This window comes from Patagioenas fasciata, chromosome 24 (assembly GCF_037038585.1).
Source record: "Patagioenas fasciata isolate bPatFas1 chromosome 24, bPatFas1.hap1, whole genome shotgun sequence".
Classification (NCBI taxonomy): domain Eukaryota; kingdom Metazoa; phylum Chordata; class Aves; order Columbiformes; family Columbidae; genus Patagioenas; species Patagioenas fasciata.
Genome location: NC_092543.1, coordinates 6,796,450 through 6,863,516, shown reverse-complemented (window position 1 = coordinate 6,863,516; position 67,067 = coordinate 6,796,450). Strand labels below are relative to the sequence as shown.

The 67,067-nt window shown below is 48.5% G+C and overlaps 2 protein-coding genes and 1 long non-coding RNA gene across 12 annotated transcripts in view; 2 read left to right on the top strand and 1 right to left on the bottom strand.

Moving 5' to 3' along the window:
- OAF (out at first homolog) overlaps positions 1-817 on the bottom strand; it is a 9,924-nt gene extending 9,107 nt beyond the window's left edge. The window contains exon 1 of one of the 2 annotated variants that reach the window (XM_071798690.1): positions 87-817. In XM_071798690.1, the coding sequence (XP_071654791.1) occupies positions 87-494 (408 nt within the window). In that variant the 5' untranslated portion in view covers positions 495-817. The remainder of the gene's footprint in view (positions 1-86) is intronic. The other variant, XM_065855703.2, reaches the window with a different exon arrangement.
- A 5,895-nt stretch (positions 818-6,712) lies between these two features.
- Positions 6,713-22,161, top strand: LOC139825546 (uncharacterized). The gene is made up of 2 exons (XR_011735640.1): positions 6,713-8,493; positions 21,790-22,161. It is a non-coding gene; the product is annotated as an uncharacterized lncRNA (long non-coding RNA).
- Positions 22,162-24,636: 2,475 nt separating this feature from the next.
- TRIM29 (tripartite motif containing 29) lies at positions 24,637-51,108 on the top strand. 9 transcript variants are annotated; one of them, XM_065855855.2, is made up of 10 exons: positions 24,637-24,930; positions 27,003-28,045; positions 35,589-35,684; positions 36,777-37,010; positions 37,364-37,562; positions 40,554-40,637; positions 42,747-42,806; positions 44,033-44,134; positions 45,250-45,326; positions 48,145-51,107. In XM_065855855.2, exons 2-10 carry the CDS (start codon positions 27,188-27,190, stop codon positions 48,205-48,207), a joined length of 1,773 nt encoding a protein of 590 aa, XP_065711927.1. In that variant the 5' UTR covers positions 24,637-24,930; positions 27,003-27,187; the 3' UTR covers positions 48,208-51,107. The 9 variants fall into 9 exon arrangements, with proteins under 9 accessions (XP_065711927.1, XP_065711930.1, XP_065711932.1 ...); XM_065855858.2 differs by lacking the exon at positions 24,637-24,930 and having other exon boundaries at positions 26,930-28,045; positions 50,302-51,095; XM_065855856.2 differs by lacking the exon at positions 24,637-24,930 and having other exon boundaries at positions 26,931-28,045; positions 44,036-44,134.
- The last annotated feature ends 15,959 nt before the right edge of the window (positions 51,109-67,067 follow it).

The window sequence follows — 67,067 nt, the reverse complement described above, 5'->3', positions numbered from 1 at the left end:
GCCGCTCCCGCGGGGCGGGATCCCGCGGCTGCCCGGCGCTGGGACGCGATGTCGGGCAGCAGCCCGAGCCCGAGCCCGAGCCCTACCTGTCTGAAGTCGGCGGTGAGGGTGACGAGGGCACCGTCGGCCGTGCGCAGCTCCAGGCTGATGCAGTCGGAGCCGCTATCGGCCTGCAGGCTCTCCTCCGTCACCTGCCCGCCGGGCAGCCGCACCCGCACCCGCAGCTCTGCCCGCGCCGCGGGGCCGGGCGCGCCGGGCAGCGGGGCCAGCGCCAGCCAGAGCAGCGCGGGCAGCGCCGGCAGCCGGCGCCGGGGGCCGCGCATCGCCCCGCGCCCGCCCCGTCGGGGTGCGGAGCCGGGGCCGGCCGCCGCGGGTTCAGGGCAGGGCCGGCATGGGGCGGGGGGCAGGCGCGGAGCGGCAGCGAGCGGAGGCGCCCGGCCGCGCCCCCGGCCCGGCTGGGGAGGCTCGGCGCACCGCCCGCTCCCCCTTTTCATTCAAGCCCTCGGCGGGCTCTTCCCTCGCCCCCCGCCCGTCACTTCCTTCCCCGGGCCCGGGGACCGGCCCCACGGAGGCAGCGCACCGCCCCGCCGTTAAAGGGCCAGCGCCGGGCCGCGGAATAAGGGCGGGAGCGCCCGCCGAGGGGCCGGGACAGTCAGCGCTGTCCCAAGCGGAGTCCTTCTCCCACATCCCGCTCCCTCCTGGCAGCTGGGCGCTGGGGGATGGAGAGCGGCATCTTCTCCTGGCCCTTTCGGGGCTCTCCTGCAATTGATTTGCCTTGCTGTTTCTTTTTCCCCTTGGAATGCACAACTACCTACAAACCGCAGTTGGGAAGGAGATGGGAGGGCAGCAACAAAGCCCGGCACTCCTGCCTGCACAAACGCACACAGAATCCTCCAACCATGTGGTTGCTGTAAATCAAACGACATTTACATGATTGCTGAGGCTCTCAAAGTGCACTGCGGTACGTCTGTTGTAAGGCATGCTGCATGTATTCTGGCCCCTGAGGATGTAATGCGGGCTACTTCGGATTGTCTTTCACAGGCATGTGGACCTGGGTGACTTCAGACTCTGCCACTCACAGTGAAAAGGCTCCCAATCTGCCCTTCACCCACCCAGTGCTGCAATCATTTCCAGATGGGCAGATGCTCATGAAGGGCCCCTTTGATTTCAAAAGGTCCCGCTGCAAACACAAAGGTCACTGTGGCAGCAGGAACGGGGCCTCAGAGAAAGAGCTTCACAAGCACAGAAATAAATAGAAATGACCATTTAAATCCACACTTCGAGGCAAAGAGATCGCTTTTGTCAAAGAGGTGCTTTTTGTGGGACTTCACACATGTTTTAACCCTAAATTTTCACAGCCTTGCTCAAATTATCTCCTTGAAATACTTTTCAGGACAACAGCGGTGCTAAAAATAAGAACCAAGAAGAAAAAGAGGTGCAAACAGGAGAAAAGAAATGGCTCAGCTCAGAGACAAAAAGAGAGGGACAGCCTGCAAGGTGGGAACATACAGAAGACAGCTCCTGGTGACAAAAGCTGCAAAGGAAAAGGCCCCGCTCACAGTGCATTTATTCAGAGGAGATTATGCAAAGAGACAGGACGACCCCAGCAGGGGCTGGAGGGAAAAGTGCCATGAGAACAGTGGGCACTAATAACCCTTGGAGGGCTTCCAGTCCAAAGGGCTGTCCTCGCTTCTTGGCCCAAATGGGGATTCAACTTGCCTGTTGCACGAGGGTAACCTGAGGTCCCTCAGCTTGCCACTGAGCCCTGGGCACCGGAGCGCAGCGCGGTCCCACGCGTGTACTGGAGGATGGGGGATAAAGGGAGGTCAGGCTGCGCTCCCTGCAGCTCTACACATCTGCAGATCATGCTTTTCCAGCTGCAGGTTTTAGCAGTGCCCATTGTGCACCTGGATCCTGGGGTGCGAGAGGTGATTCAGGACTGGCCTTCTCTGTGCTGCCGAGCCAGCAAAGTTGGCTTCAGTATCACTTTGCTCCGGGTACCCTCTAGAGCAAAGATGTCAGAAAGCAAGCTGTCCCAGAGAAGTCTTTCCAAGGCTCAGCACCTTGCCAGGAATGCTGTAGTCCTGCAGATTGCAACTTGAGCAGGGCACAACGGAACCTTGAATCTGACCTAGGAATAGCAGATTTGATCCCAGTTGCGAAATGGATGGACACACAGACAAGAAATACTGGAGGGCGGGGAGGCGATCCAAAACACTGGCTGGCAACAGAGGTAAAAAGACTAAGTAGGTCTTTTATAGCAGATAACAGAAAAGTAATCAAGGAGCACAGGAGATGAGAACTTTGCTGAGATTTGAAAGAATGGGACAGACACTGCTGGTCAGCAGCCCAGCAAGGGACACTGAACAGGTTGGTGGTGGATGGAGAATTCCTGGCCATTAAGGATATTTGGAGAAGAGTAAGTACAGCTCCAAGACTTTGAGACAGGTCTGAATGGCCAAACCAATTCTTTACAGGTGTCAATCAGCCTCTTCTGCCTTTGCTCTTCATACACGTAATCCCTTTTGTGAACTACAGGAGAGGTGAAACCTGCCTTCCAGTTCAGTGTTCCCATGGCAGGATCAGTTGCTGAGCTGCATTTTGTGGTACTAAATGTTAATGGTGTGGGTCAAGAGTTTCTGGTATGTGTGTGCGCTGCAGTCTTTTTACTGCGAGGAAATTTCCATTAAAATACCTCAGCCACGTTTGAGGACAAGGTTAAGGAAAAATATGCTGTTAAAAGAAAACACTCTCCGCTGTGCTTTGTTGTGAAGTTCCAGCAGTGCAGCGTGTGGGAGCAGGGCATTACAATCTGACGCGGGCTTTGCCTGAGTGCCTTAGATGCATCCTTTGTCATTGCTGGGGAAAACCACTAATATTTGGCCAAGCTACAAATCTTCATTCCTTCTTCCTCGCCTCCAAATTGCATTTACAGAAGTTCAGTGTCACATTGGCACCTCGGAAAACAAGGAGGGGATCAGTGCCCATGAAGACCTGGACTGAAAGCCAGCCCTTGCTGCAGTTTAGAGCCTTAGTAACCAAGGGAAAAATAGAAGCAGAGAGTGTGAGAAGTCCTAGAGCGTCCCACAGCAGGCTCTGTGGGTAAACTGCTTACAAGAGCCCTGCCTTCCCTGCCTGTGAATTTATCAGGCAAACAAAAACGTTTGCAGCCACCCTGTTTTCACCGCTCACCACCCACTGGCTGGTGCGTGCGTGCTGTCAAGCTGGGTGATGCATAAATACCTGCACTATCTTCTGCCTTTATCCATTCCAGGAATAGACCTGCTCTGTCCATCACTTCCCCCCATTCCAAAACATCTTTTCCTCTCTTAATCCAAAATCACACTGCTGCAATTATCTCTTATGCAGTCTGGGATGCCTCCCGCTCCCCGCCCTGAACACAGGAGCATTTAAGACCAAAGAATGAAGGCCCGTTCCCCTTGCTGTTTCACCCTAACATGAGTAATCGGTCAATATTGCAGAGGCCATTAGCATCTAAGGTTTACCCTCCCATGGAGGAGACAGCAATAATTACTGCTACTTTCTCATCAACTTACAGTAAGGACAGTTTTCTTATTATGAGCATGAAACGAAGGTATTTAAAACACCACAACAACGGTACCGCCAATACATCAAAGAGTGAGGGTGTTTGTTGTGAACGAGCTGCCTACTCTAAGAAACAATCCTGGTGATTCGGTGCGGAGCTGGACAGTGGGAAAGGGCAGCTTGCTGAGAACGGCCCCGCCGCCAGCAGCTCCTCTGCATCCCTCGCCTTTGGAGGGGCAGGAGACATCTGCCATCGTTTGCCAAAAGCGAGCCCTGCCCGTGCTGGGTGGCTGGAGGGCTGCAGGGACTTTCATGCAGGTGCAGCACCACGTGTCTTCCAGACCTCAGCTGATGTCGGTCCCACACAGCTCTGCTGTTGCAGAAACAAGCTCTGATAAATCACTGCCGGCGTGGTTCCCCTCCGGCCGACTGCTGGACCAGCAGCCGCAGTGCTTCCCAAGAAGATCTAGGTCCTCCGAGTTGTCCCTGCTTCTTCCAATAAGCCTCTTGTTTGCCATTTCAAGTTGCCTTTGCCTTTAGCACCACATACTCTGTAGGGCAGAAATTCAGTGAAGAAACCATGAAGCAGCCCCGGCTGTTGTGAAGAACACGACCCAGCTGGAGGCTGCAGAGCTGGACAGGACTCAGCAAACATCGTGTCATGCAGCCTCAGGCCTTGTGCCCCAATCCAGCCAGCAGATGCTGAGCGCCACCGCTCTCCCAGCCTTGGGCAGCTTGCTGGGTTCACCATGGCTTTCCAGCCCCTGCTGTGGCCCCATGGGGTTTATTTCCCTGGCTGGGCTGGGGACAGCTCTGTGTGCACATATGGAGAGCCAGGCAGGCTTCTTCTTCCAGCACGCTAACTGGTTTATGCTGGGTACAGCGGGGGAAGAAATACAAGAGGCGAGTTCTTGCTTCATGTATATAATTGGGAGGCTGACCAAAGTCTAAATAAAACAACATCAGTGTTGAGTTAAGCAATATCCTTTAAAACAAAAAGGATGCAAATCTCCTATGCAAGGCAAGCCTAGTAAAAGAGATACTATAAATCTAAGTGAAGACTTTAAATAGTAAAGGGATATAAATCTAATTAAAGGGATATAAATCTAACTGAAGAAATACACTGTGAATCAAGCCAAAATGATATCCATCTACGGAAAGCAATGCAAATGCAGCAGAAACACCATAAATAAAATCAAAGCAATATATAGGATGTAATGGAAGCGATCTGAAGGTTAAATCAAGTGATATAAACATAGCAGAATGATATAAAGCTAATTAAAGTGATTTATAAAATGGACATTTCAAAAAGAATCACGGCCCACAGAAGATGAGAATAGCTGAGGAGAGGGACAGGATAGGTTTATGAGCAATAAAAACACCTGCAGCTACAAAGAATAAGAGAAGGTTAATTAGGCGCTGTGCTTCAGGGCAACCGGCACTTGCAGGAGGGGTCAGGAAAGCTCTGAGCGCGACGCTGAGCAGCAGTCACTTCTGACCATGTTAGATGAACGGCAAGAAAGCAAAATGGTGATGCCTGAATGGGGGAAGAAAAAGAAAGAAAATGAAGTATTTTGGGGATTTTTTCTCATTTTGGTTAGGAGCAATGAACCCTCCTTCTCCTTCTCTTCTCCTTCTCCTTCTCCTTCTCCTTCTCTTCTCTTCTCCTTCTCCTTCCTCTCACATGTTAAAGGCAGAACTGTCCCAAATCTTCTGGATTTGCAGAGGGAGACAGTGGTTAACACTCTTCTCTTAAACTGGAAAAATCTCCTTGGCAGTTTCCATTTTAACCCACTTCCACATAAAATAAATGCCTAAGGACCTTCTGGTTTTCACTTAAGCGATTTAATAATGGACCTAATATGACCACAATACAAATAATTAATAAGGTTGTTGCTTGCCTTTGGAAAAAAAAAAAAAGTCTATTTCAGAAAACAGTTATATCCGCTCAAAATTCTGCCTTCCTTTGACTAAAAGAGAGCTCTTTCTTTTCATTCTGAATAATAAAATGTCCTTGGTTCAGCTTTACAATTGAGCTTTCTCGTTCCAATCTTATTCCAAAGCAAAGTGCCGTATGTTTTATACTGATGATTTCAGAATTTTCTTGTGATTGAAAGTCATTTGGCGCTGGAGCATCTGCAGGAGCCTGAATTTCAGTTTTGCAGAGGAAAGGAAAATATCTATTTTGTGGAAAGTTACTCAAAAGCAGCAACCCCCCCAAAACCCGCAATTCCGCCAATCTGCGGTAGAAATCAGCCTAGAGGGAAACGCAAATGTTTTTCTTGCAGATTTAGCTGGAAATGTTTCCTACACTTTTCTGGAACACCATGCAGAATCAGGCACAGCCTGTTGGACTGGCGGACCCGCTGGATTAAATAGCTTTAAAAAAGAAGTTAACCAAAATGTCTATTCACAGAGGCATTACATTCTGTGTCACCTCATCTTATGTGGTCTTAAAGCTTATAGGAAATAATCTTGTAAATGATATGATATTAATTATATTCTTCTTAGCAAAGCCATGGTGGATGGGGGGGTCTAACCATGGGGATTGGCTTGAAACTGGGTTAAACAGCTGGAGATAACCAGGGGAGAGTGACTGAATAAGCCACCCTTACCAGAGTTGTTTGTACCCCACTTCTGTTTTAAGGTGCATCACCAAAACTCAAGCCTGATTGAAATTTCCAAGATGGAAAGAATGAGATGTGACACTTGGAATTAAAGAATGAGCTGGAAATTGGAAAATAGGTCTGTTGACTAAGAGCTCGAAGTTACGCACCAACCCCAGCTCCCGAGAGCCCTGGTTCCCACAGCGGCACATCAATGCCTCCTGTGTTTTCCTTTGGCTCTTGGTAACCCTTCCAATTACTTGAAACCAGCAATAAGCCTCATCAGTTGATCACAGCTCTTGACTAACGCTTGTAAATCTTTGCCAGGTGCTGCCAACAAGCCATGAAACTAGAGATGACAGAAAGAAATCCCCCCTGTGCCAGTTCCTCTGGTCCCTCCTGCAGCTCCCGAGCGCCGCTGCTGCTTTGGCTCCAGCTCCCGGGTGCTGTTGCTGCTTTGGCTCCAGCTCCCGGGCGCTGTTATTCCGACATGTGGCTCCTGGAAACAGCCCACCCTCCCTCGTCTCTATTTTCCTAGCTCAAGGCCCTCCTGCCTGATGTCCCTTGCAGGCAGCCGGATGGAGACAGGCCAAGGGACAATCTGTTCCTCATTGAGGTCACCCTGCAGCTCGCTGCTGATGTGGCGCTTGGGGGATGGAACAACAGCAACAACAAAAAGAGCAAAAGAAAAGGAACAAAAAGATCCCTACCTTGCCTGACTGCTGGGAGACTGATAAAGCATGAGAAGGACAAGGCCGGCAAAGGAAACCTAACTCTTTCAGGTAACCCTTTACACCATCCATCCCGCTTCCAGACCGGTGGCTCATAAACATGGCACCTCACCAGCTGGGCACGGCACCAGGACTTTAGAGGAATATTTTCCATATCCCTAGCCCATCTTTCCAAGGTCCTTTTCTGTTTTGTCTCTCACCCGGTTATTTCGGAGACGGGGCTTCCCCAGCATGCTGGGAAGCTCTCCGTCCCTGCGGGCCGGCCGAGCTGCTGGCTCATTTTAATGACCCAGCTCTAAGTGCAGCTGCCGAGCTCACATAGTTTCTCTGATTCTGGTGAAAAATCACAGCTGCCTCAGAGTTTCCTGTTGCTTTGCCTCCCCATTAAGGAGGTGGTGAAGGCAGGAATGCAAAAGCTGAGAAGCCTTCAGAGTTGGGAAGTTTTTCTCCTCCCTCCAGTGCATCCAAGATGCCTCTGCCTTCCCTTTCTGTGGCACGGGGGAGAAATCAGCAGCATCTTTTGAGAAGCTACCTGTTCCCAAATCCCAGAGCTCCCAACCGTGTCTCATGGAAGAACTGGGCTCTGAATTTCAGATGTCACGAAGTCCAAAGAGCTTTGGCTCAAGATGTTGCTCTGGAGTTTGAGATGTGTCTCTCAGTCATGCTGTGGCGTAAAGCCAGGGCCCAGCCTATTAGATAGTGCTTCATGGAAGCACGGAAGCGTGAAAGAAAACGGAAAGAGCTGAAGTAAGACAAGAGCTACCACTGGGAAGACTGGAAATTCCCCTTTGTGTGCCCAAGATGCTGTGGCATGGAGCTCAGACCAAGGACAAAGTAAGATGGTCCTGCTTGCAGCTGCCCTACCAACCGCGTCCAGGCTGGGCAGCCCGCGAGTCGCCAAGAGTGCCAGGCTGAAGAAAACACATCACGCTGTTTGTGGGGCGGCAAAGAGAGTCTGCAGCCCAGAATTAATTGAGCATCTCTCAGCGCTGCAGGAGAAATCACCTTATGTTCTCTTCACAGCTCTTGGGGCAGGATTGCAAGAGAACAAGAATCCCTGACTGGGATGGAGCCACAGAGGGGTCAGGGCAGCCCTGTCTGTGTTAGCGAGAAAAGAGATCCCTTTAGCTGGAGATAAGAGGCACGAAGCACAGCGGGAGGCAGGCAGAGCCTGGCACTTTGTGCTCTGCCTGTTCAGAGCAGAGGAAGGCGAGCAAAAACCTACGGAGCACATCTGTACCATGCACAGAGGGGCCCCAATCCCTGCAAGCACACTCAGAAAAGGCTTTTGCAACAGGGAGCTGGATCAGTGGGGAAAGCTGCAACTCTGGTGATGCCAAGAAGGTTTGTGGCAGCACTGGTAGCAAAATCTGCGTTGTGGGAAAGAAATCTCCCCTTCCTTCTCAGTGACACTGCCACTACCTGCCCCGGGAGCAGCTGGGGGGTCTGTCCCAGCTCAGCCATGCTGGGGGTTTCCCTGCTCCTCACCAAAAGCTGCTCCCACGAGAAGAGGCCAGCCCAACTGTACCAGGAGATGAAGAACGACCCTTGTTCCCCAGCTCCAGGAAACCATCCCACTGGTTTATGATTCATGGTTATGGAGTGTGGAGGTTGGTACGTGCATGTAGCCTCTTGCATGGTAATAACAGCTGAGGATGGAGATGGGGGAGGTGGGAAGCGTAAGGGGATGAATTCCCATTCCCTGGTATGAAGAGATCGAGACAGCCCGCTGAGTCAGCGCAGGGTCAGCAGGATGAGGCCAGACAGGCTTTGATTCCCTCAACAACTGGCTTTTGGCTGGTGCTTGCCCACCACCCAGCTCAGCCCCTGGCACAGGGACCATGTGTACAAGGGGACCCAGCTTACCCCTTGCCTCTCTTTCTCACTGTAACCTTAGCTGGAGCCCTTCCCCACAATCACGTGGCAAATGTGGCTCCGTTTCAAGGGACAAAGTGCAGGAGTTTCTCATTAACAGAGAATGAAAACTGCCTGCTGTGATCCAGCTGCAGTAACTCTGCTGGAGGAGGGAGAAAGAGCCCTGTGGAGGAAGAAGGAGGTGGAAAAGGAAATCGAGCAAGCACAACTGCCTGAGCCAAGAGCTCTGGGCCTGGTGGTGCTGCCCCTGCACTCCTTTCCCCACATACCCCACTGAACCCCCACTGACCCCAGCATGTTGTGTTGGAGAGGACCTTGTTCTGCTCCCTGACCTCCCTGAGGGATCACAGCTGCAATGACCTTGACCTCAGTGCAACACCCAGCAAAACCGCCTTGGATACACAGTGTCCCCCATCTGGGACTCCCCCGTCTTTTCCCAGACACCTGCAACCCCTCCCAGGCTGTGGGGAGAGGGGAGCAGGAAGAGCACTGCCTTCCCAGGGCGTTTAGGAGCAGGGAACTGAACACGGAGCAGCAGAAAGGGAAGTGGTTGCTGTGGTGTTTACATCTGCCCCAATGTTCTCCCCACCACCCAAAAAGAAGAAACTGAAATTTGATTTCCCTGAGGCAGCTCCCAAAGAAATTACTTGGCATTCAAAGGAAAAGGCTTATTTATTTTTTTTCTTCCCACCTACAGACTTGGCTACAAAAGCAGCCTCTCTACAAGAGGAAAAAAACCCTATATTGTTTGCTAGAGCCCACTACGGCCAAACAGATGGACCCACGTGGGCCATGGCTGCGAGTAGGAGTGAGACAGGGCAGGAGCAACGTAGCCCTTTATCTGGTGTCCGGGTTGCCTGGGCTGGGGGTGATGCACAACTGGAAAGGTCAAATCTCATAACAGCCTGAAGAGGGGGATCTTCCTCCTGGGGGAACCAGGGGAGGAATGAGAAGCATCTGATGAGCAAATAGCCAGATGGTTGGCAGTGGGGTGAGAGTAACATTGAGAGGTATTAGTCCAGCTTCATACCAGTGGGGTCATTGACTTGCACGTGGCTTTCTTAGACTGCAGAGGAAAGGAGGTTTTATGGTAGGATGTGCTATGTGCACAGCTCCCATGGGAATTGCGTTTGTTTGTGGCTGTTTATGGCGAAGTGAAACAAGCCGCTTTCCTTCTACCCCAACACTTGCTGGCACTATGCAGCGAGCTAACCCAAACTGAGCAAGGACCTGGCAGCATCTAATGCAGCTTCCCCTATCCTCCCCTCCCCAAGGGAAGTTACAGACAGCAGATCATTCCTGTGCTGTCCTCCCAGCAAACACCTCTGCTCTTGCCCAGAAAGCCTGGTGGTGTGGGCCAGGCTGGCATGCTGTTCCCACCTCCTGGTGCAACCTTTTGTTGGGGGTGAAGGGCAGGTTGCGAGAGACAAAGCCCTGATCCTATTGCCATGGAGATGTTAATTCAAGCTGAGTTCAAAGGAAATTGTTCCAGCTAAAGCTAACAAGGCTGGCAGGAAAGCCCTGCTGTCAGTTGAAAGAGGCCAGCTCCTCGTAAAAGGGGAAAGGAGGTGGGGTCAGAAAGAGGGGCCCCGTTCAAAGCACAGGCTCCAAATAGACACAATCCTGTTCCCTGCCTCCAAGCAAAGCCTCCCCCACCACCAACGCCACCAGCTGTGAAACAAGGCGGCAGAAGATGCCAGGGAGCCTCCGTGTGCCTTGCAGGACAGCGCAGGGGATGGAGGAGCTGGGACAGCAGCCTCTCCCCAATCCAGGGCAGGTACACACTGAGCTGTGGCTCCCTCTGCTCAGGTTACCCTGGTACGGTGTGGTATACGCTGGTGACAGGTCCCAAGCAAGGCTGGCTGCCTCCTGCTACGCACCAGCAAACCCTGGAGGCAGGGGGAGAGGGAACCCTTGACACCGGTGGCAGAGTTCCTGCATTGCTGCCGCGCAAGCATTAAATACACCGTGGGATAACCAACGCCTTCCTCGTGAGGCTGCAAGGGACCGCTCAAGGGCAGGACAGTGAAGGGCAGGACAGCTCTTGCTACTGGAGTCATTCAGGTTTTCACAGAGCCAATGCAGTTTCAGGTTTTAGTGGAAGTATTACATTGGGTGTAATGATTAATCCTGGCAGGTAAGACTTGTCGGCTGCTATAATACCTTGTGTTCATTCCTGGTGTTTAGGGAGTGCTTTGACTTTGAGAGCCGGGGGTGAATATTCACAGCCCCTCTGAGGATGGGTGGGACTGACCTGGTTATTATTTGGCATAAAGGCCCCTGGAGAGCATGTGGAGAGAAGGCAGGCGTGCTCTCCCACACAAACCCATCCTTAAACTGACACCGAGGAGCTGACTCGTGGCGCTGCAAGAAACACAGAGGCCACAGGTGGGGTGGACAGGAGAAAGCACAGAGCTGCCAGGTCAACAACAGCTTTGAGAGGTGATGAAGCAACCGGCTGCCAACCCCCTCCCCTGCCTTGCAGGAGCGCTTTGAACATCCACCCTGAGTCAGAGCAGGAGCGGGCCTGCTTAGGGCAAGATTTGGAGGAGAATTATGAGCAGCCCAGCTTAGCATTAGAGGCATTAACTGTGGTGTGCTCTTTTGGTTTGGATTTATTTTTTTTTTTTAAACACCAAAAAAAAACCAAAAACCCAAAACCACACACAAAAAAAACCAAAAAAACCCAACAAAACAACCAACACCAAACCAAACTCAGAACAGACTCTTCCCATTAAGCTAGAACATCTTCCCATGTGTTCCTCCAGTGCTGAGGGGCAAAGCAGGCGCTGGAGTCGAACGGCTCCCTGACACCCAGGGCAGGGAGAGGAAGAGAAGCGGCTTTTGTTTGTACCAGGCTGTCCTGGTTTTGTTAAAAAACAAGTTTCTCTTTTAGTGAATTTTTGCCTGTCAGCTGAAGGCTTCATATTAGCTGCATTTTCCTGGAGAATCAGACGTGTTTTGGTAAACCTAGCAATGGAATGCAAACTTATTGATAAGCACGGATGGACATCTCGCGAGAGGGGCAATGAGAAACTGGTGACCGAGAGACTGACCAACGGTGAATAACATTCCATTCACGTGAATACTTCATATAAAAGTGGGAGATCACGAGGATCTCATCCCTTTTTCCTTCCCTTTTTCCTCATGGCCGACATTAGGAGAGGACCTTGCTGGTCGTCCCTGCGAACTGAGGCCAGTGAGAGACTGAATCCAGCTCCGGTTGGCTGCAGAGTCCAATCCAGGACTTTGGGTGCTGGCTCTGCAGTTGCTGGGACTTTCGAGATTGGTTTTGTATATTTTGTATTATTTTCTCTGTTCTTATCAGTAGCATTAGTAAAACATCTTTAACTTTTCCAACTCTCTTCTCTCTGTCCTTCTTTCCCTTCTGATCACCTGTGCTGAGTGGGAAGGGGGGAGAGGGAAGGGCAAAAGGGGGAAGTGGGGGGGAGAGGAGGTTGACAACACATCTGCCAGGGTTTATTGTCACCCCGCAATCTTAACCCTCGGCACAGGAGAACTCCTGGCAAAGAGGGAGACCTCAGAGTCCCTGGTGGACCCGGAGGTACCTGCAGGAAGCTGCTACCAGCACAGCTCCCCTCCTGTTCCCTGTCTCCACCGCCTTCCTCGCTGCTCTCTGCAGCCCCTTCCTCCTCGAGCTCGCTCGCCCTGCTGCTGGGCTCAGAACCGCTGCCAGGGAGCAGCACGAAAGCGCTGACGGCCAGTTAGTACAGCGGGTTGCACATCCCGGCTGGTTTAGCAAGACTTGGGCCTTCTCCCATCTCTTCCTTTCATCTTCCCCTGTTTCCAGGCTGTAGCTCGAGGCTGCAGCTGCTACAAAACCAGGAGAAATTTGCTAAAGGACAGCAGAGATCTCCCACAAATCAGAGCATGAACTGTTGTGTCTCTCTTATTAACTTTTCCTCTCCTTCTCTCACCATGCCTTCTCCCTTTTCCTGCCACCTCTCCCCTCTCTCTGAGTCTCTTCCTTGCCAGCTGGCTCCTCTCCTCCCATGTCACTGCTGGGAGCACAAGGGGCTCCCTCCTGAAGCAATGCTGACTCTTGCCCTGCTCAGCAACGTGCCTGAGCAAGAGCAGGGAAAGTAAGGAAAAGGGGAAGGACAGACTCATGCTACTGTGAGCTATTCGGAGAGAGTGCAATGAAGTGATTGCAAATAGCAGTGACGGTTTATATCCCTCTAGCCTTGTTCATCTTTGCACCATAGCCTCAGGGTTGAGGTCCCAGCGGCAGGAGAGCCAAGAGGACCCAGGACCTGGGCTCTGGTCTGAGCTGCCCCTTCAGCGCACAGTTAGGAAACCTCCAGCCGCTGACGGGCACCGCTGCCTGCAGAGAGCTCGGCCACCCCGCCTGCCCACCCTGCCAGGCCAGGGCACCGCGATGGTGAACACCCCGGTGACTCAGATGGGAACCTGCACAACGAAACCACAGGGTGAAGCACCTCCGTGGCCACGGCTCCCAGCGCAGCTCTACACGCGAGCCAAGCGGCTCCTCAGATGCCCCGTCTCCTCCTCCAGGAACGGGAAAGGATCTACTGGAGTAGTACAAGGAGAAACCATATCGTAACACTCCCTTCCCTGAAATAGCTCAAGCTTCATCGTAAGGCACGCTAGAGAGGTTTTGGTTGTGGATGGTTGGTTGTTTACTCCCCCCCCCGCCTCCCCAGGCTGTATTTGCAAACTGAATTATTTTAGAAAGAAAAATGACTAGTTAGACAGAAAAACAACTAGTTCCTCCTAGGCAGCCACAACTAATTTCATTTTCCATTTATATGTAGCCTTAACACTTCTCTCCTGCAAAATTTGCTCTGACATCCTGCTGAGGAGTGAGGCAGCATTTCTATAGTTACCTACAAATATCTCTCCCCACTCCACCCCCTTTTTAATTTTAGGTATTGAATTAGGTGCTCTGGTCCTGTGATAATGCTGAGATGACACAGACTTGTTAAAAATCCTGATGAGGGATCTGTGATTTCCTTCATTCTTCTAGAACCAGAGGGGGGAAAGCATTTCCCTACATCCTCCCCACCAGACAGCAAGCTCTGAATTTTGTTTCCACCAGAAACTTGGCAATTTCCCTTCTAATAGTTTTGCCTTCACTTGCCCCACATTCAGCCCTTTTTCCCACTGATGATTTCCGAGGCAATATTTAGCCCTGCCTTAATCTCTACCCCACGCTGACTGCAGAGCATCACCATTTCTTCCCTCCTTGCTCTGTTTGTTCTGCATGCGATGAACTTAGGGCTGGTTATTTTAATGGCCATTGCAAGGCTGGTCATCTTGGCTTTTGACAGCTCTCGTTGGCTCCTCCACACGCTAGCCTCTGCTCATCTGGCCTGTTCCTACGTCCCTCGCAGGCATTCTGATTACTGTTAGCACCCTTTTGAGGTGGTTTTTCATCGAGCTAGAACTAGAAAACTCCTTTGGGAGGTGTCCCCACCCCGCACCTCTCAAACGTTTTGAACATTGCCTTTTTGATTTAGAAAAATCGCGAGCCTCGTCTGAGCTCCCGAGTCCAATTTTCGTTCCTGTGGATTTCTCTTAGCCAAGAAGGATTTGCCTGTTTGAAATCGAGGACCTTTGTTTGCCTTTCCATCTCGATTTAATTGAATCAGCAGTTAATCTGCGAATCCAAGGTTACTTTTTCAGTATGGTGCTCTCATCGCTTATCAAAACTGAGTCCAGGGCAATACCCTTCCTCCCTGGTTCAGTGAACGCTGGTGAAGAAATTCACCCACTATCACATGCCAGCATACATTCCCTATTGTTATTAGTGACATTGATTTTTCACACTAATAAGGGACTTTTGCTTCCTGATTAAGAACAGAGTTTCTCAGTTTGTATCAGGGGAACAATTAGGCAGGACTCTCTGTCCGTGTCCCCGTCTGACCCTAGAAATGTACAGCACATCCCCTTCACTATCCCAGCACGAGCCCATCTTTCTTTCCCCGCTAATCTTAAATCTAACAGATTCCTTTTATGGCATGTCAAGACTTGGGGAATTCTTGCTATAAAGCTCTGTATTGCCCCTTCTACCATATATGCCTTCCGGGAATCATCGTTATTTCAGATCTTGACTCACAGCAAGGTTTCCAGCCAGCCTGCTGTTTCTGCACCGCATCAGACAGATGTTGCATTGCATGGTGCAATACACCCCCTGCCTGGAAAGCAGGGCATGCTGCAGATGGTGGTGAAATACAGTTCCCTAAACTAGGGATCCACCAAAACCAGGATTCAGCACAGAACAGATAATGCTTTACCTTCTTTCTCTCTTTGAATTCCTCCAGCTCTAAAACCCAGAGTTAAAAATCAAGGGTCTATGCTTAGATCTCAGCTTCTGTTAAACCTTGCTCTCAGTCGCTAAAACAGCAACTCCTAGATATGTAGGCACAAGGAGCCAATGCAGACACGGGGCAATAGTACAGAGCATGCTATGCACCAGTACCTTGCTCCAACGCGTGCCAGGGTTCATGAACAGGTACAGAAGCGTGCTTCAGTGTCATTACATCACTGCAAGAAACAAACCAAAGCCATCAATGCAGAACACCGAGCGGATTTTCTTTTCACTCTGTTTAACCTGTATCTGAGTTCCTCTATAAAAATCTTCCCTTTCGCCTGCTGATGTTTGTGCCCCCTCCCTGATCTTTGAGGTATTGCTTCAGCCTAAGGTGGGCACCAGGCCAGGCTGCCGGATCATTCTGTTTGCTTAGTTTAGTGCTGGTTCCTGTCAGGAGGCTCTGCTGGCTGAACACACCGTTTGTGGCCATATGTGGTGTTATTTGCATGGGAAATGGAAGAAAAAAGATATATCTTTGTGAAATATGAGCTGAGAGATAAGAAAGACACAGGCAGAATGGGGTGGGAATGTGCCCATCTGAGAAAGCCATCCCAGTCCAGACTGTAGGAGGAATTAGCAGAGTGTTCGCGGAGAGGAGCGCTGCTCCGAAAGCGGCGACAAAGCCTCATAATGGGAGAAGAAATTGGACAGACTTCTGGAATCGCTGCAGGGAAGCTCTGCTACCAGCTGGGAGACTAATTGAGTTTCTGGGTGGTTGTTTAGTGGGTTTTCGTTGTTGTTGTTGTTGGCTTGTTTGGTTGGTTTTGTTTGGTTTTTTTCCCTTTCCCCCATCCTCCCTCTTTCTCTCTTTGAATAGAAGAGCAATGCGGCCACGGGCTCAGCTCCAGCCAGATTGTACAGGGCAGGCTGGGTCACCCAGTGGAGGAGGAAACATCAGGGAAAGCTGAAAGGGCTTTTTTAGGCTGTGCTGGAGCTAAAATGCTGAAGAAGAGCACAGGAAGCACTTGAAATCCCCAGCAGGTCCCAGCCTGCCCGCATCCAGCTGCACTACCTGTTGTGAAGCAGAGCAGCCCCAGGACTCCTCTAAATCCCACAGCAGCCATGGTGAGCAATGAAAGCAGGGACAGACAAGGGCTGCAGCTGGCAAGCGCTCTGTTATCCTCCTGGTGCTGAGCACAGCCGTGCTCTGCTCTCTGACCGGTGCCCAGCAGCAGTGTGGCAGTTTTGTCACCCCCACTACAACCAATCTCTTCCCAATACAGCCCACGTCCGTTCCCTGATGAGAGACGCTGTGCCAGTGGCGGTGCCATCTTTTGGAATAAGATGTTAAACCAACTGTCTGACAGCTTGGACTATAAGAGTTCCCTTGGCAGCTTCTGCCAGTGTTATCTTCCTCCCTCAGCCAAATTCCAGGTTAGAAACTGAACAAAGCAGTAGTGATGAGCTGCCAGTATTTTAATGAGCAGTTCCCAAAGACACCTTCCTAGCTCTGCTTGTGATGAAACTCTGCAGCGCAGGTGCATGTGTGTGCTCCCAGAAAGGGAGCTCTATTTACTTCTCGCTTGTTCAAACAGCAGCAGCTACAAAAATCCTCTCTCATAACCATCACTCAAGCAGTGAAGTGGCTTATTTGGCAAGGAAATTGTCATCAAGAGCAGTTTGCTGGAGATGTTTACACTGTGTTTCTGAGGGTATAATGAGTGTGCTGATAAGGAGCAAGCTGACTTGAATGAGGGGGGAATATGTTGATGGGGAAGCTGCTAGCTGTATTCTGCAGAGCGTTTGGGAAATACCCTGCTGGCAACCTACCAAAGCAACAGCATTTACTCTTAAGCATTTATTTCAGGCTGCTTAGGGAGAAGGTATTTCTAGGACACAAAAGCAGGACTGGGAAAGCTGGGGTTTCCAGGATCATGTTTTATTCCCCCAGGAAGGAAGCTGGAGTGTCTTCCTTGCTGTAAACACAATTATCCCTTCCCAGCATCAGGGGCATTCCAGCAGGGAGGAGGAGAGGTATGGCCAAATTAACCATGAAGGCACTCACCCCACTAGCAGGCATGGACCCAAGGAGCAGAGCAAGGAGGGGCTGACTCCGACATGGACGTTGGCATTGCTCCTTCTCAGCTCTGGGGATGACTTTCAACTGCAGTGGGTTTACCTTTCTACCAGACTCTACCTAGTTTAAGCACCAGTCCCGTGCTCTGTCCCTCCCTCCCACCAACACCTCCTGAGATGGACATGTCCCTCTGGACAGGTCCAAGCATCCCCCTTAATCCTTGCCCTGCTCCAACCCCAGTCGGGAATGGAGCTCTGCCAGGACAGGCAGAGGGAGCCAGGCCTGTCCTGTCTGGGAGGGATTTTCCAGCATGCCCCCATTCCTGGAGCCCCCTTCCCCTCGGGGCTCCCCACACCCGTGTGTGGCCCACGGAGGACACCTAGCGGCTGTGGGACCGTGCCGGGCTGCCCGTGCCCCACGGCACCCTGCCTGCTGCCGAGAGAGAGCACCTCCCTCCCCAAACTCCTCTCTCCATCTCGGGTGCTCGCACACAAGCCCAGGGAGATCACCCAGTCCTGGAACGTGGAGGGTGGCCAGCAGGGCTGCACCAGCTCGCCTGGGGTCTCCCCACCACCGCTGGGGTGCTTGGAGAGCCCTGCTCTACCAACAAGTCACTAAAAGTGGGTTGGGAGAGACCTCCCTGCTCACTATTTCATTTTCCAGTGCTGGATTGGCAAGATGTGAACACTGAGCCCAGGAACAGCTGAGCACTAAAGCTCTCCAGGTGAGAGACGTGGGAACCTTCCAGCAATGTCCAGTAGACCCTCATCCATCACATCCTCCCTTTTATAAATCAGCTGCTCTTCAACTGAGTGGTGACCAGCGTGTGCTGTCCTCAGTGGGACTGAGGTGTCCTTTGTGCCTGCCCACACATACACGCTGCTTTTCCCCCCTCTTCCTGCTGCCGGGATCCCCAGGAGAGGTAAAAGCAAGTGGATGAGGGCAGCTCCCTGCTCCCCCTTCCCTCTCCTGCAGTGGCAGAGGTGGCCCTGGGTGGCAATGCATCCCCCATGACATGGGGAGCTCACCCTGAAAGGCTGCCCCAGCCAGCCAGAGGGCAGGATGAGCCCTGCCAGGGCACAGGGAGATGGGCAGGGAGTGCGAGGCGAGGGCAAGCGAGCCCTTCCCTGCACCAGCAGAGCGCTGAGCTCCCTCAGGCCTGCAGCTTTCTCACCCAGCCTTCCTCCACCCCCTTGGCTTTCTTTCCTGGGTGCCAGCCAGCCCCATGACGCTAAGTTAGGCTGCGTTTGGGCTTGATGGAGCCTCAAATGTAATTATTGTAATAAAGGCCAGCAGCTAGTGCATGCATGGAGCCAACCGGAGCAGCAGGGATGGCTCCCTGAATTGCCCAAGCTCCAGGTGTTCCCTGCCCATGCACAACAAGCAACATCCCCTCTCCACTCCCTGGCATTCCTGTGGCCCGCGGAGCTGCAGTGCCAGCACACAGCTCAGAGCTGCCTGGGAATCTCCACCATTACCCTACCCTCTTTCACAACTCTACCACCAACAAGGAGGTTAAATCCTGCCTCTCTGCCAGCAGCTTGCTGCTGCAAGGGCAAGCTCCGCCAGGAGGTAGCGAGGTGGGGAGGCAGGAATGCATGAACTTTTGGGCCCTGTAGGTGCTAGGCACTTTCTAAAGCACTTCTCCACTGCTCACATGCAACTGCAAAAGAGTTTGCCAAGCTGACCAGCCACCCTGTTCCGTGGGGCCGGCAGGCAGCCGTGGTGGCAGCGCCGGCTGGCATGCAGTGAGTGTGGCAGATGCCCGATCCCAGGCTGTGCCCCTTGCTGCTGCAGCCAGTATCCAGTCTGCTGCCTTGCATCTTATTTTGGGCACTTAACTGCCCAAGGACAGCTGCTACCACAGTGACAGAGCTGCCACCGAGTCCGGAGGAGAGCTCCACATGCTAGCCACACAGAAAGCCCTGCCCTGGGGGGCAGGTGAGAGGACAGGATGAACAGGCAGGCACCTTGCCTGTGCCACCAAGAAGCCCATTCTCTGCCCTGACTTTAAGTTAGGTCCCGCTGTGGGCATCTCTTGAGCTGGAGAACCCTTCAGAGGTTTGTTTTGCTGGGTGGGGGTGGAGAGAACAGCTTTTTCTGCCACCAGGCCATGTAGGAGTGAAGCGAAGATGCCCCAGTGCAGTTGGCAAGATGATGGAGGCTGGTTACAGGGAGGCTGTGAGGGGGATTCAGAGTGCATGGGACCCAGAGAAGCAAGGATGGATGTGGAGGGAGGCAGGAGCGAGGACAAAGAGCTGAGATAGCAATGGGACTGGGGAGGATGAGGAGAGGTGAAGGCTGAGCTCCTGCCGTTTAGCAGCAGGGCTTGGAAGAAGGTGTAAACAGGTGCTGAAGAAGTGTGAGCTCAGTGCTAGTGATGTAAGAGCTACCGCAATCCGCCTGTCCCCAGATCCTTTCCAAGGCAAACATGAGACATTTTCCATCAGACACTGCTCTTCTCAGATGCCAAATTTCACTCCCGTTTGTGCAAGCCAAGGCCCGTGTCCACATGCTCCCGTTGAGTCGCAGGTCCCTTCCCAAGCCCCAAACACTGAGCGGCCCCTGACAGGAACAGATAAGGGACCAAGGAGGACAAGCTGTGTTCAGGACTGCCTGCCTCCTGCTCCCATCTCTGTCTGAACGCCAACAACCAAAGCACGGTCTCAGCGCTGCTGCCTGGAGAAAAGCAGCCTTGCTGGCCTTCCCTGCAGCTTGCTGATGCTGTTGTTTTCACCAGGAGAAGGGGATGGAATGACCCAGTTGTTTCCCAGGCAGTTGCCGCCACCCTAAAAACAAAGGGTGGGATTCGGCTGCAGAGGGATAACGCTGACCAAGGCCAAGCAAGTCCAGGCAAGGCGCACAGCACAGCACTGCTCCTGATGAGTAAGAGCAACCCTCCTCGAGGTCTGGTCCTGACCCTTGCCCTGCCTCCGCCTCGGTCAAGTTATCCCTTATTTACAGTAGTAAGGGGGGTTCAGGCCCCACGTCCACTCTCTTACATCTAGGTTTTGTATTTCCCTCCCAGAATGGGTCTGATTTCTTTTCTCCTCCCTTCTTTTCTCAGTGTTTTCCCTCTTCTTTGTCTCTCCTCCTTCACCTCCATCTCATTTTTCTTTTGCTGTCCTATTTTTCTTCTTCTGTTTTTACAGAGGAAGCAAAGAGGGCAGTAAATCAAGAGCCACATGCGCGCACGCACACACGCTTTGGATATTTGTATTGCTCAGTCACAGAGTGAATAAGCGTCCTTGTTTCAACATGTTTTCCCATTTAACTTCCCAGGGGCTTTTCACAATAAGAATTCCTCTGAGCAGCCAGACACGAGAGCTGAGCTCACAGTCATTCACTGTGCATGGTGGCCTCATTCCTCAGGCTTCCCCCCAGTCCCGCGCCCTGATTTCCAGGAACCCAACAATGACACAGACCCAGGCACACCCACCACCTCCCCTAAAGCCTCCCTGATGGGCAGCAAAGCCCTGCAAGGTCAGGCTGCAGTTCTCCAAGTCCTCATGCCAGCCAAAACTCTGACAGAAGCCACAGGCAGCAGAGACCTTGCCTGCTGATGTTCTTCCATACCCATGGGTCTGCTCAGACCAGCCCTGCTGCCCTGGAGGGGTGAGGGTCCCTCTAAGCGACTGCCCTGCAGGCTGGCCCATCTCAGGAGGCTGAGATGCAGGGAGAGATGACTTGACATACTGAGGGTCTTGCAAGAAGGGAAGAAGGATTTGGGGCAGATCGCCCTTGCTCTTAGTGTGGAAGACAATGACCAGGGCTAGGGCTGGTCCCACAAGGTTGCTGCCACCCCCAGCCCCTCCCCAGGACCACGAACAAGCACAGCGTAAGGGGAGGAAGCGTCTGCTCCTTGTTCTGCTGCACATGCAGAAGTTGCCCCGTCCTGCTCTCCCTCCCACCGCACTGGGCTGCTCGGTGGCCACACTGGCCTGGACGCCTCAGGAGGAACAGAGCCATGGTTTCTGTCTTCAGGGCAGGTCAGGGCAAGGAGTGCTCCTCCATGCACAGCTCTCCGTGCTACCCTTGCTAGAAACAACCACTGCCTGGGGGGAAGCTTGGCTTGATGTTGCCAAACACAGGATTTCAGAGTATCTTGTGTCTTAGGGAGCTCTCTGTCCTTTTTCTCCTTTCCCTGCCTGTCCTTGTTCTGCTCATCTTTATCCATCCATATTTCCCCTCTGCCTTCTCCAGGCTCATCACCATGAGTCACATCTGTCCCATCAGATTCACCTGTTTTCACTCCCAGATCTCACCGGGGAGCTGGGACTTCCATCTCATGAAGGCAGAGATGATGGAGATCGCATTCCCTGCCCTGCAGTTTGATGCAGGCCATTTTGTGCTGAGATGCAAACCTACAGAGAACTAAACCTAACAAAGCAATTCCAATAGCAAAATATGCTAAAAGTTGTAGTTTCCAAGCACCAGAGGAAAAAGAGCATCCTCATAGACAAAGAGATCCCAGGGGGCTATAGACCACCTATACCAAATCTTTTTCTGGAAGGTACACAATCTGTTGCAGCTATCCAGATATCAATAAATTCAGTTGTGCCATTTGCAAAACAGGGAATGTTTCATTACTTCTACAGCCCCCAAAACGATAAGATTATGTGAACTGTCAATTTTACATGAATAATATGTCTCTTCTAGCATGTTTTGTTCCTGAAGATCTCAGAGCACTTTGGAGGATTATCAAGAGGCTGGAGCAGAACAGAGAACGGAATGATGATCTCCCAAGTTTGCATATGGAACCTTCCTTCCTGATCCTAAATTTGGAGATTGTGCTTTAGTGCTGAGCAGACACCTGAGAGGTGCAACCAGCTCCACCCAACCTCCCCATCGCAGGCTGTGCCAATCTCCAGTGCATGAAAAGGAGGTGGAAAAGAAAACAAAGACTGAAAAGCAATGACACAGAAACCATGTTAATCATCAGAGGGGGGAGAGAAAAAACCCTTCCTGGCCTCTACAGGCAACCAGCAGAAGTCTTGAAACACAGGTTTAATTAATAAATTAAAAACAATATGAACGTGGTGCAACAAGTCTTGTAAGCACATTGAAGGCATGCAGTATCATCCATACACTGTTATGCAATGTGTTGATGACTGTAGCAACCTCATATTGAATCCGGTTCGGATCCTGGTGCCCAAGACTCTATTTCAAAGGCTATCCCTGAACTCTGCTCCTGTGATGTCTAGAAATCTTCTTCTAATTTCTAGCCTGTATTTTTTAATGAACAAATTCACCCTATTTCATCTTACACTAGCACTGTCCTTTAATTCAAAGAGATTCCCTTCTTCAGCTGGTGTTCCCTTTCCTGTCTTCCACATGAATTTAATGCTGAGTAGTCATTTTCCCCTTCAGCCTTTCCGAAGCTGAAGGCTCAGCATAACCACTAGAAAGGGGTGTCCTCCCCCAGGCAGCACATATCCTCCAGTAAATGCCTTTGTCCTGTCACACACCCTCTCACTCCTTCAGTGAATCACCCTCTTTCTGCATGCTCACTGAGTATCGCTGTTACACAATGGGCATTTATATCCTGCCTGTAACTTGTTCCAATGATTAAGATTCCCCATGGTCGAGCTCATAGCCTGCAGGCCTGATTTAAGCCCTCAGGAGCTTGTGTTTGGCCTGCCGTAGTACCTTGGATGAGCTGTTCTGATGCTCACACCACCCGAAAAATCTGAGTATCTGAAGCCAGGTCCTGACCATCTTCTCTGGGCTCTCTGTTCAGCACGCCCCTAAGAGGAAAATGCGTTCCCCAAATAAATGGATCCTCCTGGTTCGGTTTTCCTTCCCTTCATCACCTACTCCAAGACACATGGCTGCTTATAACGTGGAGGTGGCGAGCCTAAATTGTCACAAATATCTGAACTTAAGCTTATGCCATGGAAATTACGCCTATCTCATAAAAATCGGAGCTCTGAGAGTATCTGTAGATCTGCTTCAAGCACACCATTGTTTCTTCACCGTGCACTGCACACCGGGATGGCTCTGCTGATCCATCTGGATGCATTGCTGACTGAATCTGATACGTGTGGAAGGAGCACGAAGCCTTGAACTCGTTCTGCCTGCTCTGCTGTCACACCGGGAGCTGGGTAATGCATGGGCATTGCTCAATGGTGTCTACACGCTTCGTGGACTGATGCCTGCATTTCAGCGTGACATCTTCTGGGCTCTGGATTTATTTTATATCAAGGTGTAAGAAATGAGAACGCACGGAAAGTACATAGCATGTGAAAGGGAGCGTGGATTAGTGGGCAGAGCACAGAGCAGGCAATTAGCAGACAGGTTCCCCGCTCCTAGTTTGGTTGGAGGTGTTGTGAGAACCAAGGCCAGTGAATCATGGGTTGGTTGATCTAATTCTCTTGTGACTCTCCATGACTTCATCAGTTATTGGTGTTTGAAGCTCTGCTCCGGAGCCTGGCCAGAGGAGTGCCCCAGGGTCGGCTTAACTGTTTCTATTCTATTTAGTTCAAAATTGACCCATCTTTTTCTACTTGTTCCATCCTGGGGATTGTTTTCTTTTTTAAGGTATCTATGAAGATTTTTGTGCAGCACTCTGCACAGTGGAATCCCTTTAGTATAGCAATAAACTAACCAAACTTACTGGTGCATATACGATGAAAAAAATGAACCTCAAAGCAAGAACAAGAGCATCATGGAACATTAAAAAATAAATCTAGGATTTGAGGGGTCACAATCAGGAAAACTGAGAGAATGCGCAAGCAAAAAGGCCGCATAGCAATTTCAAACAAAAAAGCTTCATTTTTGCTGGAAAATATCAGTCAGTTCCGCAGTACATGCCTCAGTTTCCCTAATTGCTACATGGGATTAGCAACCCAGTCCTATTTTGCAAAGGTGTTGTCAAGTTTAATTTATGAACCTTTGAAAAACGCTCCAAGTTCTTCAGATGAAAGACGCTGCAGATGCCAAACGTGGGTGTATGCTCTGAGTCAGACACAGACACGGGCATGCTGTGCGATCGGCTTGACGCACCGCGCAGATAGCAGACGGTTGTCCTCCGCGGAAAATGTGGGGATGGCCGCTGCAAAAATCACAGGCGATGCATACACAAGTATGAACTCATGCTATAGAAATCAGGAGCCACCCGATGAAAGAGAGGTGCAAAGAGAAAGCCTTCAATAAAGGGATATCCAGTCTGTACTTTGGCTTCTAAATTGCCTGAAAAACATGTGTGCGCACGAGCCTTCTAAATACAATTTGGGACTGAAGCAAAATTGTCTAACAAGCTACCCTCTAACTACCAAACTGCTCTTTAACTCCAGTAGTCCTCCTGTGATTCCCAGGCAGAATTAGCCAGTGGTGGCTATGAGCACCACTAGGACCATGCGCACCTCACCTTTCAGACAAGTGCAAGCAGTAGATTTCCCAGGAGAGGCTGGAAATAACAAGGGAGAGGTGGGTGCCATCTGCAAATGACTTTTTGGCATGAAAAGGACAGGATGAGGTGCAGAGATGATGGGGAGAAGAGCGGGCTTGGTCTTAGACTACAGAGCAAAGGCAGGATGTGCCCAAGGTGCTAATGCCAGGCATGCAGGATGCTGCGAGAGGGAGCTGAGGTTGAAAGGGGACCAGTGGAGTTGGCATTATGCACATGACCTCTCTCTTCTATCTGACACAGAGAATTTAAACTAAGGATTCTCCCAATTTAAGCAGCAAGGACAGGTGCCACCCAAGGTATTCGAAAGCCAAAGCAGAGCCTGCAGATCTGTGGAACATACTGACTGTACTGCAACAAATGGAGGAGCTAACGCCACGGCTGGCGTCAGGGTAGGTCTTGCAAAGCACAGCCATAACCTGTCTTATTAGAGGGTGCCTATCTTACATATGCCTCTGCATGGACAGAAGAATCAATAAACCACCTCCTCCTAAGTCCATTTACTCCCGAGTCTGTGTGGAATAACCAGGTTAAACTCATTTACTCTGAATTAGCATCAGTAAAACCAAGATGAAAAAATTCAGTCCTTAATCTTTTGCCAGCCTTACCTATTCCAACATCTTAAAAAAGTGTCAGGAAAATAAGAGAAACCAAGGCCTCCCTCTTCCGAGTTAGACCTCTTCATATAGATGTGTTTTGTTTCTTAGGTGTTAATCCTAGCTTGGAAAAGCTCTGCTGAGTCTTTTCTGTACATGTGAGAACAGATACCTCCACCCTCCAGTATTTTTAATTACTTGGAGATCTATAGGACTGTTGATGTTACAAAGATCAGCTCAGCCCAGGAAAACAGAGAAAAGAAATACGTATTTGTCAGTCAATCACCCTATTTTATGAAATTTGGGTTTAAAAAGTAGCATTGCCCTTTCCTATGCCAGAGAATGCCTTCTGACTCACGAAAAACTATGGTCCTAATTAATTAAAAACCTGTCCATTAGAAGTGACTGCAGAAGGCGCAGTCTTTCCCAACAACTATTATCCAAAAAAATACTGTATACTGAATAATTTCTCATACGTAGAGAGCCTTAACAACATATGGGCAGTAAGAGGGGCTGGATCTATGAGCCAGGGTCCCAACTGCATTTCAATTGAAGAGTAAAAGCTTTGCCTTTCCTTTTCTCTTATTTTAAGTAGACAGTGACCTTAGCAACCACATCTGTAGGACAGGCAACGCCTGGCTCATTCGCACATCAGATCCAAAGTGTATGCTGCACCTCTGTTTTCTCCACACCTAAAAAACAGCTGCAAAACACACACCTGGATTTTTCCTTTTCTACTTAGGACACTTCCAACAAAATTATTACAGGCTAAGAATCACGTTCTCCAGCAACACCATCACTGCATCCTGTGAAAATTAAATTAAGCACAAAGCTTAGGCATGGTTAATTTACAACCCGAGACATTAACCTCAGATGAATGTCCCTGAAATTCAGAGCATAATCCATGTTAAACTGATATGAGTGGAAGGTCAACCTCCTTCTTATGAAGCTGATGGAATACACCCGTGCTTATAAAGAGCCTTTTTCTTCTGAAAGCTATGATTCCAGCAACCTGAACATTTTCCAGGAATACAGTTAGTGGAGACATCTATTTTTAAAACTCTTCCTCAGTCGTTTTTTCTTGCAAGAAATATTTTGGCCATCTAGCTGTAAAATATTTCCTTTTCCAGGTACGTCTCTCCCTTCAGTGGACATTTATGGGAAGAGCTACATAAGGCACACCCGAGCCTTTATTTCAGTGAGAACATGCAATGAAATAGGCAATAGAATTTTATTCTACGAGTCACATTAGGGCAGATTGCATGGCCTTGGGAAAAATAAAACTAGCCAATTTTTACTACAGGTCAGCCGTGTTCTTCTGATACAGGGTTGGGCTATTTCCAGCTCTAGATGGATGGACCTTGCACGAACCTAATGTCAAAATCAAAATAAATTTAACAGGGTCTTTTCACCCCGGTATTATCCATACATTCCCCCTCCCTGTCTTACTGAATACAGTAAGCCCTCGGGGGAACCCAGTTTAAGAATGCTTTATTCTAGGCATTCATTTTAATTACAACCATAATTATTTTCGTGCATGTGTATGACCCAGTTAACAAACCCATCCTCAGCATCTCCTGGTCTCCCCAAGCCTGCCCGTCTCTGCGAGGAGGTAACCTCAGCTTCTGCCAACAGCCAGCAAAATTATTTTTGAAACAAGTGGTCAAACTGGTTGCTACGTCTTAATGAATTTTTTTCTTTTTTAAAAAAAGCCCCATTTCTATGTATATAAACAGCCCTTCCTCCCAAATCTGGTTAGACAAGAATGTTCCTGGGTGTGGACTGCCTTGTATAATTAACTGCACAGCTGTAGCTTCTGATCCCTGGTAACGTCTGTTTCTTTCTTTCTCCCCGCATCTACCCAGCAGAATCCAGGCGTCCTCCTCCTCCCGCAGGAGCTCCAGGTGCGTCACTTGGGCAGAAACCTTCCTGCATTCCACCATCGTTCCTTGCCGAGACAGCGACCAGGCAGGCGTGCTCGCTTTATAGAGGGTTGGGAGACAGGAACTGGAGGAAAGACTGAGCAGCGAAGCCAACTTGCCCTGTTCAGACGATGGAAACGGGGAGCGCAGCGAGGACAAATGGTACTACTGGGAAGCCAGAGGATGTGAAGAGTCCACCTGCCCCCAAAAAGGAAGAAGAAACGAAGAAGACCACAAGCCCTGGGGGAGGTGAGAAGGAAGCTATGAAGAGCACTGGTGGTGCCTCTTTGGAGACGGGGCAGATCAAGAGCTCCCTCTTCTCTGGGAGCGACTGGAAGAGGCCCATCATTCAGTTTGTGGAGTCATCTGACGAGAAGAGATCAACCTACTTCAGCATGGATTCGGCGGATTCAAAGAAGATGCAATATGCCAGTGGACAGATAGGAGACATGAGGAGACCACCTCTCTCCTTTGTAGAGAAAGGCGACCTCAGGAAGCCCCTCTTCTCCTTGGATTCCAAAAAGAGCTTTCTGCCTGGTGAAGGGGAAGTGAGGAAGTCGTTGTTCTCTGGGGGGCAGATGGGGGACCTGAAGAAAACTTCCCTCCCGCTGGTAGAGACAGGGGACCTGAGAAGATCTACCTTCAACAAGCCTGACAGAGCAGCTGGGTCACGGCCAAGGGTGAAGCTCGAGGATGTTCTGTGCGATTCCTGCATCGATAACAAGCAAAAAGCCGTGAAGTCCTGCCTGGTGTGCCAGGCTTCCTTCTGTGAGCTGCACCTCAAGCCCCATCTGGAGGGAGCAGCTTTCCGGGACCACCAGCTGCTGGACCCCATCAGGGACTTTGAAGCAAGAAAATGCCCTGTGCACGGGAAGACCATGGAGCTGTTCTGTCAGACAGACCAGATGTGCATCTGCTACCTCTGCATGTTCCAGGAGCACAAGAACCACAGCACAGTGACAGTGGAGATCGAGAAAGCAGGAAAAGAGGTAATGCCCTTTATGTTGCATGTTGCCATCGGTCTTTCCAATGCACCTCAATATTATACCGCAGTTTTTGCTCTCCAGCCTACAAGTGTCTCCTAAAGTCATGTCTGCAATGTAATTTCGGAATGCAGGGGTGGTAGATGTGAAGCGTTTATTGGAGAACTGGTATTGCCTGGGTTCTGCTGCGATGGGATTGTTGTTTTCCTAATGGCTCGTTACAGCAGCACAGCGCGGATTGTGTAGCAGATTGGGTTGGGGGAGTGGAGAACCTGGTTTCCACCCCTGGTTGTACCAAGTAGATCAAGCAAAGCCCCACATGCTAAGTTTTAAACAAATTGCCTCAAGTTTTGACAGCGTTCATGTAGTGTTACGCAGCCAGAAAGGTGGGACGTTGCTTAAGCTCAGGATCTCCAGAACACAGGCAGGCAGAGCAGTGGCTGCTCAGGTTACTCACGGCTGCCAGGTTACTATAGAAAATTGCCATCTCGGCTACTTAGAGTGAGATTATGGCCTTCTGTTTTTCTTTTCTGCTATGGATATAACAGTGTCGAGCCCCACCTATCAAAAGAGTCTTTTGAAGCTTAAATGAAGAAAAAAATCCTGGTGCAAACACACACATTATAATTTCCCCTGAAGTGTTACTACAATAGGTTCAGAAGATGGACATCTAAGGAGGTGAAGCTGGTGTGTGGAAACAGTGCTCACTCTAATGAAAAGTCTTCCACCTTTGTTTGCCGAAGTCTCCTGCTGTTTGCTTTCTGGGTGGATGTATGATTATTCCACTAGCTCTAAGCCAAGATCAGGGTCTCCCCATGTTTGGTGCTGTACATCACCGTAAGTAAGAGCATGTCCAGGCCTAGAGAAGTTTTGAGCTAAGCAGAGATTACAGAAAGGAGACCCATGTAAAACAATTTGCCTAGAATAACACCGCTCAGCTGGAAGGGTGCTAAGATCTGCTAAATCCTGGTCTTAGGCACAGCCCAAGCCAGCGCTCTGATGTGAGGAACAGGAAAATACAATAGCTCGTTGTTGGAAATTCTTCAGTTACCCTTAACTGGAAAGAACAGTTTAACTCTTTTTGAGATGCTAAAAAGATTTATCTCATAAGGCTGAAAGAGCATGTTATTTAGGGTTAATCTGTGTCTTCCTGTGCAATATTTTCGTCTTCTCGTGCCATGTCACCTCCAACATGCAGCCTTGCTGGAACCAGACAAGGTTTCTTCCGTGTCTCGGACAGTCTTTCTTAAGGAAACTCCTGCAGGACTCGTTACCTGCTGTTTGTTTCATAATGGCTTTTGTGTTTCGGATGTCAGCTGTGAACATAGTCTATGCCTAACTCTCATAAAGCTGTGCCTAGCGCCTGCCAGCTTGTCCGATTCCTCTTAGCGTTTCTGCTGAAAAGAGGTTAACAGTTACTCCCTGAAGAACGAAAGCTGGCCAGAGCTTTCTTCCTGTGGTTGGGTAGACCTGGACCACCTTGCTTTAAAAGAGGCAACCATAGGTAAAGTCTTCTCTGAGCAGCTAAGATTTAAATGATGTTTGATTTCTTCCCCAGAGTCCTTGTGCCACTCTTGTTAGCTCCGTGCTTTAGCTCCTGTGCTGTCCTGTTTCTCCTGCTGCTAAGCCTAAAGGATTTAGGGCTTTATCAGTATGAATCACACACATGTGCAGGTTTCTCCTCACAAGTTCTGATCATGTTGTGACTTGAGAAAGTATTCACTCAGACAAAAACAATTAACAGGATAGCTATTGCTTACAAATGTTTATTCCTAGCCCTGGTTTATTCGGCATTGGTGGAACCTTAGCAAGAACCACAAAGAGGAATGAACATTTCCAGGCCCCTTCTGTGCACCACCTATCCTTTTCAAGGCTTGCAAATCAGCTCAGCTGGAATATGACCACAAATTGGAAGAGTGGCAAAGTGTGGCTGGTGCTGCTGGCCTTTGTGGAAAGAACAAGCAAAAAACCCACATCAGGTCAACCCCATCCCTGCCCCATTTTCCCAGCCTGGCATCCGTGCAGCTCCAGGGTAGCTTGACTACCTCCAAATTTGCTTACTATGCCACTGGACCGGTGACCACAATAGAGCTGCATCCAGACAGACCCTTTCTCCTAGTGTTGGTGGTCAAGGAGCAATTGGTTTATCTGCAAGTATTTCCTAGGCTTTGGCGATACTGCAGCTCCAAACCTGGACAGGATTACAGTGAAACTGGAGGGAGGAGGCGAGGGGAAGGTGTCCTATGCTGCAATGTACGTGAGCCTAACTATCAACCTGGTGGCACAAAACTGTCTCATGTTTTAGGTACGTCTGTTCCTTTCCTATTGCAAAATCAATTATTTCCTGAGTTGATCTTTGCTCTAGGCCTGTAGGAAAGAGAGATGCTGTACTCTACTGCTGGGAAAGCAAGGTACAATTTAAGATTCTTCTGTAGAATTAGGCAACTCCCCTTGTTCCACAATCCAGACAGAGACAGAACACCTTAATAGAAGAGGAATGCGAACAAGCCAGTATGCAGACACCTACTGGTTAGAGCATTTATGCAGGCAGTGGAAAGCCTGATGTCTCCCTGCCTGTGAGACAGAGGGAAAACATTGCAGCATCTTCCACTTTTCAGCAGCCTGGGGTGAGAGTCATTCACCCCTCTTTTCCTTCTGTGCTGCTGATCAGACACAGACGACTTGGCAGGGAAGACAGAGACTTTAGTTTTGAGTTTCCACCCAGTAGTATTTGTTTATTTAACCTACCAAATCTCCAATGCCTTCCCCAAATCCACGCTGCATTAGTTTCCTGATACAGATTTAAAAGAAAAGTAACACCCGCACCAGAATCAGTGCAAGAAACAACCAAGACAAAGCCTGAGAGGCTGGGTAATAACCTCACACAGTGAGAACTGTCAATAGCAACTTGTACACTCCAATAAAACCCTCTGGCCAGCTTGATTTATCAGCAGAACGAGAGCCCTGCTTGCAGACAGCATCCTTCATTTTGAAAGGGGATCCTTGGTTCAAAACCTGTTTTACAGGCCTATTCTCTAAACGAGACACTTCACACATGCCTGCCAGTCACAGAGCTGTAAATAACCTGGTGTTAGTAGCCAGCACCAGCCTTAGTGCTGAGCATGTCAAGTCAGTTCTAGTGCAAAGCACTTTGATTTTTCTTTTCTTTAATTCTTCACCTTTAAAGAAAAGTTCGCATTGTACGGCGGGTTGGAAGAGGCAGCAGAGAACTGCTGTGCAGAAACAGGAGCTGGGTGTTCCTCATTCAACAAAGCAACTTTGAAAAGGGGAGACTTCACAGAGCCTGAACTAGGCTTTGAAGTCGGCCATCCACAGGGTTTTCCATCTGAACACTCTCCGTGTTGCTTCCGTTGTCTGAACAGAGAGCAAACAGGAGCGTATCAATGTGCCAGCGGAAGGATTTTTGGCCTGCGCCACTGATGCAAGGTGAGGGCATGATGTGGCTGTGACACCTTATCTATGCTGGTTGTGGTTGCTCTGTGGACACAGCTTAAAAATAGATGCTCTTTGCACAGAGGTGGTGTGGTTACCTGCAGGACGTTCTTCCTAGCCAGAAGCTGACCTGCTACGAATTGTGACTTAGGGTAGGTTTGCCTGCACTCTGCACTAATGCGTCTGCAGCAAGGACAGAACTCTGGGAGAACCCTCTAGTTTGTAGATTAGGAATTATCTTCAAACTGTGCAAAGCAGAGAGCCTTTTCCAGCCTCCTCTAATGCAGTGACTGGTGGCACTTTTGGTGGCAGAGTCTCCAGAGACTGACACCCACTGACACCCACTGACACCCACCGCTACTTAACAAAAGTTAGAAAGAAAAACATAAAAGCAAAACCAACAGAAACAACATCCCAAAGAATTTGCTGATTTCTCAGCCATGTCATTTCCAATACAGGCCCTGTACTGGGATAACTAGTTTAAACGCTTATTCTCTAGCTTCATTATTGCATTTGGCTGTTGCCGTCTGGTAATTAGCATAGCTCTCCCAGGCTGGTGACACAGGGGTGTTCCCTCGCTCAGGGACTGCGTTCCCAGAGCATTAAGACATGATGATGCTTGTATTGCTGCTTTGCAAAAACGAGTTGCACCATGACGCAAGACTCATAATCTCACATCTCAAGGTCCTTTACAGCACAAGGGCTGGGTTTAGTGGTGGATATTTAAGTACACACTTGGAACTTTCACTTCGGCCTCTTGACTGTCCTAATTAACTTAGACTCTAGCAGGGGATTCTCTCTTAGCTCAAACACTATCAGTGCCAGCATTTTTCAACCTGCTATAGTCAAACTGAATAGTCTAAACCTGTATTTCCCAGATCATCCTCACTGCTGTTATTTCTGCACTGTAGGGGCTTCTCCCACAATGGGTGGAGCTGCTATATTATTTTTCACTAGGACCTTCTGAACCCCAGGTCTCACCGAATGGGTTTGTCCCGGGTGATCCATCACATAAGGGGATCAGGGATTGTTGACCCTGGAAAATCTGAAAAAAGCTAGAAGTTTCTTCATAGGGAATGAAGCTGAGAAGTTGAGTGTCCCTAGTACCTGTAACCACCCTACTGTAAATGTAACACAGGATATATATGGACAGCTTAATCAACCTCCCAGCCAGCCCCACACGAAACAGGGCCTCAAAACCATCACGAAATCACCTTTGCTGAACCCCTTACGTTGTGTTCCATCTCCAGAGCATCCCTACCAAATCTGCCTCCTTGTGCCCAATGCCACCAGTTCTTGTCCTATTCCATAGCCTCCCTTGACCTCTTTTAAACATCTTTTTTTCCTATGGCAAGACTAATTTCAATTTTTGTACTATCATGCAATGAAACACCCCCCTTCACCTCCCTTGCCTTTGCCAGTGTCTGTACTGGTGTTTCCTTTTGCCCTCGGTATAAGCGCTGTAACACAAGCCAAACCTGGATGACATTTGTATTTACATTCTGGCTATTGGAACTATCTCTGTAATTTCCATTTGCAAATCATAATTCCCAGTCTGAACTGTAGTGTTGGTTTGCTCTTAAATAATTGTTTCAGCCCGTCCCAGAGGCACCCAAACTACATTTCCGAGTGAAGGGATATTATAACTGCAACAAGCTGTTAGGACTTAGCTATCACTTTTGAGCAAGTAGTAGTTTGCAAAATTCCTTTGAGACCCATCTTAATTAGAAAGTGCTATAGAAGTATAATATTGTTATCACCACCTTTGGGCTGTCACCTGAATTTTTTCCCTGTTACCTTTCTTCTCAAGTCCCTTGTGTGTGGGAGTCGCTATGTGGATGGGAAAGGTCTGCTCTTCTCAAAACAATCCCTCCAGTCTCAATCTGTATTATTTCAGGCACATTCTGGTCAGAATAATGTCCTGATGTTTAGGGATGAGGAGGGAAACAAGCCCTCCCATTGCTCAGGAGATGTGCGTTTTACTTTGTTAACGATTAATGCCATCTGGATGTAGCTCAGTGGCTTAAGGAAACAACTTGCATTACGGTGTAATTTCTCACGTCGGTCACTGCAGTGCAATGGATATCTGGATCTAAACTGCTTTTACCTCATTGAGATGGTTGTGTATTTTGTGTCTTGATGCAGAGGACATCTCCCATTGCACATGAGAACAGAACAAAGCGCGCATTCCTCCAAGTCACTGTCTTGAAAATGTGATAACTATAGGATCGAGCTCATGCCTTTACTCTCTTGATCAGTAAGAGAGTGGATTTTCTCATCTTGATACCCCTGTGGTTCCCTGATGACCCTGTACCACAAAACCCTTCGATATCTAGTCTGAACCCCTGTGGAATATGAGCTCATGACTGCATTGAGGGCTGTCAGGGTATATGGATAATATTGAGAAGGCAAGTGCTCTCTTAACTCTCAACAAACAAGGACAATCACAATGACAATGTGAGGATGCAGCTCTTCTGGCACATTTGCCTTTTTTGTTCCCCCTTCTGTTTTATAAGGCAATATAACCACTATCATTTGTTTTCCCCTCTACATATAGAGATTTTCTAAATTGGAACAGCTAGACGCAATGGCTCTCAGGTGCAGCTGTGCTGGATTCCAGCTCAAGAGAGTGTTCAGTACCTGGCACCAAGACGAGAGCCCCAATGGGCTGATCTCCTTGGCCTGAGCTGGTTGATGGTTTGTTGCCTGCTCTTCATTGTGTGATGCTGTTTTCTACCCCCAGAGTGGGTAATTGAGAACTTTAAAAACCCCACTCCCAAGGTCAACTGTGATCACAAGACAAGACCCAGGTTTTCATGCTGCATTGTGTTCTTGGATTTGTGGAAAAGCAGTGGGAGCTACACCTTGTGTTTTCGCAGCAGGGAGACCTCACTCTGTTCGCTGCTGCGGGAGCAGGTTTATCCATTCTCCATCTGCCCTGCCTCTAACTGTTGGACTAAATTTAAGTGGTTTTGGGTAATACAACCACTTGCCAAGGGATCCCACACAAACAGCGTGTTTTCAGGACTTTTTTAACATTACATAGGTCAGTTGTGAAACACAGGTAATTTCTGCCAACTGCGTAGTTCCTAAACAGCTCTGGGGATAAGCGTCTCACAGCCAGATTGCCTGTAGTTATAGTTGTGCTGTGACCAACCTGTAAACACTTGAAACACAGAAAGATCTTGAAATGCATAAAACAAAGGCTTTGTCATGATCGGTTGGGCAAGGACGTGGTGAACATGAGCAACCAAGGGAGGGGCTGCCCAGGGTTAACGGCGCAGGGCATCACCAGGTAGCCGGGTCCTGGTGCGATGCGGGGACGCGGTGTGCACGCCAACCGTGCACACCAACCGGCGTGTTACACGGCGCGCACACCAACCGGCGTGTTACACGGCGTGTTAGCGCCCAGCCCTCCAGCAGCTCCAGGCCTATAGAACGTCTCGCATGCAACTGCGACCGTCTGGTCCGAGCTTCTCTGGGAAGCAAGGTGAAAGGGAAATGAATCCCAGGGAAGTTGCTGATCTAAGCCAAGCGTGGCTGGCTGCACCTCCTCCCTCCTCCTCTTGTGTTTTTTCTTTTTTTCCAAGCATTCTCCAGCTTCATCATAACATGAAAGCCCTCAATTCAGAGCAAATTAATCCACGATCCTGTCTAAACAGAATTCCTGCCGGAGGCACCGTCCTCTTGTTGCAACACTCGTCAAACGTCATTCCGTAATTACATGAAAACTGTTATTGCTGCAGAGACACACCCTGGGATGGGCCTTTAACTGCATACACAGCTGAATTTTGAAACCGGCCTCTTCCCCCTCCAGCTAATGACTCTAAAGTGATTAAAAGCGGCACCGTGACGGTGCTCTAGGAGGTGGGTGCTTCTGCTGCTGTCTCTGCTGAGGGAGCTGAATCTCTTGACCCAGCCAGAAGCTCTGGGATCTTGTCCAGGGTCAGCACATGACCTCCAATTCAAGCAGTGCCAGGAACCCGTACCTCCCAGCTATTGCTGCTCAGGGCCAAATGCAGGAGTGGAAGCACAGCGCCTCTTTGAAGCAAGGCCACCCTCAGCCCCAGTTCATGAGATCCCTCTCTTCTCACAGGCTGAGCTCTCGCTGCAGAAAGAGCAACTGCAGCTGAAGATCATCGAGGTAGAAGATGAAATAGATAAGTGGCAGAAGGAGAGGGACCGTATCAAGGTGCGTATGGGATATTCTTTTAAGTTCACTTCTCCGTTTCCCCTGTACTTGTCACTGTCTTCCACTCTCTCACATCCCTCTCCTCCCTTCCTCCATTTCCCTGACATAACCACCTCTTACTCATTCAATTCCCTTGCCTGCTCTATCTCATCACTCTCCAAAACTTACTCATGCCAAATCTTGGAAACAACAACTCCCACTGAAGTCATCTTGCAACACAGCCTGCAGGAGATCAAGAAGAGGCAGCTCAGCCTTGTTACACCACGATCCGAGGCACCTCCCTGCTTCGGGCCCCTTGCAGTTCAGCTCTTCCCTCACCAGTAGCCAGGCTGATTCAGACACAAAGGTGTGCTGCTTTGTTTTCTACTGCTAGACCACACACAAAATTAAACTCCAGAAGGGCTCTGGATTGCCCAAACAAAGATAAGGCAACAGGAACAGATGCAGTCACACCAACAAACATCTCATTTATAATGGAACAGCTTATTTCCATACTGACACAGGGCTCCTTTATAATTCTTTCACCACACTACAGGTCAGAATATAGTGTTATTTTTTTTCATTTATACCCTAACTGAATAAATCAGTGAAAACACTATTTGGAGACACCCCAGAAAATTTGCATAATATTAATAGGCAAAGCCATTCTTCTCCCTTTGATGTGGTACACACACATTGGCTTGCTTTTCGTCTGCTTTATTATTATTATTATTACTATTATTATTATAATTATTGGAAATCTGACCTAGAAATTTCAGCTCTGAATATAGTTACATCCATAGTCCTCCTGAGCAATATTTCAGAGGGGCCTAGAGGTCAGGTTTGTAAAAAGTGTTTCAGGTCTTATAATGAGGAAAAAGAAACAGCGTAGACTACACACATGCATTGATTGTAATAACAATTAACTCTCTTTGCACGGCTTTTCTGGTGCTAAGACCTAGAGAGTCTCCATAGTCATAGTCTAAATGCTGAGAATGCTTTGATGTATCCCCCTCTGTATTCCTATATTAGCAAATGACTCCCTGAGAAGTTTAATGTGTTATTTCTCCTGCATCTTTCCTGCTACCTCCTCTCTGCCCCTTCCCTGCACAGAACTACACCACCAACGAGAAAGCCACCGTGGATCAGCATTTCAAAGAGCTGATCCGTGACCTGGAGAGGCAGAGGGATGAGGTGAAGGCTGCCCTGGACCAGAGGGAAAAGATCGCGTCGGAGAACGTGAAAGAAATCGTGGATGAGCTGGAAGAGAGAGCAAAGCTGCTGCGGGAGGACAAGGAGAACAGGGAGCAGATCCATCAGATCAGTGACTCCGTGCTCTTCCTGCAGGTAACCGAGATCTCCTTTTCCTTTCCTCTTTTCCCACGAGGGCAGGATCTGTCCCAAAGACAAATCCCAAGTTGGTGTAAATGCGTTAATCTTCTCCAGTTCAATGCACATGTATGATGGGAACTGACCCTGACATTTGAAGCAGCCTCTGTTCTGCTGGGTGAGGAATGAACTTGGGCGTGCCAATGCCTGTTTTTAATGTGGATGGCTACAGCTCACAGGCAGAACATTTGTCTGCCCCTCCATCTTCACCGTTCTCCTTTGCATTTCATACTATTTGGAGCTTAACATTCCTAGGATCTGGCCTCCGTCTCTCATGTTCCTCGGTAACCTCTCCCCCTTCTTTTTGGCAGGAATTTGGGGCTCTGATGCGGAATTACGTCCCCCCTCCATCTCTCCCAACATACAGTGTGCTGCTTGAAGGGGAGAGCATGAGCCCGTCCATGGGGCTCCTCAGAGATGACCTCCTGAACGTCTGCATGAGGCACGTGGAAAAGATCTGCAAGGCAGACCTCGGCCGCAACTTCATAGAGAGGAACCACATGGAGAACGGTAGAGTACATGAGATCTGCCCCTTCCCTCCCTCTCTGTGCAAAGCGTAGCTCAGGGTCACGGGAGATAAAGTGCGATGAGTGTGCTCTCACAGAGGAGAAATTAAGCAAGGACCATGGGGAAGTGGGAGAAACACTATCCGTAGCTGGAATTCCTTCTGGAATATCAGTTATTCTGCCAGATCTGTGTGGGGATGGAGCACGTTCAGCTGCCAGGGAGTCTGGGTCTAAACTAGCCCAGCTTCCCTGAGCGCTGCTTTGCATCACAGCTTCACAGCGTTCAATCAGTTCAACCACCTCCCGCATGGGACTTCAGGGCAACGCTTCTCTTGGGGACCGAGAACAGTGACCCTTCCCTCCTGCACGAGGCCAGCATGGACCCTCTGCCTTGTGCCAGGCCCGACGAGCCCCTGCAAGCTTGGCATGGCAGTTTCTAAGGGGAAGACTGGCGCACATATATTAGGGCAACTTGGTGGCTCACGAGCTAAATCAAGAAGGCAGTGCAAGAAACGTGAATGTAGCCACCCCAGTACGGCAGTTTTGAAAACCTGTCATTAGCCTACTTGTACAGCTCGGTTAACGCTCTTGTTGTGCTGGTGTGACACAACAGCCTGTTCCAGCCACTGAAGTACATGAAGTACCCTGCAAGCAGCTGTCACTGAAAATCTAATAACAGCTTTTCCAAGTAAAAAGGTCCCCATTTTGGCGTTCAGGTTAAGCTATGACTTGAACCGGCATAGCTTTCTCTGACCACACTTGTCTGCATGTTCCACTAGGGAGAGCTTTGTGTCCTGGCTGCCCTGAGCCAGCGTGTTCAGGGGGCACACAATGCCAAATGGTCTGTGACGTTTAAGGATGGATGACCCTTCTCACGTGAACAGGGAGGTCAAAGTCAATACTGCAGCAGTGCAAGGAATCTTCTAAGTTTTAGAACTTAGAAGTAAGTACTTTCTGTGTCTCCCAATCAGTTCTGCAGAAAGGACTCATCTTGCATCGAGCTCACACGTAAGATTAGGAAGACTAGAATGGGACTCCACAAAGAGGTTCAATACCCAGCTCTCCCACAAACAGCCTTTGTAACTCTGATCAAGTTACTTAATCCCAAGAAATGGCCTCTTGCACCAAGAAAATAGGGATCTGAATTAAACGTTATCTCACCAGGCTGCTATAGGGATGTAATCTATTACTAACTGTGGAACCCCAGATACCAGAACAATACCAGATAATAAAGGTAAAGAGGCTGGACGGGTGACACAAGGATAAACTGCATCCTGTTGTCCAGGAGGATGTGTGAGTCTAAAGATGCAGGAATAAACTCACACCCAGCTCACACAACACAAGCGGCTGAGGAACTCTGCTGCAAACCTACGAGATCACTGCTATTTCATTCAAATTTATGGGACTCACTTGAGGGGTTTTGGACGCCTGACTACTCAACAACACTTCTGAAAACTAGATGAGTAGCATTAAAGCATTTTGCATTCAAGTTACCATTACTGACGAATGCTGAGCCATTTTTTGCCAGTCCTGAAGCAAACACATTTTACTTGGCCATTTGTACAGCTCAACAAGAGTATCCATATTTTCAGTAGCTCTGGATAAAGACTGCCTACTTCTTGATCACTTGATCACTTTTAATTAGGGTGCCCTCCACATTACTGATGCCAGAAGTCCTTGGTGGTGCTTGAAATCCATAGGAATCAAGTGCCAAAACATTTCTGAGCAGGGAAACAATTAACTGCTGCCAGAAAGCTGTGCACTTTGAGAAACTTTACCCGGGATTTAATGGCCACAGCTTGGAGCCTGCCTAATGAGAACAACAGCGGTAGCCACTCAGTTGGGAAATGCTGTTTAAGGTGAGTCTCAGAAACTTCAGAGCCCTCCGTTTCTCAAATCACAGTTACACATGAAAGAGGACAGCACTCTGCATCTAGTGACTGCAAGGAAATAACTCCACAATTACTTAATGGATTTAATTAACTCAGACTCCCCCTGAGTCATTGCAACAAATTCATTTTCAACCAGCTTGATCTTCTAGTGTAAAAAACATCCCAGGAAGAAATAGTGCATTAATGGGATAAAACCTGCTTAATAGCAGACTCCAAAGGGAATCCACTTTCTTTTAGTTGTCATAACAGGTACCTACTTAGTAGTGTGGCAAGGAGGCAAATAATCAGAGAGCATCCAGGGAGTTTAAATAACACAGAAATAAATTGGAGAAATAACATAAAAGTTTGTTCCCTGACTTAAGAATCAAATAATTGAACTATTTAAACACGGGAACCAAATTACCTCCTTGCAGAGAACAACAGATTTATATAATACTTGAGCCTTAAAAGAAGGTATTTTTAAGAACTGTACTGGTAGAACATCAATTCCTGTGGATCAATGTCAGAAAACCAAATCCGGGCAAAAGAGGAGGTTTCGCTTCACTTTGCATGAAGTCTGAACCAAATGCCCTTGTCCAGAAACCCAGGGAGCTAGGGCTGTTTGCAACTCAGGTTTAGCATCCTCCTTTAAAAACTGAAGAAACCAACCCATTGAGCCCTCCCAACGCTTTCTGGAGCTTGGTCGTACCCGCAGTTCAAGACCTGCTGGTTGAAAGCCAACTCTGTGCACAGGTTAAACTCATACAAGAAGCCAACCCCAAACCACTGCTTTTGAAGTGGGATGTATTTTTAGCCGCACAGCAGTGTTTTGGTAGGAAAATGCCTCAACCCTCAAGTTTCCCTATGGATTTTTAGGAGATAGTGCACCTTCCTCTCTTATCCCAGGCTGAACGTCTGGGCAGCCACAGCACTGCGTCACCTCCCAGCCAGAAAGTCACGCAGAATTACACGAATAGAGGAGCTTGTTCTCAAAGGGCAGAGCCACCTCTCCTGCAGCACCTGAGGAAGCAATTCCAGTCTGTTATCCCCTTCCCACTCCCCCTGTCCTTTCCCAGGGCCACCAAACTGCCTCCTTCAGCTCACAGCCTGCTCTGCTCCTCCAGGTGACCATCGGTACGTGATGAACAACTATGAGTGGAACCAGCCCGACAACTTGAAGAGATTTTCCATGTTCCTGTCTCCCAAAGGTATGGTACCCTAATGGTGGTCAGGCTTCCTCCAAACACAGCATTGGAAAGGAACTTCACTAATGATTTGTCCCAAAGTTGCCTTTCCCTTGTATTTCCTGCTATTCCCCAGACAAGTCCCTCTGCACTTGTTTATTCCCACTCTTCTCTCCAGCCTACAAAGCTTGGAGAAGTTTCTGCCTTTTCGTCTCAAACAAGGCAGCAAATGTTCTCATCTCCATGGAGAAGAGCTGGAGCAACTGAACTCATGCAAGAGTGTAGTTTGTGAATATAGCGGAGTTTTAGCATGTGTTACCGGGTTGAAGTGAGTGTTATTCTCCACCAGAAGCTCACCCACTGTGCTATCAAGCGGGAAAGGTACACTAGGCTTGCTCTGCATTAGGATTTTACTTTCGCCAGAAAACGTAGTTTTTCACTACAGTGAAAGGACAGAAAAAGTGAAGAATGTGTCCTAAACCAACAGAAGCCTGGGATCACTTTCTGAGCTCTAACACTGACCATAAGAGCCCTGGTGATTTGCTTATGTCCCTATTGTTACGTGAACACTACAAGATAAGTCTTTGGAATGAATGAGTGCTTTTGTCACATTCAGCTGTAAAATAGCAGTTGTCTGTTTCTAAATCAGCATCAGGATCTCCAGAGGTAGAAGCAGAGGCTGCACAGAGCCTACGCAGGGCAATGCCTGCAGAAACAGAAGAACAGAAAGGCTGGCACAAAATAAGCAACCAAATTTCCTCTGGTCCCTAGAGAGCAAGGCCCTGCCTGGATTTGCCAGGTGTTTACAGCTGCTGTTCTGCAAAGCCAGATGGTGGGAGGTGAAGGGACATGCCAGCAATCAGCAGTGGCACTCCCCTGAAGGGCCCGTAGCTTGCTGGCAGCCCTGCAATATAACTGTAATTGTTTAAATCTCTAGAGCTTTCTATGCTCTATCTGTGTGTCATGTAGAAGTCCAGCACAGCCTCCAATTGCATCTTTTCTAAGGAATACCACAAAATGGGAGGTGAAAAGAGAGGACCACCCTTTGCGTTGCATCACATGTGCAGAACACTTGACTATCTCATGGTGGTTTTGTAAGACACCCTTTTTCTCGCTGGGTTGGATCACTGCAAATTCTGCCAGAGGCCACAGCAGCAAGTCTGCTTGCTGCATTGGGGAATGCTGCCCAGACAGTGCTCTGCACTAATTGCAGTGGCCTGCACTAAGAAACTGCTTGGATTTGAGCCGAACCTATAGGTTTTTAAGCCCTGCTTAAATTCAAGGAGGCTTTCACTGTACTTGTCATTAAAGACAGCATCACAGAGCATCTGCCTGCAGGGGTGACATAATGAGGCAGAGGGGAAACATAAAAGGTTTCAAGTGCTGCCTAAAAGATAGAGGAACAATCTGTTCAGCTGCTCGACACTCCTTTCTGTCCTCTTCCACCGAGCTTTCTTCTCCTGATGTTGCAAACACTTTGGCCAAAGCCAGGAGAAGGTTGGAAAGATCATCCTGTGCCCTTGGGAGTCTTTGAATGTGGAGCAGAAGGGGCTCAGCACACAGAGAGGGGAAGATAACTACTGCAATAGAAACACTGCTGAAACAGGGAAGCAGTCCACAGGATGGCAGCAGAACAGCTCCAAGTATTCATCTCTTTGCTCTTCTGGGAGTCCAGTGGCTCACAAAGGGGTGCACCAGCACCAGGCTGCGTCACAGCGTGGTGTTCCAGTGAAACCTGGAGCACGTGCCTGTCACAGTGGCTGAGGCAACGTGTGCCTGAGCAGGAAACGTTCCTCCGCTTGTGTCTCTTGAGCTCTACATCCAAGCCTGTGCCTGCAGGTCTCTTTGCAGAATAGTCATGTTGAGCAGACAAGCCCGAGTTAGCAATTTAATGCGGCTAAAAACAGCTCTGTGGCAGTAGGAGATCTTTGTTCTGTAAATGAGAAGTCTATTCACCATTCCCTAGAACCCAGAGACAAAAGACCAGGCTCTCCTCTACTCCCTGGACTCAGATTTCTGGTTTGGGGCTGCTTCCAAATTGGTGGGGACTGTTTCATAGAGCAATGCCAGACACAGGCCTTTGGGCCAGCTCATCAGGAGCCAACTGCTGAACTGGATGCTCTTGTTTTACAGCCAGTTTCAACCCACGATCATGGGAATTTTCCTCCTTCCAAGCGACTGAGGAAACACTTGGTACGGGTAATTCCGACTTCAGTTTGAAAGGATCTAACCCCCCGTGCCACAGCTTTCTAGCTAGCTAACCAACCTTTTCTGCTTCCACCCTCAACTGCCCTGTCACCTCTCAATCACTATCTCACAGATAGTGATTTCTTAGCTGGCTTTATCAGCACCATCTGCATACACCCGAACCCAGGCTCTCACTGCTCCAGGAGATAGGAGGGAAAGGCATCCCTGGTCCTCACTGTTCAGACAGTGAAAGGAGATGGGAAAGTCAGGTGCCAATTTGTAAAGATCCTGCGATACCCAGCCAACTGCAATCGATGGGAGTGCCAATATCATCCAAGGCAACCTCTGGAGGTTGTGGCAGAACCAGGAGCAGACTCCAAATGCCCAGTCTCAGAAGCACAAGGCTGCCCTTCTCCATCACACATACACCTTTTACTTAGCTCATCAGTTCTCAGAGAGCCTGCCCACTGCCTGGACAGCCTCCAGCACAACGGGGAGGGGGTGCTCTGAGCTAGGGTACCCAGAACCAGCAGCAGCGAGTCATGCCTTTTCTTCCCAGATCCCCACTTTCCTCTTCCTCACCTCTGTTTTCTTACTTTGCTTCATTCGTGCTCAGAGGGTCCTGCCTTGCCTTTCATTCAGAGGCACCCACAAGCACCCATGGCCACTCTACCTTGGGGAGCACTGGTGACTCACAGCCACACCTAAGCCATTCCTGTTTTTCATGCCACAGGCAGGGCTGTCTCTTCTCATCATCTCTGCTCTCAGACTCATCCTGGCAGCCAGGGCCTGACCCCGAGGAGGCCAGGAGGGGAAGCCTTGCTTTAATTCCAATGGGCTTTGAATAAAGCCTCAGCTGCTTGGAGGCAAGGGAGCTTGGGCAGTTGTGTAGTTTTGCCTCATTCCTCCAGTCTCTGGAGATGCAGGTTACCTTCCAGGAAGCTGCTGCTCTTCAGTCACACCTGCGCTCTGAGCCTCTCAAGAGAAAGGCTCTTGCTTGCCTGCCTGGAGCCCTGGGATCTCTTTGCACTTGCACACTGTGTGCATCGGGACCCCACAACTGACTGCTCTCATCTGCCTGTTCTTACTAAGAGCAAAGGGACAAAGCTATTAGTTCCCGTTTTCCCCCAGGCTGGTCGAAGGCAGTTTCACAGGATGTGTTTTGAAATGCTTAGGCTTCTCCACTGCCACATGCAACACCATGGAATAACACAACCTCTTCTGTCTTCCAGTAGGCAATGGTACTAAGCTGCCTTTTCAGTTCTCCTCGGTTGGACAGAACCCGCCTGGTGACTTCAGCAAACAGTCTGACGGGAGCCTCTTCACTAAGACCGGTACTAGGCATTTAGTGTTTTTCCCCTTCCTTCTGCCCCTTTTTTAGGTGATAAGACATTTAATCCTGTTCTTGCCCCCCCAGAGAAGGCCTGGAGCAGTCCTACACCTGGCCCATATCTCCTGCCCTGACTGTCAGTCTCTTTGATATATGCATTTGTTTACATGAGCAACTTACTCGGCTGAACCAAGCAACAGGAATTTATTAGAGTATTAAAAAGTTGTATCTAGTGTATAGTTGAAGTGGTCTAAAATTTTGTTTGCAATGGGTAATATGATGAGAATTTTAGATGATTTTAGAGGAGTAGGGACCAGGGAGAGACACTATGCAATTATGTTCATGACAATTTACCTTTCCAGCTTCATCAGTGTTTTAAAACAGCTATCGTCCTGAAAGAATCGTAGCCACAGAGCACAACCTTTAAAAACAATGTGCAGTAGCTGCCTGTCCTCCTTCATCTGAACCGGAATTCCCCATTCACTGTCTCATCATCCTCTCTTCACTACCCACTAGTTCAAGGGCACCAGAGGTGGAATCCAAGAGCATCAGCACCTGCCAAGCAGAGTCAAGCCTGATTAATTTGTGAATGGGAGGTGGTGGGGAAAGGCCACTGCCTGATAAGCACTGAAACTGGTTGTAATTCAGCGGGGCTGGTATTATTTTCTGAGTCAGAAAGGAGCTGGCGTGGTAGAAGGGGGTTATAGGGCTTATCAGGCTGCCAGGGGTATTGTCATTAATTTTCTGACATGAAACCCAGGCCTCGGCTCTTTGCGCTAATTAAACAGACTATAGTGTTATTTGCAAGAGTCAGAATGCTTAGTTCGGGACTTGGCCTAAATTTAATTGGATTGATTGCATTCCACCTCTCTGCATTCCTCATACATTTTAATTAGACAGATCTTCTTTACTCCCTTTTCCTAACCGATTGGGTGGTGGAATAGGCATCTGTCTGACGGCTGCTGTGTCCCACCCCAGAAATGGCTGCATTTCGATGTTAAGCAATGCGATACTAATTATGTGGCACTTCCAGTCCTGCTACTCATCTTGACGCTGGCAAGGGGAGACGGGGACGGCGGCAGGGACTGATCTATAACAGGCTGTTTTATGTTGTCACAGCTTACCCTTCAATAGTGAGACATCAGTCTACAAAGGTGACGCCACAGACATGGAAATCCTCTAAGCAGTCTGTATTGGTAAGAAATATACCCTTGGTGTGCAAGCTTGTGCGCAGCTTCAGCAAGAGAACTACCTGTTCTAGGGCTACCTGAGACTTCAGAAACCAGGGCTTGGGTTCTTTGGAGATGGGAAACTAAAAGCTTCAAGTCAACAGCTGATATCATTTTTCCTGTGGTTAACTGCACCCACAGAGGGATGCAGATTAACCCTCCTCTGCCACAGTTCTGGGCTGTAGGAATAATCAGTACTTCAAAATTACATTTGGAAGGATTTTGCCCTGATCTAAAACTTGATGCAGGTTTCTAGAAGCTATATAAATACCATAGCACACGTGCCAGTATCTGTAGTACTTCTCCTCCCTGCGGGGATATCATGTAGTCTAAGTAGTCTGTGACATCTAGAAAGTATAGATTGTGTAAATGACACTAAAGACAAACATATAAAAGTACCCTGCTAATTACATCCTCCAGTGGGCAGATGAAGTGTCAAAGACGAGGAGTCAGAAATCACTAGAACGTCTGTAAGTCCCTCATTTTGCACTGTCAGCACAAAACAGGTAACTGTGCATTATGGGAGGCAGAGGACAGTGGTTATTTTAGGTCTTGTAATCTTAAATAAACGAGGTTGACCAAAAGTGAATGCATAACCACAGAAACATTCATTCATTTTTCTCAACATGCATTCACACTGTGCTGCATTAAGGTCTTGCAGGATCCGAATTAAGATCATCAAGCTTTTGCCCCATCTCTGCAGATAAAATCTATTCTTTTTGAATTCTGATTATACATTTGTGAAAGATTAGTTACTGTTCCCTGGCAATCAGACCTGTAAGAAAGAGAGGGTCAAGAATTGAGAGCATTCCCAGGCTGAAGGAGGAATACAGAGGAAATACACAACAGTTAGAAAGCGTCTGCCTAAGAACTGTAGTGGTATTTCTGTGCTAAATTTTCGAGGCTCAACCAAGAGATGGATGCCAGCGAAAGGGATGTTCCCTGGTAGACTGTATCACTTTCAGAGTTTCTGAACGTGCTACAGCAAAACGTGTCTCCTGGGAACAGAAGAGTTTTGCAATATCTTCTGTCTTGTGTTTGATCGCTGCCTTTCTAGATCCTCTATTCCATCCCGCTTGTGCCCGGCAGAGACTCTTGCAGTGATTTGAGATACCGACCCATCCTCTGGGGGTGAGGTTACACTGGGGAGGTCTGGCCAGGGAAGAGAGGTCTCCACTGGCACTGGTGGCTGATGCTCTGAGCAGGGAGCACCGCACAACAGTCAGCGCGTTGCCCTCCATCAACACCACTCACACCTTCCTTTGTCCCCATAGGGGAAGCCCAGGTAACTTCTCCCACCAGTCGTTCTCGGTTTCCCTTTCCCTCTCATGCATACATTCATAGTGGCTGTTTTATTTTTATAGCCTATATTCACCAGATAGCCCTGAACCCAACAATTCAATTGATAAATATAAGCATTCAAAACCTCCAAATAGAAATACACGCTCTGGACTGCAGTAGCTCTGCAGGAGCTTTTATGGTCGATTGGGCCAATAATCTAGCTTTTAAAATAGCCTTAAATATGTACTTAAGTAATACACCTTCTAAAAGCCCTGTAGATATGAATTTTCACAAAGGACTATGCTGTTTAAGGAGGAATGTCTTTTTAATCCACAGAGAGTTCTTTAAAATGAATCCCCCTTTTTACATCTCTTAATTATAGTGGAAATTAAAGCCATAAAATGAAAAGACTTTCACCAGCAGGGAACATTGAGCAGGAGGTGCTGGGAGTCAGCACTGAGCACCAAGATGGGTTGGGATCACTCCGCTTATGCTTCCAGCATCACACCATGCCTGATCTTAACTCCCACCCTGCACAAAACTGTTCCAGCATGGTGCTGTGAGGTCTCTCCCACCTTCTGCAAGTGAGATCTGGGCAGTGGATCAAACCTAAGACAGATCAGACATTACAAAACCACCGTTGTTCTGGATTGCCTTGGCTGACTGCTTCATTGGTGTAAGCGTATTCTCATCCAGGCTAAAGATTTTGCCTCGAACAGTGCAACCAGCGATCACAGTCAACAAAGTGGCTTTTGTGTTTTGCAGTCATCCCAAGCCAATGCTGCACAACACAGCTTTGCCTCATGTTGCTTATTTGTACTGGTGCAGATAAGAACGAAAGTCCAGGCGTGGGTCCTGATGAGAAGAGAAACAATTAGGGACTGCAGTAAGCAGAGAGACAGAACACAGCAGCTCCTTTAGGCTCTGCCCCCGCCTCTCCACTTAGACTCGTGTTTACACAAACATTTGGTTTTGGGCCCTACCACACGTGGAGGTGCAAATGGACAGTGCACCGTTGTGTGGGAATTTCCATGCACAAGCACAGAGAGCACAAATAAATACCATGCAAGTTAGTTGATCGCTTGCATAACTGTGCACGGCTTCAAGCGTGAAAACTCCCATGAGTTCTCAGGGTAGTGAGCAACTAAAAGGCACTGACAAAAGCGTAAAAATAAAGGTGACATTCCTCTTCTCCCAGAAACCTCTCATCAAATTGTGAGTCACAGTCTGAGATTTTAGATGATGCACAGACCCATTTGGCACAGGGATGAAAGTCCATGCAAAGCATGCGTGTAAATCAAAAGCAACACCCTTTGCATTTGATCACTTCAGCACCTCCAGTGAGGTGCAACGAGGTGGTGTTGCTCTGCAAGAAGAAAGACGGAAGGTGTTAGGATAGGAATATGTTAAGCTAAGTATGGTTGGGCTACCTAGGAGGGTGAAGTATAGGCGGTCAGGAAAAGAAGATAGGCCAAACTCACATGCCCCAAATTCTCCATTGCAGTCACATTACCGCCCCTTTTACGTCAACAAAGGCAATGGAGCCACTTCCAACGAGGCACCTTGATCCCTGAAGATTTAGGGAAGAGCTGGCAGCACTTGGAGTGAAGACTCAGCTGCGGATTTTCATGGATGTACCTGCTACTATATTAACCTTACCGCTCTAATCTCTGCCAGGGAGAGGGAAGGTGCAGAAGGGAACTGCCTTTACTAGAGGAAACAAGGACTTTTTCCAAATCACCTTGAAAGCTCTGCAGGCCTTAACAACGTAACCCCATCCTCTGCTCTCACCTCCTTATTCCCTCTCAATGCCCTTTGCTTCTGCAGAGCGAGCTGCTCTGCTCCTCCTGGGAAGCATGCATGCTTGGCTAGCACCCCCCGACTCTGCTCTACCAGTTGCCCCCTTGTCCTGAGCGTGTTTAAATGACCATAGCTGTTAAATCCTGGTGAAGGTCCCAATTTGAGGGGCCCAAGGGTCTTTCTGGAATCGAGGGGCCACAGCTTCTGGGAGCAGCGACAGGCGAAAGCTCTTCCCTTGCCCCAGCCCTGCCTCGATGGGGACACCCAGCCCTGCCTCGATGGGGACACCCAGCCCCCAGTGGGACCAGGCTCCCCCCATCCCACACCAGTGCGCTTCCTCAGGGCCACAGTCAGCTCAGCTCTGCTCCAAAAAGCCAATGAACAGCACCATCTCGGAGCTGCCTCAGCCCAAGGCCAGCTTGGTGGAGGGCAGAGAGGCTCCTTATCCCATTAGAGTTACCCCTCCAGCCACCTTTTCAACTTCAGAAATAAAATCCATCCTACTAATATTAGGTTGATTAGATGCCATAGGTACTGGGTGCTTTTTTTGTTGTTGTTGTTTTGTGGTGGTTTTTAAATTGCCCCAAACCAAAACTGATTTATATATTGTGGCTCAGGTGTTTCTTCTGCAATGGGAATTAGTACCATAGCTTTTTGCTCAGGATGGTATGTTTTTATTCATCACCTGGACAGACAAACCAGCCAGGGCTGGTTAACCTTCCCGTGATCTCACTGAGATTGTTTTCCTTCCCCTCGGACAAAGCTAAGAAGTATAGATCAAAGCTAAGAGCATAGATCCATGCTATGCAAAAACCTCCCCAGGCCAGTCAATGGGAGCACACGGCCCATTGCAGGATCAGAGCTCTCAAATGGTGATAAGCAGCTGCAGAACAGAGAACCAAGACCTGACAGTGACTTTTCACGTTGTTTTCTGTTCAAGCAGTTTTCGGAATGGCTTCCCCCCACCTTTCCTACCCCCAGATGCTTGCAACACCTTACTGAGAGAGGTCATGCCTAGCGCTCCCTGAAAATTACTTTCTTGCTAATCTCCATGCAAAGATATTTTCTGCTTTTTAATCCGACATCTCAGACAAAACTTCTGAAAGTTGGTTGCTCCAGGATACTTGAAATGGCACTTTTTTTTTTTTTCCTTAATGAGGAAAAAGGGATAGCGTGGTATGGAAGGACGTGAAGAAAAGGAAACAAGGGTAGAGTTGCTAGGAAATACACTGAAGCGTTTGAGTATGTGTGTGAAAGGATACAATAAACCACCCCCAATCTCACTGTTTGTTTTGCCCCCGAGCAGGTGTCCAGTAATCACTTGGGTCCCTTATGCTCCAGTAAAAGCTTCCACTACCTTCTTTCTATTCTCCAAAATGTGGGCATGACACCTCCTCCTCCAAAACTGAGATATTAACATCCACCCCCATTCTTTGCTGCCCTAAAGCAGCCCCGGTGTCAGCCTGGACCTGCACTGCCCCTCGCCCAGCACACAGATGCCCGGCCCAAAGGAGCCGATGTCCCCCCTCCTGCCATTGCTCTGCCCTTCCCCACCTCTGCAGCCCCCCAACCTGTTCGCTCCCCTTCCTCTCCTCGCTTCAAAAGCCTCACTCACATGGCTTTTCACACTGGCTCACTCCGGTGACAGGAGCAGAGCTGCTCCCGTTTTCTTTTAGCCTGGGAGGACACTGTGCCCCCTCTTCCAGCCCCACGGGTCTCCCCATAACCCTCTGCCCCACCGGAGGAGCGTGGGATGGGGCACAGCTCTGGTCCTGCTCTACCCTGTAGTCCCGGGGAACTAGCAGTGCGGCTTCGAGGTGTAATGTGCATGAACTGTTTTTATCGTGTTTGTCTTGATCAGCAAAGCAAGAGGAATTCCGCCTCCTCAGACAGGACACGACTGCGCTGATGTAAACGAGGCCCTTCACGTGTGCAACACATACTGCAGAAATAAAGGAGAAAGCTCCATGTCTGACCAAAAACCCCGCGGACGAGGTGTTTCTCAGTCTTTGGTGTTTTATACGCTCCTAAGAGTCTCAGCGAGGTTGAGTCTCTTCAAAATATTCTTTATACGAATAAGGGGTTAGGAAAACCCCTTTTGCCGGCTCCATTGGGACCCTCCACCCACTCGAACCCTTCTAGGGACACAGACCTCTACTTCTGCATGGCTCAAATTTCTTGTCTGTATCCCAGTTTCTCTTGTCTCTGAGGGAGAGCATAAATCCCTTGTGGGCTGCTAAAGATGTGGATTCAAGGCCAGACATGCATAGAGGTAGCCCTGACAAACACTTAAAAGAGCAATTGTGCATGTAAATCTGTGGGGATGAGAGCAGAGGCAGGCAAGGTTTATTAATTTACCCCAGATACACTAAGGCAGGGAGCTTTCCAGTGGATGCCTGGAATATTTCTCCTTCCAGGTACTAGATACCAGTTATTTTCCCCCAGACATTGCCAACAGTCATTCCTGAACAGCAAGGATACTACAAACACACATGAGAAGCCAGTAAATCCTCCTTGTTTACCCCACATGGGAGTTATCAGAGAACAGAGCTCAGCTCTTCTGCATCCATTTCACTCAGTGTCTCGATTACTGTTATTACTGTGATTAAAAAGCAATCAAAGAGAAATCTTCTTCCTGTCCTGAAATTACCGCAGACATCTCAGTTCCACCACTTAAGCGTGAGAAGGGCGAGTTACACGCGCGCTCTGCGCTCCTGAACTCTGTGACACGAGGAGCAATAACGGAGCTCACTGGAGCAGTCAAGGCAGTGAGCTGGGCCGGCCGTGCCCAACGAACCTCGCAGCTGCAGGGCTGCATCGCGCCTGCTTAGGGAATCTGATCAGGGCAGCCCCAGACGCGCCGTAATGAATTTTGCAGCCGGGAAGTGCGGTCTGAGCTCAGCACACACCCAGCTTGAAGACCGAGGACCAGCAGCCTCGCTGAAGAAGACAGGACTGCTCATCTCCCCCTACCCAGGCAGCCCAGAGCGGTTGGAACTGGGGTCAGGCATCAGCGCTCCGTCCCAAGGAGGTCCCTGGGAGCAGGCTTGGGGGCGATGGGTCTCTCCGATCCAGCCAGCGGCTGCAGGAGGGCAGAAGACACTTGGACACCCAAAGCTGGGCTGTCAGAGCAAGGCTCAACAACAGCCTTTGCAGGCAGGGTGACTCAGAGGGAAGCGCTTGGATGCTGGTGACATCAAAAGCGTGCTTTCTCGCTCTTTCACCCCCAGCAATTTGTGGTTTCCTGAAAGTTTAGGCTTCCGAGCCTGGTTTCGTGGCTGAGAGGCGGCTCTTTCTCACCACAGACTTTATCCGCAGACCCCCCCGCTGCCCACCAGAGCAAGCCCAGGCTCTCCCCCGCGCTCTCGCACGGCTCCTTACATGCGGCCTGGCTGAGCTCGCTCCACGCACGATCGCGCCGCTCCCCCGTGGGTCCCGGTGGCGGCCGGCAGGGGGCAGCGCGATTCTGGGCTTCTGAGCCGGAGCGATGCTCGGTCAGTGCCAGCCCAGGGGACACAAACCCCGCGGGGACAGAGCCTCTCCTGGAACGTGGCTGCGATAGCCAGCTGAGAGCCGAAACGAGCAGCTCCCAAAGCTGGTCTTCTTTAATAATTCATTCCACTCACTCAATCACTTGACTTTGGCACCAGAGCAAGGCAGGCCACTGTTTTATCTCTCTACAGACCAACTATAAAGTTTTTTAAATGAACAGCTCTTCAGAGGCATAAACAAGAATAATAAAATCTAATTGCTCGTGAACCTTTAAATTTTTGCAATATTTTAATGACATAAATTTGCCACACTCTTGCACAAAGATAACACGGAAATAAAGTGTTTGAATTTGCTAATTAGCAAGCATAAAATACAGGGACGCACTCCTAATAAAACTATTGGGATGCTCAAATCAAAGCCTATGATAGCTTCTGAATTTTCATTGCCAAGAATCTGATCTGTAGACTTTTAGCTCCTCAGGCTCTACACCTTGAAACGGTGCAGGATAACAGAGCATTTCCTCCAGGCCATGCTGGAGCCAACGGGCACAGCGACACGAGTTTCAGGCTCCCAGTCAAGGGCACATTCTGCCTTGGACATTGCAGAAAGTTGGGGGGAGCTTAGGACCTGCCTTCAAGAGGCAGCTAAGTTGCATGGGTAGGTTGCACATGGGACTGGGGCTGGAAATGATTAGGAAACACACAGGATCTGCAGATATGATACAACCAGTAACCCTGCTACCTGTCGCAAGGAAAAGCTGCTTTATCTTGTTCAGCTCTCCTGGACAAACAGCAGACGCTCTGTTCCTTGGAGGAGTGAGGCCCACGTCTCACAGCCCCACCGGGTCCCTGTAACTCGGGTGCCACAAGACAACTATCTTGGCTTTACAGGGACACACACACAAGATATTTTTGTGGGATCTGAGAGAGGGACCCGTCTCAAACCCCACAGCATCAGCACTCAGGAGTCCAGCCCTGCCTTCGCTGCTCCAGTAGTTTGACAGCCCCCGTTAGCTTCTCACACGCCATTTGGCTGCTGTCAAAAGCAAGAAAGCTTCTTAACAGGGAAACCTTTAAAGGCCACAGCCTGCATATGTGAAGCCTCCTTCAAAGAAAGTATTTACTTCACATTTTCTCTTCCCGCTCAGGACCTCCAGGGGACGATAGCTCCATAGCCGTGCTCTCCTGCCTGCTTATGGATTCTGTGAGTACTTTCCCATTGCAAATCCTGGAGGATTTAATATCCACTCTGTAATCTACTGGCACCAACAGGCATTATCTAACTAAACCTTAAATTGAAAATGCTAGTCTTTCAATTTTCCCCAAGCCATTGTGAAAAAGTCAGGTTCTTGTAGTGTGATATAATTTACTCCCACTCTAATTAGAACACACCAGCCAGCTGCTCCTGGCAAGATACTGAACTGGTTGACGATGTGAGGGCCAAAGGTACATGAGGACCTATGTGGAGCAGTGGGGACTGGGTGGGGAGGAGAACAGGCAAGAGGGACCTGAGATGCACATTTAGTGCAGACAGGCATGTGCCGGTAACACAGACTTGTGGCCTCGACCTTTCTGTACTGCCACGTGCTCCCAAGAAACAAATCTTCTGTAGTTCTTCCTCCCTCTCATTCATCATACTCCATTTTGGCTAAATAACCAGAGTCTAACCACCAGCCAGCAATATTCATTTAAAACTTCCAATTTTATTAGGGGGGAAAAAAAAAAGTCCCAATCTAGCCTGTTGCACATACCAGGTTTCCACACAGACAGGGTATAGATTCTGCTCCACAGTAAAGCAATCCCCACCGACACAGAGCAAATGGAAACTTTTAGGAGGAAATCAGTCAGAAGATGCAAGAATAAAGACAACGTTAGAGTGAACTGCAGAGCAAGTCCATCTGGCTCAGTAACCCATCTGACAGCACCAGATGCTTCGAGGGAAGGTGCCAGTAGGCAGATGTGGAATAAACTGTGTTGAGGGAGAGTTATTTCCTCCTAACCCCGTCAGTTAGTACTTAGCTTATGTCCTTAATTAATGCCACTTTTAGTAATCTTAAATCCTATTAGCTACATGTCTGATGTGGCTTCTTATTAGTATAACAGCTGAGCATCAGCATCGGGGTCTCTGCCGCATGTATTTTCCTAACACTTACGGCAAATGTGAATCCCCATTTTCCAACCACAGGGAAGAGAAGCACAGAGGAGGTGAGATTTGCTTAAGGTCAAAAGAGGAGTTTGTAGCAAGGCAGGAACTTGAGGTCTAATCTCCAGCCGGGAGAGGATTATTTTCCTCAAACATATCTAATCCCATTTTGAATCCACTTGTCCCTTAGCTCAAAAGTATGTGGCAGCAAAGAGTTCTACAGTCCGATCTCGTAAAAATGCTCCTCCAAGAACAACTGTTGTGCAGGCATCTTAGCACGTTTGAAAACCACTTGGCAGATTAAAGGTGTCATTAGTGTAGGGAACATGGAGTTACAGCACAGCTCCATCTCCTACCCAAAGAGACTGCAGGCACCACTGGGAACCTCGGTCTTGCCCGTGAATGCGGAGGATATGAGGGATATAGGGATTTTCCCTGCCCTTCTTGTGTAGCACATTATTGGGATGGGAATCACACAGGCTGAAAGGTCACCTCTTGATCAAAACAAGGGGACAGGCAGCAAGGCAGTATCATCACAGTATTGGGGGGGTGCAGATGGACATCCACAACGTGGCTTTTGAATTGATATATAAACTCACCACGGGAAAACAATGCTGACAGTGATACACAGGATACGGTTAATAAGGTTAATATTCTGTGTGCAATGCTTAGGAGATGATGGAAAGATGTAATAACCTAAACAGAGCAACGTATTTTCTGGAAAAAAATAATAGTATGAGAAAAGGAAGATTTTTCCCAGCTGAAACATTTATTGTTTGATATACTTTAAAGAAAAATAATTTCAGGGAGGTGTAATGAGTGAATATTCCCAAATCCATTAGCTTCTGCTAAAAGAACAGCTGCACAGGAAATACAGGGAAAAAATAAAGACCATAAACCTCATCCCAGCATACTCTCATGTTCAGTAGGCATAAGGGACTTTTGTCCTTCATAACTCATGCAATAACTTTGTGCTTTCATTACCCAGAGGAATGATTAATCCCCATTTGAATGCCTCTAGACGCTCCACTTCCAGTCACATCTAACACAAAGTTCCACTGAAATATGTGCAATTAAAGGTCTAGGACTGACTTAGACTCATGAGATATACGAACAAGGTCACAAACCTCTTTGTGTACAAATAAAAATCCAGAGCTCATCTCTCCACCCTAGGACAGCAGGGTTGGGCCCCCATCTCTGTAACCACAGGACCTAACTCCTTGGTTTGCAGTAGGATTCACCAAGACAGTCTATATTGAACCAGCCATGCAGGAGTTCAAAGCCGGGTGCTGTATTATTATGTTTTATTAGTATGGCTGTTAGGAACACAGGGCATCACTTTTCATCATATGCTGATAGAGTTATGGCCAGTCGACTCCATTATGTTCATCATTAGGAGTTTTTTAAAGGGTAATATCTTCTCATTTCATAGATAAGACAGGCTAAGAGTGTGCACATAGTCACAGTAGCTTGGCTAATGAGCGGTAATTTGTTAAAAGAGCAATTAATTTCAATAACTAGTCCATACTTTCCCTGGCAGAGGTAGAGTCCCTACTCTTCAGTTTCTAAGATGCTGCTGTCATATGCGGTGAGGCTGAATTTCTCTCTTTCTGCTCATTGCAAATGACTAAAACACCATGCAAAAAAGGTCACAAAGCCAGCCAGGCAGTGGCACAAACCAACGCACGTAAACTGGCTCGTTTCTACCACGACAAAACGCCACATCGGTGCCCTCTGGGTGACCAAGGCACTGTCCCCTTCCCCTCCTGTGTCAGCCATCCTGCTCCCTTCCCACTCCCAGAGAGGTCTAGGGAGCCCAGCCACAGCGAGGAGGGAGCCTGCAAAGCTCCTCTCCAAGAACAACCGCTTATCAAGTAGAAATCACACAAGCACTCTTGATAAACAGCAGGCAGCCCCGCTCCTGCCAGCTAACAGGATTAATCTAAATGCACACAGACACAGCTGGGCAAAATTAAAACCTCGAGCAGAGACTAAATCACACCGCTTAATGGCAAGACATCTCCGAGGCTCCCACTCCACCCGCTGCAGCCATGAGAAGGAGGAGAAGCCGCATCCCTGCCCCTCCATCCGCACCAGATAACAAGCAGAGCTCAGGGCTGAATCCCAGCCATCCAGTACCCCCAAGAGCGATGGGCAGGAGAGAGCCAGGTCCTCATAGACCTGGAGTCACAGCTACTGAGGGTGAAGAGCTCAGATTTGAAGCAGCAGCCATAGCAAGGTCTCTTACAAACAGAGCTGATGTGGCTCTGCAGTTACCACCACAAAAGATTCGGGCTCTGCTGCCAACCAGTTAATACCAGAGTGAGTTTGCGGTTCACTCAAACCACAGGCAGCAGTCTGTAACACCGAAGAGAAAAACCTCCACACATTGCAGCAACACAGTGCAAGCAAAATGAAAATAAGTCTATGTTCAAAAGTCTAGTGTAATTTTGACATGGCTGAAGGTAAAAGTCACTGATGCAGTGCTACACAGGAAGGTCTGTGGGTTTTCTCCTCCCCCCTATAAAAGCCAGACGATCTTTAGTTGAAAAAGATGGAGAAGATCTATCATAGTTTATACAAGTGGAGGTCCCTGTCTGTACAGCTGGAGATAGGAAGCGGCAGAGCTGCAATCATGACTGTTTTGGAAACGAAATTCGAGCACAAGGATTGCCTTCCTGACTCCATGCCCCAATTTCAACCTGCACACATCTCATTTATCTTGGTTCCCACGATAAATTCCTTTATAGAATTACAGAAAGCTCTAGCTGTCATGGCTAATGCCTCAGCACCAGTTTCCCAGAATTTACAGCGCTGTGGGCCAGGAGATGCAGAAAATATTACAGCTGGATGTGTCTGAGTGGACAAGCTTGTGAACACTGGAAATTGTTTGGGTTGGATCTGCCCCATAGCCAGAACCTCTTTAGAACCAGTGCAGAAGGCTTTGCGTGGGCTGGCTCCATTCATACCGTGCTCACTGGAAACATGAGTACAAGCCATCTAGGAAGTGCCTGACTCACCTCATGTGAATTTTCCTAGCAAGCAGAAGCTGAATCTCCTGTCTCTCAGAGCACAGAGACCTCAAGATGACCAGGAAAAGGCCATACCGAGCTGCGGCAAGCTGCCCTCCCACTGGCTACTAAACCAAGACAGGTTGTGAACTCCGCTTGAGCTCCAAATATGAGCTACTTCCCAGTGTTTCCTAATTATACCTGTGCACTCAGAGGAAACATCCTTCATTCTCCAGAGGCAACGATAATGCCTGGTATGATAATACCAGAACCTTCGTGGTTTCAAATAAAAGAGTTCTGGAAACGCTCTTGAATTATTGTAGTATATTATAGAGTGAGAGACGGGTGTCCCCCCTAGCAGAAATGACAATGTCCTCCTCTGAGCAGCTCAGAGAGCTCCAAGGGGCTGTGGAGCAGTGATGGAAGGTTGGATGAGAGAAGGAACGACCAGATTTTGAGAGACTTTGTGAAGAGCACAGAGCCCCCAAACAGAGAGCTGCTTACGAGCTTTCCTGCACCAAACTAGCAATGCATTTAGTATTGCAAGGGGTTGCCAGTTCTGCATGCCGTTAAAGTTCATCAGACAGAAAAGCTAACATTGGTCAACCAATACTGGTCAGCATGATTACGGCTGCTTTGTGGCTCCTAGATGGAATCTCCTTTTAACTTTGTTCGTATCAATTGGTAAGAATTATGCCACAGGGAAAACGTGGTCATGGGGCAGATCAATCAAGATTCCAGCTCAAAGGAAATTATTGTCTTTGTTCTTTTTATTTTCCTTTCAGAGTATTTATAATTTTGCTTGTGGGATGCAGTTCAGCCACTCAGGATTTTCCTGTCTGGAAGCGCATCCCTGATGGGCTCAAAAGGCAGAGCTGGAGCTCAAGCAACGTGGAAATTCACTTTTGTGCAAGGGGCTGTTTCCTCTTTCAGGACAACGGCACATCTGTATTTCATAGCAGGTGGAAAAGATACTTTCTGCTTAAAGCAGATGGGTGAAGAGTTCAGGAAAGGAGGATGAAAAGAGATCATGGGGGAAAGGTTCTTGGAGATGCAGGGATTTGAGAGTGGAGAGCGGCTGGCGCTCAGCAGACAAGAAATTACACAGGGCAATTTGTGCTAAGAACTGTTCTGACCCATCTTAAATCAGTTCTTTAGAGCCTCCCCTGAGGTACCACAGTAATTTCCTTCAGCTTTTACTCAAAGGGCAGACTCTCCTCTAGGCAACTTCTTTTTCACAGGTTGTTTGGGTGATCTGAAATGGCAATTACATTACCAGTAAGGCCAGTTTCCTTTATTTCTGCCAGTCAGCATGTTACAAACTCTGTTACCTGCCCTAGAACACAAGTTCCTGCCTGAGGCTGTTGTTTCAGCAGCTTTTAGAGCCCCAAGTCCCCTGTAAACCTGATGCGATGGGCAGAGCAGGGAGCTCTTTGTCCAGGGTCACCCTGAGCATATCACCAGGGGGACACTGTTCACAACAACACCTCTGTGGCTGTAGCTTGTCAGCCCTTCCGAACACCCAATGTCTCCGACAGAGAACGCTGTGCATTTCTGTGGCGTTCTGCAAACCTCTGTGCATCCAGACACACAGCACCAGGACCCAGACAAGGTCCTGAGGGCCACAGAATGGACATGGACCCCTCTTGTCTGTTATTCCTTGCATCACGTTTTTAAGCAGCACTTGTCAAACTGCTTTTGACAGGAGTTTCTAATTCTAACTCAATAAAACCACCCCAAAACCCCCAACCCCAAACCTCTCATTGCTTGTTTTCTGTAGAAGGGGGGTGTATAGCAGCCTTGGTTAGATGTACACACATTGTACATCTTTCAGATGTTAACCATTCACACCGTTGTATGTCCAGGTGCATGGTGTTCAGAGATCAGACTGCTGATCATTTTAAAACCCATTTTGGTTTGTTTTGTTTCCTTTCATTCATATTCCTCTTAATTGAGTGATGCTTAGCTGTCCTCCCCCTTTTTCACCATATTTGAAAAACAAAACCAGACAACTGCTGGTTTGCTTTGCACGTAATTTATCTTTTTCTTTCCTGACAGATAAGAGAGATCAACCTCATGGTCCTGGCGGCAAATCAAGAAATCCCGCAGTACAAATATCTAAAAATGTTTTTTACAATAGCTGTCTTGGCATTTACGTATTTGCTCCCAGTCTCCCCATCTAATTAGTCTCTGAATCCCCTATTCAGTTATGCTGGCAGGAAGCTCTGTCATTTTCATGTTTGGGGTCTGTGGCTATCTGGAGGGCTACAGTATAATCCCATTTAAGTCTTCGGTGGAGGATGAGGCAAAATCAAAGAGAATTGGGTACTCAAGTGAGGAGGAGTCTATTTGCAAAGGCTGAGGGTGGCCAAGGCAGTGCTGTAGTGCAGTTAATGATCTGGGGCAGCCTCTGTGCAAGGCTCAAGTGTGGGGTGAGGACTGACCACCACACTGAATTAAGATCTTTCACATGATCCATTAACTAAACAATTACAATGCAATCCAAAGAGAAGTTACTGGGCACCAAAAGAGAAAAAAAATACCATTTGCAAAATCTGTAGATGGAAGTGGAAACATCAGCAAGAAACCACAAAGACAGCAGAGGCAGGAGGAGTTTCCAGCAGGTCGTGCAGGGACCTGGATTGTCCACACGTTGAGAACTTCAGTCAGCTGCTGTCTCCACGTGTGGGACACAGCCAAGGGGAAGCGGACCGGTTCATACATGAGCTGTCTCCTGTGTTTGTGCAATATAAAGTAAGCAACCTTGAAGCAAAACCGGAACAAAAGCGGCTGTTGCTTCGCAGCTCGGATAAATGATGGGCTCACGGAGAAGCCAAGACATGCTCAGGAGGAGCAGCCTCTGAGATGCGGCCACAGAGACACCAGCTCAGTAATTGATGCAAGGCATTTGGCACGACAGCTTCCCCGCTGGATTTGTGAGCTGGGTGTCAGCCAGTCCTTGCAGCTCCCAGCGTGCCAGCAGGGATGTGGTCATAAATCAGAGAGCTCCCAGCACAGCCGCAGGCTGAGTCACGAGGACCACACCAACCGACACCAATGCTCAGCAAGGAGCCTTGGGAGACTTCCCCCAAAGCATGGCATAAGCATAGTGACCAAGAGAGAGAAAACAGCCTGAATGAGGCCTTAGAATAAACCTGAGCTCTCCATGAAGTCGAGCAGGTAGATCTACCCTCCTTGCAGCTGAGTGTCCCAGTATTAGGGTCAGGCTTATCGCTGTTGGACCCTCTCAGATTTGGAAGTAAAAACATACTCTTTCAAGTTAAATGACTTGGTCTTGATGAAGGGCAAAGTGAAAGGGGAGGGGAAGAATGTGATGGGAATTATATGCCTAATTACATACCTTGCCAATCTGCCTAAACTTGCTGACCCTAACAAGGAAATGAGCTTCCTAGTATGAGAACCCTTATAAACTTTAAGACTACAAGGAACACCAATCTCTTCTGACAGTAAGCTAAGGAAAACCAGCCTGCCTCCATGCTCCTCTCACACTGAGTGGCATTGTAAAGGAGGCAGCAGCATTAATTATTGATCCCAAATAGAATTAATAAAAACAGAACATTCACTACAGCTGATAAAATGTTCCATGCAAGATCTTTATCCTCGGGTCAGTAGCAGAAGCAAGACAATAGCGAGCGGCCCCTTTCATGACAAGTTTGTTTCTCAGAAGGCAGAAAGACTACAGAGCTGCTTAGGAGAGCGTTTCCAGCACGCGATCGGACTTGAGCTGTGCCAGCACCGGGTGCAAAAGCTGGGCCACAGACCCACAGCTCTAGGGAAGGGATCTGCCACACCAGCCCTTGCGGATCGGCTGCAGAGACTGTGCTGGAGTCTCTGTGGCAGCAGAACTGGCCGGATCCTCTCGAGATAAACAAGCCCTCTGCTCAGAAGGCAGATGTGGTTGGGGCAGGGATGGGGCAAAATAAGGCAGCTGAACCTGAGAGCCTGTACAGGCTTGTTGCTGGTTGGACAAGCATAACCACGTCCCATCAGAGGAGAGGGAATGGTACTTGGGTTTGGTGGCGTGCTTTACCGAGCTTTCACAGGAGGGGTTGTTTTTCCCCTTGCTGCAGAACTTCAACAGCAAACCTTCCCGGGTATTACTGCATTTCACGGCTGCACTGTGTTCAGGCACGGTATTTCTCACTTTTCAGGTTAAAATGATTTCTCAATTAGCTTGGATAGAGAGCTGCTTCCCCAGGCAAAGCTGCTCAGGAGACCACAGCCTCTGCTTGCTATGGACATCTCTGATGATTAGATGATTTTCTTCCCATCCTCTTGCTGTGCATGCACTAGCACCCACGTTAATATTGTCAGCGCACGTAAATCTACATAAATTAGCACACCCCCCTAAACATCTGGTAAAGTTCTAATCAGCAGAAAACAACAGATTTAAGGACCAGACTGTCACATTGAATCAAGTCTGTGCATTTCCTTGAATCCTGTTGAAGTTACTCTGGTTCACACCACTTGATGGGGTAATGCAAAGATTCTCCCAGTGCCTTGAGTCAGGATATTTTATGACCTGGTTCTATTTATTTGTACTCACAAACTAACCTGTGTTATAAATTATAGCAAAGGGAGGGGATATTTTTCTCCTTCCTCCAGAAAGCTTTACATTCATCAAAGTTAATTGTAATCGGCTGTTAGCACCCATAAATAATCAGATATATTGCTGAGACGCAGAATAAATCCACACAAATTATGCAAACTAGTAGGATGTTGAGAAAGTTTAATCAAAGTTTTGATATGGAATTGCAATCAGCTGAAAGCTGCCAGTTCTTAGAGCTCCCCTGTCTGCAGTCATCACAAACCCCCTAAAACCAGGAAACACTGGAAGCTTCAAGGGTTGGGTGTTGGAAATAAGATCAGCAAGGCAGTAGTCTCCTCTATGTATCTTCAGATCTATATTTATGTCGCCATCAGCAGCATGACAACAGCTCCCGTTTGTCCATCCCCTCTCTCCAGTCTGATCCACAGGGAGTTTCAGCAGCAAAACTCAGCGACCGTAGTCCATGTGATGAGAAAACCAACAGATATCCAAGCGCATTTCCAAACGACTCCTCTGCGCCCCTGCTCACAAAGCCTTACATATTTTGAGGCCATTTTTCTGCTTGTTATACACTGACAAAACCCTTCTCTCCTGGCTTTGCCACCTCACTGAAACCCATTGCAAAAGAACTCCCAGCTGTTCTGCCCAAACCGGCATCGTTATTATTGTCTCAGAACATTGAGACTCACATTGTGCCAAAACAACCCGCTCTATCTGTCCTTGCTTTACGCTGGTGCTTGGGCTGCTTTTTGCTACCTTCTTTGGTGCAGAAACATTGCGAGTACCACTGGAGGGCCCACAAGTTGTTTGACGGAGTCTATCCTGTGTTTGCCACCCCCTGGAGTTAAAATATAATGAGATCTATAAATAATAAATAAATCAGCAATTCTTTTTCATGTCTCTAGAAAGGCTATTCTCTAAGGCTACATAGCTTTTAGAATTTTTAATGGAAGTGCAAAGGGGGAGCCAGAGCTTTTCTTCCTGATTTTAAAGATAAACACATGGTTTGTGAAGGTGAAGCTTTAAGAAAATAATTAAAAAAAAAAGTAGTCAAGAAAATGAAATCTGATGAAATAACCTCGTCCCGTGCAATAGAAAGATAGAGGACAAGTGGACTAAGTTTCCATTGGAAGCTCCTAAGTGAAACATTTACTCCCACCACACAGGTCAAGCTGTTTAAATGCATCTTTACATGCAACAGGATGTTTGAAAATATAAGCTCAGTGTCTGACACATCTATAAAGAGGGAGACTAAATGGGGGAGAGGAAGCTGATACGTCCTTATTAGCAAGGGCCTTTCTGTGCTGGGGAAGAGGACACGCTGCCTTTAGGGGTCTCTCAGTTCAATGTGCAGGGCAAAGGGTGTTAATAATACAATTCTCCCCATATCTGATAGATGAATATAGTACGTCAACTCAAGCAAAATATCAGTGATGAAAGCAGCACATCTGAGTCAAAGGAGAGCGAAAGAAAAGCCAATATCACACCCCTAGGTTGTGTCTCAGCAAAGCCTGCTCTGCCTGCTTCCTTCCTAATGAGGCATTTTACAATGCTGATGAGGAAATTCCCTGGTGGAATAGAAGCACTGGTGATACACTGAAATTCATACACAGTAAGGTGAAGCCAGGCACAGAGGAAGGGGAGCAAATGCGGAGAAATTGAAGGGAATTAAGTTGACTTGCTCTACTGCTCAGACCTCAACATTTGCAGCATCTCTTTACTTCCATCAGCCCCCCGGCTCCCCCCCGAGAATAAACCAAACCCACACACAGCCCTGTGTGTGTTATTTATGAGAACCTTCTGTTCAGTTACCCCTAGTCCAGCAGAGCTGTTTTGCTTTTGTTTTCCCTGGCCTCAGAACAACACTGCTAATCCTGCAGAATAATGTTAATGTAATCAATATGATTATGCCCACGAGAGAATGTCAGCCACTGTAAAACAACACAGCCAAAGGGATCCAGTGAGGGAACAAAAACAAGACTAGGAGCTTATTTTCAGACTTGTTTTGTTCTTCTGTCATTTTCTACCCATTTTTCCCCTGTACTATGTAAAATAGAAAGAAATAGAGTAGAATCCTTGGGCTCTTCCAAAGAAAGCCAGCGTTATGTTAAGGCCACATTGTAGAGAGACCCTAGCTTGGGTATATTACTTCAGATAGTCTGAAAAACACCCCTTCTGCATTGAACCCCAGGTAAATGCTGCCCAAGCTGCCTGTCAATGCTTGGTTGTCTAATTATCTGTACGGTCCTGCAGAGATTATCGATTCAAGCCTATGGCTGCTTCGCTGGATGGGGAGGATGGAGCAGAACCTGAGCATTGCTGTCCCAGGACAGATTTCTGCATGGACTGTAAATGGTTGGCACAGACTATAGGCCTTGCTTACAGATAGCAAGCACCAGAATTTCTTGACGCTTGAAAAAGCTTGAAAGAAACACAGCACAAGTGGAGCATCTGAGATCTTGAAAACACTTCCCCACATAACCCTAATTGTGATTTTCTAGTGCTCCCACAGCCATACTTGGATGAGAACTTGAGTCCTGTACTCACATTCTGAGACTATATTTGTGGAATGAGTCCTTTTTCCTGCCAATTTGGGAAAACCTGGGGTTTACTTTTGAAGGCACAGAGTTTTCCCTCTTAAGTACTGCTGAATGCAGTAGCTGGCAGGGGGTTCATCTGGAGCAGAGCTGTGTCTGCACTTCAGGTTGTTGGGTCCTTACAGTATGATCATTGCTATCAGCCACCCCACTCACAGCTGCGTTGCTGAGAAAACTTAGGCTCAAGCTCCCCTTTTGGGGTCAGTATCTCCCATCAGTCTGCACAAACAGTCCCTTCAGTCTTTGTCTTCATTTTTTTTCAGCTAGCATACCAGCTTTCTTTAGATCTCCTGTCCTCTTGGACTTTCCCCCCCTGTTCTCTAAGGTCAAGGAATGAGCTTGAGTCCACATGCACTAAAGCTCTGATACCGGCCCCAGGTCTTTAGGCAGGTGAAAGCTGCCCATGCTCGGGGGGCTGTAGGAGCCACCCATGGGCTGAACAAGCCTGGACACTCTCCCAGGACATGGCAGTGTCTCCTGCATGGCTGACCAGGTCCCCTCACCTCCCCGAATGCAGCTGTTCTCAGAGGATGAAAGGTTAGGGCATAGCGAAGGAATCAGCCGTCAGGGACTAGACTCAGACTGTTCAGAAATGGGAGGGCTGCTCAGGTGAACAAGATCATTTGGTTTGCCTTCTCTCCTATCTGCAGGCAATTCAGTCTTTACTTCATCCAGTTCATCGCGCTCTCTTTTAGCACCTTTGTTTTTGCCATAAACTTTTATGTGTGTGTGCACGTGTTAAATCCGGGCAGGAATGTGTTTGGATGTTTAGCCAGATTAGCCTGGGTCTTATGTTTTCTTGCTGGGACGTGCCCTCCAGCCCCTAGCTGATATTATAGTAATGGTTTCTGTTTCATTATCTTTACTTACACAGAAGGGGTGTGTGTGAAACAAAGAAAGCCTCATATGCCTTGCAAACATGTTTTATCTCCCTTCTTGATTCCCTACCCGCTTGTTGTAGCATCAGTACCCCCTGTGAGCTGGTAACCCTGATGCTTCTTACCTCTTCTGTTATCTATCCATCCCTCTCCAGGACCATACTGATCCCCAGCTCTGTCCTCCACCCTAGACCCTCTGGTATTTCTCCTCCTCTCCCTGGCCCATCAGGGTCACCCTGCTCAGTGTCCATCCTTCTCTCTCCTCTATCAAAGCCTCCCAGCCCCAGGTATCACTAATCCAGTTGGCAGTCGCAGGTGTCAGATATGTCAGGATAACACACCTGCAGTGACAGCACAGCCCTTCTCCTACAGGTTACTAAATCCCTGCTAATCCCAAGTCCACAAACAAGGAGAGTTCGAGAGCATCTTTCCCTGTGGGGGGACACAGCATCTTTGCTCCCACCCTTTCATAGCGAGGCCACAACCAACTGTCTCCAAACTCTTGGTCTAGACACAAATGCTCGTGTTCACAGGGGCAGGGTGGCCACTGGGGTGAGCCTGGCCTGCAGCAGGGCCGCCCTCAGCAGCACCCTGCTTGTACCTTGCTTAAATAAGTAATCAAGGAAGTAGCAACCAGGTGCCTCTTGCAGCCTTTCTGTGCTGGCAGGTTATTTATATGCAAATTTCTTCTCTGTGTTGGCTGCTTATAAACGTGACAAAAAAAACCTTTCGTGGAAATGGGTTGAGGAAGAGGTGTGCAAGGCCCTTTTGATCCAGCCCTGAGGGTTAATGCAGTATTATTCACAACCATTTAGATGTTTTCAGACAGGAAGAAATGCATTTCTCTTCCCTCTGACCAGCTAAAAAGACTCATCTGTCCTAAAAAGACCCCACCTCACCCTCCTGCTGGCCCCATTTCCCATGCTGGTCAGCAAGCGCCTTATGCCATGGAAATGTGACCTAGGCAGCACTGAAATAAACTCTAGCCCTAATTTGCCTCCAGTTTATGCCAGGGAAGGCCAGCAGCCTTCCTAAAGGCAAAACTAAGCTCTTCCTAAAGGCAAAACTAAGCTCTTCCTAAAGGCAAAACTAAGCTCTGCTGGCACCACCCCCACCTCCATCCTGCTCGTCCAGGCACCTGCTTCTGTTTGGGCACCATACATACCCTATGGCTGGCCGTACCACTGCTCAGCTCCATCAGATCTGACAGCGAGACAAATCCCTGGCTTGGGCTTTTGGAACCAAGATGTTGCTTGTATTTGTGTGTGTGATGATGGTGGTGAAACACTGGCAGAAGTTGATAAGCACTGAATCTGCCGGTTCCAAAGCAGCTGTGATGATCCAGCCGTCCTCCAGAAACTCTGTTTTCAATCGCAATTTTAATCCCAGGTTAAAACAGGAGTAGTGGTGTGAAGCTGGTCCTGCAGCCAGGCTGGCACAGGAGCTGGTTTGGTTCACTCATTTCCCATCCTCCCCGCACCTCTTGGCTGCTGAGCGTCTTCCAAATACACAGGGCTGCCAAGCCCTAAGAAGCTTATTATATCATTTGTTTGCCATTTTGGAGCTTTCTCATGGCCCGGAGGAGCAACCTGCAAACACGCACAAAGCCAAACCCTTGCTCTCCTTCCCTGCTCTCCTGAGAACACCCTTGCAAAGAAACCAGTGAAGCAGCAGATGTACCTGGGGGCTGCATCTGCAGCCCATCGTGATAAACCACCCTTGCTCCTTGCATCATTTCTGTGTTCGCTCTTTATTCTCCTGGCATGTTTAATTTAAACTGAGAATACAATCTTTCTACTGAGTTCTTATTCTTCTCCAAGCACCAGAGGGATTGAACTGTACCTGAAGCTCCTAAACAAAACCACTATGCAAGCGAGATATTTAATTTACAACAGTAATCACATTACAACAACAACATCCGCTCCAATGGTACTGAG

Coding starts and splice junctions, on each gene's coding strand:
- TRIM29 (XM_065855855.2), top strand. CDS start 27,188: ATGGAAACGGGGAGCGCAGCGAGGACAAATGGTACTACTGGGAAGCCA. Junction 35,685..36,776: donor AGGAGAGGGACCGTATCAAG/GTGCGTATGGGA, acceptor TTCCCTGCACAG/AACTACACCACCAACGAGAA. Junction 42,807..44,032: donor AGCGACTGAGGAAACACTTG/GTACGGGTAATT, acceptor TCTGTCTTCCAG/TAGGCAATGGTACTAAGCTG.